The sequence below is a fragment of the Myxocyprinus asiaticus genome, chromosome 30 (genome assembly GCF_019703515.2).
Source record: "Myxocyprinus asiaticus isolate MX2 ecotype Aquarium Trade chromosome 30, UBuf_Myxa_2, whole genome shotgun sequence".
Classification (NCBI taxonomy): domain Eukaryota; kingdom Metazoa; phylum Chordata; class Actinopteri; order Cypriniformes; family Catostomidae; genus Myxocyprinus; species Myxocyprinus asiaticus.
The window spans coordinates 19,198,776-19,256,882 of NC_059373.1; the positions used below are offsets into that span (position 1 = coordinate 19,198,776).

The 58,107-nt window shown below is 39.2% G+C and overlaps 1 protein-coding gene across 1 annotated transcript; it reads right to left on the reverse strand.

Annotated features, from left to right (window-relative positions):
* Positions 1-211: 211 nt before the first annotated feature.
* Positions 212-50,997, reverse strand: tinagl1 (tubulointerstitial nephritis antigen-like 1). Its single transcript, XM_051664334.1, has 12 exons — positions 50,861-50,997; positions 43,210-43,520; positions 37,679-37,745; positions 27,257-27,349; positions 26,927-27,041; positions 15,786-15,909; positions 15,462-15,612; positions 15,151-15,337; positions 14,160-14,205; positions 12,424-12,547; positions 2,811-2,856; positions 212-2,708 (listed from the first exon to the last, which is right to left on the reverse strand). Exons 2-12 carry the CDS (start codon positions 43,511-43,513, stop codon positions 2,544-2,546), a joined length of 1,422 nt encoding a protein of 473 aa, XP_051520294.1. The 5' UTR covers positions 43,514-43,520; positions 50,861-50,997; the 3' UTR covers positions 212-2,543.
* Positions 50,998-58,107: the final 7,110 nt, after the last annotated feature.

Genomic DNA, 58,107 nt, shown 5'->3' on the forward strand with positions numbered 1-58,107 from the left:
TAATCAGATTTTACAGTGTTTGTATCATTTTTGTTTATTCTTTGTTTATGAAGAAAGTGTAACTACTTGACTCAAGTCTTAAGTGCTGGCTCTCTAATTACTAGTGAACACTCATTGGTCTGTTGATATACAGTATGTATATGTATTTCCTAGATTAGAGGCATGTACTGTACAGTAGTGAATATGCACAAAAGGTTACAGTTAAAAGTAATTAAGTGGGCTGTAGGGCTTTTATTGCATCAAACAAGTGAACAATACAGTGGTTTGCATTGTGTATAGACAATATAAGAGATAAAATGGTAACACACATTGGACAGTAGTAACCAAAGATGCATTATTTACAAACTTTGTTCTTAACATAAAAGTATTCATTCATAATTACAATGATGGAAGAAAGAACTGAAGGGAGATGTAAGAATAAGTTTGAATAAGAAAGATACAGACTGGGCACAGAACAATGTTCTGTATATTAAATGAATCTCAATGTAAAGTCTTGCCCTTAGCCACTTTTCATGTACTATGCATGATATAAGCCCATTTACTGGACTCACTCACCTGTATATTACTGTGTCATTTAAATGGAAACTTCTTGCATGACTGGTTAAAGACATTTAACTGAATACTGATTGACCAGAGGGAAGAATACAACATCTGTTCCTAAAATATGCATCTAAACAGTCTTCCTGTCTGTGAGAGTATTGCTGAATGAAATGCCTTTTATATTGCATTTGAATTATAGGCATGTCATCATTATCATTTTCAAAGTCAGCAGATGGACTTGCTTAGAACTCTGCTCTATAATAACCTGCTGCATGCGTGAAACAAATTGGCTGAAACTAATAATATGCATTGAAGCATATTTTAAGTATTGCCCTAGTAGCAATATGTAACTTATGTTTAACACACACTAATCCCCATACACAGTATATATATTTGTGAAGTGAAGGCTCTATAATGTCATGCAATATGATTTTTTTCTGATTTACATAAGACAAAAAATTATTCAGCATTGTACCCAAACCCCACATACAGAGAGATGTTGTTCACTTTTGCCCCTATGGTATTAGTTAATTTTCAACATTTTAAAATGTCAAATCAAAAACTATTTTCTTTTGTAAATGAACAGAAATAAAATGTATTTTTTAATAGTACTGGTCATGGTAATTAATTAAAAAATTTAAACAGATACAAGAAAAAACATTTTTGTATAGACAGATTAGTTTATAGAATACAATAGCTTAAGGCTTGGAAAAAGCCGCTTTTGTTGTTACACTGAATTAGAGGTATTTTACTTACAAATGTTTACACATATATTCCAGTGCAATATACCCAATACACAATAACCCTAATGATTTCAACCAAAGGTTCCAATGATAAACATGAGTTGAACTGTTGAATTACATTTCAAATAAATCTAGCACATGTCAGGTGGCGGTATGACAAACAAATATCATGGCCTTTGTAAAAATTTTTTTTAATTAAAACATTGTGGTTTGTTTGCTAAATTTACATTCCAAAAGGAGTGTAAGACACTTGTTTGGAATTTACAAGTGATTATGTAACAGCCAACATAATCTGAAATGTCCAATATTTTTGACTGGAGTGGTTCTTTACAGACTGACTTTACAGAAATGCTTAAAAAGAATTATAAAATAACTATCTCTATGTAATGCAGACATATGTTTAATGAATCTAATCTAGGGTATTTTCAGAATAAATTATTGATCCTAAAACCATCCTCTTCCCCCCTTTTGTTTTTGCAACCATCCTTCTATCCCTTAAATGAATGAATGAACGTTACATTTATATAGCGCTTTTCTGACACTACACTCAAAGTGCTATACATAGTGAACAGGGGACTCTTCTCAACCACCACCAGTGTGCAGCATCCACCTGGATGATGCGACGGCAGCCATAGTGCGCCAGTACGCTCACCACACACCAGCTATTGGTGGAGAGGAGAGAGTAGAGTTATAGAGCCAATTAATGTATGGAGTGCTTTCGGTCTCACTACCTAAATGAATGATTACAAAATAATCTGATTCTATGAGACAAGACATGCCTTTCCAAAAGTAGGAAAACCCCCACACAGAGCTTAAGACACATCCTAATATCACTATAATTGATATTTTATGAAATTGTGATGCAGAGTGCCTGTGTGCCTATGTAATTTATCTTTGGAATACTGAACCCTGAGTGCTTTTGAGTCCTGTGGCTGTTTTTTCTTTTTTCTTTAGGGTCCAATTGGGGACACTTATTGGTGTAATGAGCAAGTTTCCACCAATAAGACTGCTGATATTTACAGTTTCCACAAATGTTAAAATTATTTGCCACCAATTTCTCCTACTAAACACTTTGAAGAACTAAAACTGTTATGCATATAGTGTAAACAGCTACTTGTACTGACATACATAAAAGGCACTGGGGTTTATCAGTTTGGTGGAAATCAGACCCAAACCTGCCATAGACCTGATTGACTTTTTGTATGGTATAAATCAAGCACTGAGGTGCACAGAGACCCAACTGCAGAAGATCTCACTGCTCTACTTGCGTCGTCCATGATGGTGGTGATGGTTGTGCATGTCCTCCATGTTTACCCTGCCCCACACCCCAATCACAAAGGCCTCGATCTCACACTCATTTACACCACGAGCGATGCGGAAGTAGCCATCCTCACCCCAGTTCTTTCCCCACGAATTGGCTGCAATCTGTGGAGCGAACATAGATTGGTTAAAATTGTGTAAAATGAGTGAAAAGTTCCACTTGAACAGAGTAATCTTGTAGCATATGTGTTGGATATAATTTCTCACCCAGTACTTGTGTGTTCTACCATTGTAGTCCCTGTCCTCTCCCCATCTGAAAAAGTACAGTAAATATCAGCATGGTGAGAACACAATGGTACGTTCAATAAACTTTATTAGCTGTCACCTGAAAATCAACTGTCATATAAGTTCTGTAAAATATTCTTAAATTAGATAGCAAAAAAATACATTTTATGTAAAAATTATAGAAAAAGTCTGCACATTCAAGTCGCAGGACACAATGCAGCAAATTTTGTTGAAAATATATGAAAAATACGTTTGTGTTTCCCTTTTAAATTAAGTTTATTTTTCATACCCATTGGTAAATAGATTTTTTTTTTTTTTTTTTTTTTTTTTAATTAACATTTTTTATTGATTCAAAGAAAAAAACACAACAGAGAAAAACACAACACATACACATCGGATCAACATTTAACTTTTAACCCCCACTAATATCCTTCCCCAAACACCAACCCCACCCTAACCCCCAACGAACACCCCCGTGGTCACATAAAATAATACACACACAAACAAACAAACCAAAAAATAAATAAAAATAATAATAAAATAAATAAAATATATAATAAACATACATAATTAAACTAAACTTCTCTCTCCCCATCCCTTCCCCGAGAGTCCCCCAAAACCACCAAATACTTACCCCACTTTCTAATAAACAAGTCCCCAAACCCCTACCTGCCACCTCCTCAAAAGCTGCCACCCTCCCCATCTCCGCACACCACTCCGGAAATGATGGCGCTCCGTCCAATTTCCAACCCCTTAAAATAATTTGTCTGCCAATCATAATACTAGTCAGAACCCAATTTTTAATATATTTGTCCCCCTAATTTATGACCACCCATCGCCCAAAATACAAAGTCTGGGGCCAAGTCAAATTTGAGAGCCCAAAACGTCATACAAATAACTCTGAACCTTCAACCAAAAATCTTGGACCTTAACACACCCCCAAAAGACATGGGTTGTATCTCCAACTTCTGATTGGCATCACCAGCAGGTGGTGTGTCTTTAAGACCAAGCCTATATAATCTAGAGGGGGTCCAATAGAATCTATGTAAAATCTTGAATTGCATAAGGTGAACCCTTGTATCTCTAGGTGCAGTCTTGACATATTTTAGAATCCTAGCCCACACTCCTTCCTCCAATACCAAGTTCAAATCTTTCTTCCATAATCTCTTAATAGAAGTTAAAGCTCCATCCCCCAAACTCTGAATTAGCAGGGAGTAATACACTGATGCCTCATGACCTTTTCCAAAAGCAGTAATCACCACTCCCAGAGTATCTGCTGCTTTAGGGGGGTGTGTGCTATTCCCAAAAACAACATAGAGCAGGTGGCACAGCTGTAAATACCTATAAAACTGAGATCTGGGAATCCCAAAATGATGAACCAAAAAAACACTCCACTCTCATACAGGTCACTGAGTGTAGTAACCCCCTCACAATCCACTCTGACCAACAGAAAGGGGACTTATTAATATGTAATTTAGGGTTCAGCCATATGCTTGAGGCAACATTTATTTAAATGTCAGAATTAAACACTGGACACTTTTGTTCAAACCATGTGCAAATGTGAGATAACGGGGTGTGACTTAACTTCTCCGGTTAGTTTCGCAATGGCAAAATATGGGCAAGGAATTCCTGTTCAACATGAAACCAGGGAGGGGCTCTCTCATGTGGAAGCGACCAATGAGCCAAATGTCTGAGACCGAATGCATAATAATAAAACAAAATCTTGGGTAGGCCTAGCCCACCTTTGTCAATCAGCCTATGTGACTTGTTGAAATGTAATCTGGGACTTTGCCATTCCAAATAAAGGACTTCGCTATGCTATCAAATTGAATGAAATAAGTGAGGGGGACATCTACAGGGAGAGATTGTAGCAGGTAGTTGAATTCTGGATTACAATTCATTTTAATAACATTAACCTTCCCAATCATAAATAAATGTAATGAAGCCCACCTACTCACATCACTCAAAAACCTTTTTATTAAAGGGTCGAAATTAACTCTAATTAAATCATACAAATTAGCTGGGAATAAAATGCCCAAATACTTAATGCCCTGTTTGGGCCACTGGAAGGGCCTCTGTAACCTGAGAATTTAGAGAAGGAACTAATAATCCTGTGGAGACAAGGCATAGATCTAATGGGGTCAGAGACGAATAATAAAATATCATCTGTGTAAAGCAAAAGCATATGTGCCACACCTCCTGCAATCACCCCTAGAAAATCATCCTCCTTTCTTATCCTGGTTGCTAATGGTTCCAGGGCAAGACAGAATAATAGTGTGGACGGAGAGTAAAATAATCTGAAATTAATCCATTTGTTTGTACCGCCACTACCGGGTGTCTATAAAGTAACTTAATCCATTCAATAAAAATATTCCCGAACCCATACATTTCCAAAATCTTAAAAAGATCAACCCATTCTACCATATCAAAGACCTTTCCGGCAGCGACCGGAGTCTGATCATTCGTCACTGACCACATGATATTGATGAAACACCTAATGTTATCAGAAGAGCTGCGGCCCTGAATAAACCCCACATGATCTATATGTATAAGAGATGTCATAACTTTACTTAATCGGTTAGCCAGAATCTTTGACAAAATTTTAACGTCTAGCTGGATCAGGGAAATTGGACGGTAACTCTTATACTCGCTTGAATCTTTGTTCTTTTTAAGAATCAGACTGGTCCGGGCTTGTGTCATGGTTGTCGGAAGCTTTCCATTCTTTAATGATTCCGTATAAACTTCTAACAAAAGTGGAGCCAGTTCTGTAGCATAAGATCTAAAGAATTCCGCGGCAAAGCCATCTGGCCCCGAAGACTTGCCTTTAGGCAGGGCCTTAATACCTCGTCAAGCTCCTCCAAGGTTATCTCAGAATCAAGGGAATTTTTTTGCTCAGTCGTCAGTCTAGGGAGATCTAATGGTTCCACAAAGTTTCTAATATATTCATCAGTAGACGAAGACATGGAACTATAAAGATCAAGATAGAATTCTTTAAAAGCATTATTAATATCAATGTTTAAGGTAAAAATTTCACCACCAGCAGATTTCACTGAGGAAATGGTAGAAAAAGACTCTCTCTGCTTTATATATCTGGCCAAAAGCTTCCCTGCTTTGTCCCCGACTCAAAATATGACTGTCTTGCCCTGAATAACCAAAACTCCACTTCCACGACAAGATAGTATTATATCTGTATTTCAATCGGGTCAATTCTCTGAGGCCATCAGACAACATTCGGTGCTTCAGTTTTGTCTCGGTACTTTTAATATTCTCTTCCAACTCCACGAGTTCTCGTGCTTTGAATTTTTTGATGAAGGAGGCATACTGTATGATCCGACCCCTAAGAACCACCTTAAGTGCCTCCCAAGCCACGCCCACAGAGGATACTGAGGACCAGTTGGTCTCCATATAAACACTGATTTCAACCTTTAACATTTGTTGGAAATCAGGATTTTGCAAAAGGGATACATTAAAGTGCCAACTATATGATTTCTTTTTCTCTATATGTGGCAACACCTCTAAACTCACCAGGGCGTGATCTGAAATGTTTCTAATTGAGCAATCAACGACAGAAGAAATGAGGGACTTAGATATATATAAAAAAATCTATTCTAGAATAAATCTTATGGACTGATGAAAAAAAATTATAGTCCCTACCAGATGGGTTCAAAAGTCTCCATATATCTGTAAGACCAAGATTTTTACACATCCTGTGAAGCATCACTGTTGCTCTAGGGGGTTTACACACTTTGCTTCACTATGATCAAGGACTGAGTCCATCAATAGATTAAAGTCTCCTCCCAATATTATATCATGGGGGGTGCCAGCGGCTTGCAACGTCCCTTCAAGATCATAAAAAAAGCCCTGATCATCAGCGTTAGGTGTGTAAATATTAGCCAGAATCAACCTTTGCCCCTGAATTCTGCTAAAACAATAAGGAGTCTTCCTAATTTATCTTTAATCTGTTTGAGACATTTGAACTGTAGATGCTTACTTATCGGTGTAATGACTCCCCTGCTCTTACTTGAGCTAGCACTAAATAAAATATGTCCACCCAAATTTTTCAGCTTCCTGCGTGGAAAGATGTGTTTCTTGGAGAAACACTATATCATATTTTGTTTAAGAAATAACCTTCCTTCTTTTTATGGCGTGCCCCAGCCCATTCACATTCCACGTGGAGAGAGACAATCCACTCATATTAACATTTTAAATTTTTACATATTAGAAAAATAAAATTATAAAGACCACATTCCAACTTTAGTGCCACAGTCAGACCCTGAACTTCCCCCAGAACCAAACAGAAAAAAGAAAAAAGTGCGCATTAACCCCGCGCATGACAGCGCCAACTGGCGTCCATCCCTCTAAACTCAAACAGTCCATGTATGCCTACGAGAGTCCCCGTGACAACTTTGCCATCAGATTGCTCAAATGCGGTGCTTCTGTACAGATTTTGTGAGACAGAATTACATAACAGAAAATAATCTATAAAAAACCTCCAGCCAATAAGCAGAATAAACAAAAAGAACGTGTACATTCATTCACAAAACTGTCTGGAAGGTGTGTTCCTCCACAAAACAAATTCCAGCCGCTAGCGGAACCAGCACACACACACACACACACACACACACACAAAATAAAAAATTAAAAAATAAATAAAAATCAGTTCAGTTTCCTCGGACAGCCAAACTAATGTTCAGTGAGCCGGCTGTTTCATAAGTGCAACAGATGCCCTAATCCTTCCAATGTCCTGCAAAAATACTCCACGAAACAAACTCCAGCCAATAGGAGGCATAAGCACAAAGAACGAGCAGATTCATCTACAACTGTCCCGAAGGAGTGCTACTCCACAAAACAAACTCCAGCTGCTAGGCGGAACCAGCACAAAAAGAAACAAAAAAGGCACCCAGCTTCCTTGGATGGTCAAGTGTATGTTCAGTGAAGCTCACTTGGAGGCATGTGAGAAACACACCATGACTTCCTCAGTCCATTGATTTTATGAAAGACATCGCTTGCTGTGGGCAAGTAAATATTTTGCGGCCATCCTTAGAATCTATTCTCAATTTGGCCGGAAACATCAGTCCAAAAGCGACCTCCGTTGATGTAAGAGTTTCTTGCATTCCTTGAATCGATCACGTTTCTCTCATCGAATTCGCAAAGTCTGGGAACAAGAAAATGCCATGATTCTTCCAAGAAAGCTTTCCTTTGTTCCTTGCCTCACACAACACGAGATCTTTAACATATGATCTCAGAAATTTGGCCAGAATTGATCGGGGCCTGTCTCCCTCAGCTGATCTGCAAGCCGGGACTCTGTGAGCTTGCTCGATTTCCAGTTTATAGCCTGTTATGTCGAGCAGACTCGGGAAGAGCTCATCTAGGAATTTCACCATATCTCTGCCTTTTTCATGCTCAGCAATTCCAACAATTCGGACGTTGTTTCGCCGATTATGATTCTCCAAATCCTCCAGTTTTTCCCAAACGCGTTCTATCTTGCTTGCTAGCGGATTAGCAGCTAATTCCCTCTCCGATGACTCCAGATAATCGATCCGTCTTTTGATGTCCCCAATTCTTGTAACCAACTCAGAGAATTTCGTTTCCATCACAGTAATCGATCAACATATTACAGCAAGATCCTCTAAGTCAGCAAAAACTTTCGTCAGCATCACAGACATGTTGGACAGTTGATGTTGAATTTCTCCCGCTGCGCCGTCCAAACCGAGTCCCTGATCTGCGGCCCTGTCAGAGGTATCAGCTTGAGCACGTAAGTGTCTTTAAATAGGTCCAGAGCCAATATATCTTTAATGAAAAATAATTAAAGAACTAGCAAAGTGTGCAGAGCTCACCGTTTACACGTCCGCTCCTTGCAAGGCATCACGTGACTCTGGTAAATAGATTATTTTTATTATTATTATTATTATTATTATTATTTTAAACATAAACCTCACTAAATTTTGTTAGAATTCTTTGAAAATAAGGCACACCATTTTGCTTCTCAGGTCAATTTATTTTGTTTTAAGGATGTTTCAAGATCTTTACTGGAAAAATATTATTTTGCAGTGTAAACTTTGTTCTGTCTGTTTGAGCAACCTGACCACTATACATAGAAACACTGGCTCAACCAATGGTGTGAGTTTAGGGTGAGACTTTCTATTCGTCAACCAATGGCAGAGGGTGGGAGTGTTTGGGAAACCTGTTTGAAAACAGAGAATATTTTTGCAATTCCCTCTTGTGACACTAGTGGCACAGAAATTACACACTTCACCTTTAGGTCCAAACTGAAAGTATCATTCTAGTGGAGTAGAAGATCCTTCAAGTACCAAAATATATCTTGAAAACATTGCTGTGGGCATGCCAGCAGCATCTAGGGTTCCCCTGATGAGGTGAATTTCCCCATGTGTCTATTTCTCAGAGAGAGGAAGGGCGTGAGCATCGGAAAGCTACACACTACCCCCTCACATCTCCTCAAATCAACAACAACATCATGGGTTGAACCTTCACCATGCCCAGAACTTCCTTTCCCTTCTCCACCTGCCCTGGTTCCTTGTATCAGGGCACTATTCTCTGACATTCTCAATACCTGTTATCTTGATTCGGAATGTTCTTGTCAATCAACACATGCTTCAAAGGGCTATTTATTTGTTATTGTTTATGTGAAATTCTTGGATTAAATATAGTCTAGCCATGGCCAATTCTAAGGGAAGTTTTCCATCATACTCTGTAACATATCGTTCTGTCCACAAACAGTGCTTATTAAACTCTACTGGGAGAAGAACCAGCATTCATTACACCCAAAAAAAATAAAAATAAAAAATAAAAAATAAATAAACAGTGTCCTCACATATAAAAACATCAAGATTCAGATGGCATTTTCTACAAATACTTTTGACATTCATTACATTTTTTGAAGTATTAGAGGCACAAATTCCATGTTTTTTGTTGTGAGAACTATTAAAGTATATGCTCCATAAACTAACATATAGTTAACCTAGCATGACAAGTAGCTAGTTTTAAGCACATAAAATGTCTATATCCCCCCTTAAAATTAGGATTAACTGTCAGAAATAACAGCTTAGTAAAAGCTAGTTTACAGGGAGGTTAAATTTGCAACCCTGTTACTTGTTTCTCAACTGTTTATTTTTTATTAATGTTTTTTTATTTAATTTTTTTTTATTATTTTTTTTTTTATGTTTATTTAATATTATTTAGCAAAATTAGGGGGAAAAAAATGACAAAATAAAAAATAACAAAATTAAAAACAAATAATAAAATAAAAAAGTTTAACCTACTGAGGTTGATGATGAACATTTTCTATTGTCTATTTGATAAAAATATATATATATTCAGGCCCTATTTTGTATCCTTTTCATGAAAAGCACCAGGCGTATCCCCTAAAACTAGTGGCTGTGCACTTTAGCAAAGCCAGAAAACGTGTGGGTCGAACCTCTGCTATGGTCTTATCTCACAATGTTTCCTACCCTTGGCTCTGGACAATGACAAACATACCACTGCTTCCATAAAAGCAGCCCCTGACATGCTGTCGGTTTAGGCCTCGCTGTCTGCATTGTGGAGTCGGGATCAGCCCATTGAACAATGCCATTTCCATTACACTGGACATCAATGAGCTTTCCACAAACTTTCCCAGGTCCTGGGCTTAACGGAATGCACTGCGGTTGGATTTTCCCCATAAAAACACTGCTGCTGCCCCCATATGCCAACTCTATATTGCAAGCGTCCTCTGAGCATCTAGAGCAGCACAAGAACCGCAGAGTCAGCGAGTGACAGGAGGCTGAGAGAAAAGCCAGGGTTCAGACAGATTTTTATTCAATATTACCATCACCAGTGAAGGATTTCAAATTTACAGACAACAGCAGCAGGTTAGACTGTACAAGTGCTCAGACAAACCAGTGCAAACTCCCACTGAAAATGTTACCAAAGACATACTTGGTCTGTTGTTGGTTTTAGAAGGATTTTGGGCGTTTGTCAACATGTCAGCCATAAGGTCGACCAGCTAGACAACCTTGGCCAGGCTAAAAGACCACTAGACCAACTGAAAACCAGCTTGGTCAGGCTGGGAGACTACTAGATTAACTAAAGAACAGATTGGATAGCTGAGAGACCACTAGACCAACTAAATACCAGCTTGGTCAGATTAGACCAACTGAAGACAGGTTTGGCCTGGCTGAAAAACCACTAGACCAACTGAAGACAGGTTTGGCCAGGCTGAGAGACCACTAGACCAAAAGCAGACCAGCGTGGCCATGCTGAGAGACCATTAGATCAACTGACAACTAACTTGACCAGGCTGAAAGACCACTAGACCAACTGAGGACCAGCTTGGCCAGACTGAGAGACCACTACACCAATCGAAGACCAACTTGGCCATGCTAATAGACCACTTGGCCAGGCTGAGAGACTACCAGACCAACTGGAGATCACTTTAAGCTGGTTTAATTTTTTAATTTGTTATTTGTTTGCAGAGCCAAGCGTGTTATGCCTATGTAACTAATAACTGCCTGAAGGGGCCTGGAAAAAACTACAGTATATACTGTAGCACTCAGTTATCACATTCTAGCACATCTAGAATATCTGAGAAACACTCTCCTTAAATATTTTTATGTTTTTTTAGATATACTTATATTTAGGTGCATTTGTCTGTGAAAAGAATGCATACCATATCACTTGCATAATGATACCAAATACTGCAAGTATCAGTGATATACTGTATTTTCACACACCAGTCCAGTAACTAAAATGCAAAACATGCAGACCAGTAACAGGTTGAAATATCTAATGATATGATGGAAACTCAGATGTCAGCAGGAATATTCAACAATACTTGGCAGAAGAAAACTCACAAATCAAGAACGATTTAAACATCTGTATGTACTGTAGCTCACAAATTAAGAGTGCTCATTATTGGAAAAAAATAAACTGCTCCTATTTTTGTTTTGTCCTCATTTTAAAAGACTTTTATGAACAAGGTAAACTAATTTAAACTCTTTTTGTTTTAAAGTATTGAATTAAACCAAGCATTCTTTAACCAGTCCTTAACTGCATCCTTCATAAGTAAAAAAGATGTAACTTCTGAGAAGAGAGCAGTGTACTAATGCAATCAGTGCTTCTATTGAATTTTAGTCCATTCAGCAGTGAAAAGAGGGGCTGATGAGTTAAGAATTACAGCTGTAGTGCTATTATGGGGATGACTATGTATAGCAAAACCATACATAGGGATCCAGGGTCATTCCTCTGGGGCGGGTCTGGAACACCAGTCATCCAGGTGTTTTGTCTGCCAGCAAAAACAAATATGTCTGTAAGGCAGACAAGAGGGGTCGCAATGTCTCTCTATATAAGGATTTACGCCTTGTATATTATGTTTGCTTGTTCATTGTTGAAGTATTCCTGAATTTTTTGTCAAATGAGTATCAGCAAGAAGCAACTGAATGCAGCAACAGAAAAATGATCAAAGGATTAAGATAAATTTTGTTATCCAAAATGTGCTCTGAAAATATTGCCAAACACCCATTCTTCTTCTTCAACCCTTCTGTTTCCACCACTGAAGATGAAAGATTATACAATGCTGTGGGGAAACTACTAGTCTTACCCCGTTATCCTGACGGAGTGTGCTGCATGTTTGCGGTACTGTGTTGATTTGTGGTAATTCACATCTGTATGTCTGTAAATTCCACTCTTATACACAAAGAAATCCTCATGAACCTCCATGATGGCTAAAGGGGAAAAAACAAACAGTAGACATACCTATTATGCACAGTATGGTGGCATGTATCTTTAAGTAAAATTTTGAAATACAATGCAAAGCCATTTACTGTGGATATAATGCAAAGCATTTTACTGTGAATTGTAGAAGCTTTGAATTTGTGTCCAAAACTGGCTTTTAACTTCGAATGGCATTGTGTTTTAATGCAAAGAATGATCTTTGGCCTTTAGACGTCATTCATTCAACATTTAAAAGCTGATCATTCATTCTTATCACTTACAGTCATACTGCGGGACATACTATGGTGGCTTTAAAAGCACAATTACATAATAACCCACAAGCAAACCCAAACATCTTGTTCCCAAGCAGTTCAAAGTGAGATCAAAGTTGCAGCTACTGCTACTGTATTGCTCAAATGAGTTCAACTTCACATGGCATTAAGTAAAACCCAGCTAGATGCAAGGTTCTGGAAAGTTCTGAAGAAACTTTCATTCCCTGCTGACCACCCACCACAAGCTGTTGTTAAAGGGTGAGTACATCCAAAATAAAAATGATATTGTTCTTTACTCACATTTGTGTCATTCCAAATACATATGACTTTCTTTCTTCCGTGGAACACAAAAGGAGATGTAAAGTAGAATGACATTTTTTTATGTAAAAAAAAAAAAAAAAAAAAAAAAATACAATAAAAGTGAATGGTGACTGAGGTTGTCAGTCCCTAACATTCTGCTTAACATGTACTTTTGTGTTCCATGGAAGAGAGTAAGTTTGAAACAGCATGAGGATGGGTAAATGTTGACAGAATTTTCATTTTTGGGTGAACTATCACCTTTAAGTTGGGCTAAATGGTCTACCTGCTTGGCAAAAGTGGTGTTTAGCTGGTTGGCCAACTGAAAAGTGCCCAAAACCCCTCTAAATCATCAAAACAGACTAGCTTAACCAGCATGACTTGGCTGGGAGACCAGCTAAGAACCTTTGGCTGGTTTAAAATGTCTATTTTTTTGTCAGCAGGCTTATGGGAACTACCTGTACCCTGTGGCTGTTTGGGTTTTTCCAGACATTGCTAAGGGATGCTTAGCTCAAACACTTGCAAATACACAGCACAGTAAACATAGCCTAATGAGCACACACTCACACACACACACACACACACACGAAGACAATCCTTTCATCTCAGATTTTTCAATATGAGCCAGAGGTTAGACAGAATTTTTGTAAAGATTAGAAATGAAAACTGGCGTAAAGCCAGAGTTCCCTCTTGTCTGGAACAATACAACAGAACGCTGGCACAGGATCATGGAACACCCCAGAACATCTCCACACAAACACACACAGACACACACCCAGATATTACAGTCTCTCTCTACCATGCACTCTATCATATTACTCTAGGGGATTTTTCCCAAGAATTCAGCGCATATGTGACAAGCTTAGACCTAAAGCTCAAGGCCTTTTGTACAAACTGAATGCTGTATGGGTGTCCATGAGAGACTAATAATACATAAAGCAAAGACTGGTAGATGTTAACAGTATTACGCAAGTATTTTTAACCATTCATATCCTCTGGCTCACAGTCTTGCACAAGCAAACACACAGACACACATTTCTGGAGAAATCCATACCTTGCACAGGGCCATTATCCATAATCTCTTTCATAATCTCCTTCTCCTGTGAGCAAGAGAGCAGAATCTACATGTCAGTGAGTTCAACAAGCTAGAATGAACAGCATCTTCCACTCTAATACACATTATACAACAGTTAGTTTGCTCCTTTAGTCTGATTGGACAAGCAGAGTTCCAAGAGTGCTGAAATTCAGTATAACAGTAATTGGACGATTCACTGTTTGTATCACTCCGCATGTCTGTTTCTGTCATATTACAGACAGGATGCCAGCCTGTTTGTTGCTCTGCAACACGCAATGATTGATCCTCTTTTTGAACTATTTTTATTAATGGAGTAAATATCTACAAAATTAATGGCCACATTGTGTCAAAAATGTAAGTTACTCAGTATTAAGCTTATTCATTGAACTGTTGTATAAAAGTAATCTTAAGGATGATGAATTGACCAGTCATTAAACACTTTCCTGTGTCGCATCTGGAACTCTATACTGTAAGATCTAAACACATCTAGATGTATGTATATAATGTAGACTATGCATTAAACAAGACAAATGGGTGGTGGGATATATATGTAGCTTGGGAAAAGAATGCATTAGATTATGACATGACTACTGATGTAATGCCTCTCCCGACAGTTGCTGCGTTATTTCTCCCTGTGGCTTTGGGATGATGGGTCTTGATTGATGAAGAAATGAGCACAGAAATGTGCACAGATGCTGGGTATGAGGGAAAAAGCAGTAAATCAATGACACTTTAACCATTGGGATTACACCGGCAGAGTTAAATATGTTTTATAGAGGGTGTGATTCTATAATTTGACATAATCATGCAAAAACGTCAGAGCAACACACAGGACCCCTGATTGCACATAAAACCCTAGTGACAGAAGGAAAATGGGATTGTATGATTTCTACTGCCTTATTTTTAAACGTCCCCAGACTGAATTGTTTAGATTAAATCTTGTCCTTATTAGAGTGGTCAGTTTGCTTACATTAGAAGACAGCCTGTACGGTGGAGTTGACTGATAGATATCATTGTGGTAGCTGTGACTGTTGGGACAGTGTGCTGTGGCCTGCCTCTTTCCTCTGCCCACTGCTCGACTCTGCATCATACAACGGGCAAACTCAGCAGGGGTTTGCTGGGGTGAAGAGAAGGGGTAACACTCCTCTGTCACAACCCTGAGAGAAAAAGTAATTAGCAAGTATTGTATTGTATAAGTATTGATGTCTTCTGACTTCTGGATGAACCACTTCAGATCTGGTGTTCTATTTGATGTTGGGTGAAAAATATGCAGTGAATTACCCTCTTCGCCTCAGGTACCACCAAGCTCCATCTATACGGCCACCGGCACAGCCATCCTGGTGACGCCTGTCACAGGAAATCAGATTCTGAGGCGAGAGCTGAGGGGTCATGTGACCCATTGATTGAATAGAGATCCGGTCTGATGCAACAGCTAGGAGTGAGTGAAATGGTTCAGATATGAGAGACAGGACAAAAGAACCTCAGTGTTGTACCTTTTAAAGTAATATTACATAACACACTTGAAACACTTCACTGTATCTACTGTTTTCAGCTATGTTCTTGGCTCTGAATGCTGTGCTCTGTGCTATGTATTGTCTGGCTCACCTGCGGTCGAAAAGGCCCAGGACGCATTACAGTTGCCCTGGTCCAGGGGCTCATGAATTTTGCCAGGCCATTTGTCTGCTGCATTGAAATAACTTGGCAGATGATCGTTTCCATTCATGTTCATCTACAGAACATAAAGCAAGAATTTGTTCTTTATTAACTTGCATTAAATGCATCCATGGTGTGAAAGAGGAATTGGTGACATAATCAAATTATTTCCCTGTGACGTCTCTTCACAGGGCCTCACAACAGATAAAATGCAGTATGGATCTCCAAAGTCCAAGATTTGTATGAGCAAAATTCAAGCTTTTTTGTGATTAACATTATTTATTGATTCATATATTAAACAAAGAAAAGCAAAACACATAAACAGAATCAATATTTAACCCCCACTATTACCCCTCCCCCTCCCAATCCCCATCCCCACCCTGACCCTCAACAACATCCCAGTGGTCACACTTGATTATAGACACATAAAAAATAAAATAAAAAATATAACAAACACACACATTAACAACTACACCTCTCTCTCCACTGCCCCTCCCAGAGCCCTCCAAAAATGCCAGATATTTGATCCATTTCCCCACAAAAGAGTCCAAATTACCCAGTCTTCTAGATGACCCTTCTTCAAAAGCCACCACCCTCCCCATCTCCGAGCACCACTCCTGAAATGGGGGCACTCCAGCCGACTTCCATCCCCTTAAAACTATTTGTCTGGTGATCATGACACTGGTTAGAACCCAATATTTTTGTATGTTTATTCTCTATATTGATGACCCATTGCCTAAAATACAGAGTCTACATCACACATAAAACTCTGAACCTTCAACCAAAATTCTTGGATCTTAACACACCACCAAAAGACATGGGTTGTGTCTCCATCTTCTGATTGGCATCACCAGCAGGTGGGTGTGTTTTTAAGACCAAGCCTATATAATCTAGAGGGGGGTTCAATAGAATCTATGTAAAATCTTGAATTGCATAAGGCGCACCCTTGCATCTCTAGATGCAGACTTGACGTTTTTTAGAATCCTAGCCCACACTCCCTCCTCCGATACCAAGTTTAAATCTTTCTCCCATAATCTTTTGATAGAAGTTAAAGCTCTGTCCCCCAGACTCTGAATTAGCAGGGAGTAATACACTGATGCCTCATGACCTTTTCCAAAAGTAGTAATCACCACTCCCAGAGTGTCTGCTGCTTTAGGGTGGTGTATGCTACTCACAAAAATAGTACAGAGCAGGTGGCGCAGCTGGAAATCGAGCGAGCTCACAGGGTTCCGGCTCAGCGATCCGCTGAGGGAGACAGGTCCTGATCAATTCTGGCCAAATTTCTAAGATAATCCGATAAAGATCTTGTGTTACGTGAGGCGAGGAGTAAAGGAAGGCTTTCTTGGAAAAACCACAGCATTTTCTTGTGCCCAGACTTTGCGAATTCGACAAGGGAATCCCAAAATATTGAATCAAATTTTCAAAGGATCTCAACACTCCACTCTCATATACACTATATTGCCAAAAGTATTCGCTCACCCATCCAAATAATTGAATTCAGGTGTTCCAATCACTTCCATGGCCACAGGTGTATAAAATGAAGCACCTAGGCATGCAGACTGCTTCTGCAAACATTTGTGAAAGAATGGGCCGCTCTCAGGAGCTCAGTGAAATCCAGCGTGGTACTGTGATAGGATGCCACCTGTGCAACAAGTCCAGTTGTGAAATTTCCTCACTACTAAATATTCCACATTCAACTGTCAGTGGTATTATAATGGGAATGACAGCAACTCAGCCACGAAGTGGTAGGCCACGTAAAATGACAGAGCGGAGTCAGTGGATGCTGAGGCACGTAGTGCACAGAGGTCGCCAACTTTCTGCAGAGTCAATCGCTACAGACCTCCAAAGTTCATATGGCCTTCAGATTAGCTCAAGAACAGTGCATAGAGAGCTTCATGGAATGGGTTTCCATGGCTGAGCAGCTGCATCCAAGCCATACATCACCAAGTGCAATGCAAAGCATCGGATGCAGTGGTGTAATGCACGCCGCCACTGGACTCTAGAGCAGTGGAGACGCATTCTCTGGAGTGACGAATCACGCTTCTCCATCTGGCAATCTGATGGACGAGTCTGGGTTTGGCGGTTGCCAGGAGAATGGTACTTGTCTGACTGCATTGTGCCAACTGTGAAGTTTGGTGGAGGGGGGATTATGGTGTGGGGTTGTTTTTCAGGAGCTGGGCTTGGCCCCTTAGTTCCAGTGAAAGGAACTTTGAATGCTTCAGAATACCAAGAGATTTTGGACAATTCCATGCTCCCAACTTTGTGGGAACAGTTTGGGGATGGCCCCTTCCTGTTCCAACAGGACTGTGCACCAGTGCACAAAGCAAGGTCCATAAAGACGTGGATGAGCGAGTTTGGTGTGGAAGAACTTGACTGGCCTGCACAGAGACCTGACCTCAACCCGATAGAGCACCTTTGGGATGAATTAGAGCGAAGACTGCGAGCCAGGCCTTCTCGTCCAACATCAGTGTCTGACCTCACAAATGCGCTTCTGGAAGAATGGTCAAAAATTCCCATAAACACACTCCAAAACCTTGTGGAAAGCCTTCCCAGAAGAGTTGAAGCTGTTATAGCTGCAAAGGGTGGGCTGACGTCATATTAAACCCTATGGATTAAGAATGGGATGTCACTTAAGTTCATATGCGTCTAAAGGCAGATGAGCGAATACTTTTGGCAATTTAGTGTAGGTCACCGAGTGTAGTAACCCCCGTCACAATCCACTCTGACCAGCAGAAAGGGGACTTATTAATACATCATTTCGGGTTCAGCCATATGCTCGAGGCAACATTTAAATGCAAATGTCCGAATTAAACACTGGACACTTTTGTCCATACCGAATGCAAATGCAAGATAACGGGGTGTAACGTAACTTCTATGGTTAGTTTGATAGAAAGGCTTTGCAATGGCGAAATAGGGGCAAGAACTTCCTGTTCAATACAAAGCCAGGGAGGGGCTCTCTCAGGTGGAAGCGACCAATGAGCCAAATGTCTGAGACCGAATGCACAATAAAAAAAATCTTGGGTAGGCCTAGCCCACCTTTGTCAATCAGCCTATGCAGTTTACTGAAATGTAATCTGGGATGTTTACCATTCCAAATGAAGGATTTCGCTATGCTATCAAATTGCTTGAAATAAGAGAGGGGGACATCTATAAGGAGAGACTGTAGCAGGTAGTTGAATTTTAGAATACAATTCATTTTAATAACATTAACCTTCCCAATCATAGATAAATGTAATGAAGCCCACCTGCCGATATCGCTCGAAAAACTTTTTATTAAAGGGTCAAAATTAACTCTTACTAAATCACACAAATTTGCTGGGAATAAAATACCCAAATACTTAATGCCCTGTTTGGGCCACTGGAAGGCGCCCGGCTGAAAATCCGTTACCGGTCGATACACTGTCAGAGTCAAAGCTTCGGATTTAGACCAATTAATTCTGTATCCCGAGAACTTAGAAAAGGAATTAATAATTCTATGGAGGCAAGGCATAGATCTAGTAGGGTACGAATAATAAAATATCATCTGCATAAAGCAAAAGCTTATGCCCTATACCTCCCTGGAAAATCATCTTCCTTTCTTATCGTGGCTGCTAATGGTTCCAGGGCAAGACATAACAACAATAGGGAAAGAGGGCAACCCTGCCGGGTGCCCCTATCCAGAGTAAAATAATCTGAAATTAATCCATTTGTTTGTACCACCACTACCGGGTGTCTATAAAGTAACTTAATCCATCCAATAAAAGTATTCCCGAACCCATACATTTCCAAAATCTTAAAAAGATAATCCCATTCTACCATATCAAATGCCTTTTCGGCGTCAAGTGAGATGGCAGCGACCGGAGTCTGATCATTCGCCACTGATCACGTGATATTTATGAAACGCCTAATGTTATCAGAAGAGCTGCGGGCCGAATAAACCCCACCTGATCTACAGGTGCATCTCAATATATTAGAATGTCGTGGAAAAGTTCATTTATTTCAGTAATTCAACTCAAATTGTGAAACTTGTGTATTAAATAAATTCAATGCACACAGACTGAAGTAGTTTAAGTCTTTGGTTCTTTTAATTGTGATGATTTTGGCTCACATTTAACAAAAACCCACCAATTCACTATCTCAAAAAATTAGAATATGGTGACATGCCAATCAGCTAATCAACTCAAAACACCTGCAAAGGTTTCCTGAGCCTTCAAAATGGTCTCTCAGTTTGGTTCACTAGGCTACACAATCATGGGGAAGACTGCTGATCTGACAGTTTGTCCAGAAGACAATAATTGACACCCTTCACAAGGAGGGTAAGCCACAAACATTCATTGCCAAAGAAGCTGGCTGTTCACAGAGTGCTGTATCCAAGCACGTTAACAGAAGGTTGAGTGGAAGGAAAAAGTGTGGAAGAAAAAGATGCACAACCAACCGAGAGAACCGCAGCCTTATGAGGATTGTCAAGCAAAATCGATTCAAGAATTTGGATGAACTTCACAAGGAATGGACTGAGGCTGGGGTCAAGGCATCAAGAGCCACCACACACAGACATGTCAAGGAATTTGGCTACAGTTGTCGTATTCCTCTTGTTAAGCCACTCCTGAACCACAGACAACGTCAGAGGCGTCTTACCTGGGCTAAGGAGAAGAAGAACTGGACTGTTGCCCAGTGGTCCAAAGTCCTCTTTTCAGATGAGAGCAAGTTTTGTATTTCATTTGGAAACCAAGGTCCTAGAGTCTGGAGGAAGGGTGGAGAAGCTCATAGCCCAAGTTGCTTGAAGTCCAGTGTTAAGTTTCCACAGTCTGTGATGATTTGGGGTGCAATGTCATCTGCTGGTGTTGGTCCATTGTGTTTTTTGAAAACCAAAGTCACTGCACCCGTTTATCAAGAAATTTTGGAGCACTTCATGCTTCCTTCTGCTGACCAGCTTTTTAAAGATGCTGATTTCATTTTCCAGCAGGATTTGGCACCTGCCCACACTGCCAAAAGCACCAAAAGTTGGTTAAATGACCATGGTGTTGGTGTGCTTGACTGGCCAGCAAACTCACCAGACCTGAACCCCATAGAGAATCTATGGGGTATTGTCAAGAGGAAAATGAGAAACGAGACCAAAAAATGCAGATGAGCTGAAGGCCACTGTCAAAGAAACCTGGGCTTCCATACCACCTCGGCAGTGCCACAAACTGATCACCTCCATGCCACGCCAAATTGAGGCAGTAATTAAAGCAAAAGGAGCCCCTACCAAGTATTGAGTACATATACAGTAAATGAACATACTTTCCAGAAGGCCAACAATTCACTAAAAATGTTTTTTTATTGGTCTTATGATGTATTCTAATTTGTTCAGATAGTGAATTGGTGGGTTTTTGTTAAATGTGAGCCAAAATCATCACAATTAAAAGAACCAAAGACTTAAACTACTTCAGTCTGTGTGCATTGAATTTATTTAATTCACGAGTTTCACAATTTGAGTTGAATTACTGAAATGAACTTTTCCACGACATTCTAATTTATTGAGATGCACCTGTATATGTATAAGAGATGTCATAACTTTACTTAATCAGTTAGCTAACATTTTTGACTATATTTTTACGTCTAGCTGGATCAGGGAAATTGGACGGTAATTCTTACACTTGCTTGGATCTTTGTCCTTTTTAAGAATCAGACTGATCCAGGCTTGTGACATGGTTAGCGGAAGCTTTCCATTCTTTAATTATTCTGTATAACTTCTAACAAAAGTGGAGCCAGTTCTGTAGCATAAGATTTAAAAAATTAAGAAGCAAAGCCGTCTGGCCCCAGAGACTTGCCTGTAGGCAAGGCCTTAATTACCTCACCAAGCTCCTCCAAGGTTATCTCAGAATCAAGATAATTTTTTTGCTCAGTCGTCAGTTTAGGGAGTTCTAATGGTTCCACAAAGTTTCAAGATAGAATTCTTTAAAAGTGTTATTAATATCAATGGCCGAAAAATGGTAGAAAAGGGAATGGTAGAAAAAACGCACATTAAAGCGCCAACTATATGATTTCTTTTTCTCCGTATGTGGCAACACCTCTAAACACACCAGGGCATGATCTGAGACTAAGATGTTTTCAATTGAGCAATCAACAACAGATGAAATGAGGAATTTAGATATAAAAAAAATATATTCTTGAATAAATCTTATGGACTGACGAAAATAATTTATAGTCCCTACCAGATGGGTTCAAAAGTCTCCAAATATCTGTAAGACCAAGATTTTTACACATCCTGTGAAGTGTCAATGTTGCTCTAGGGGGCTTACACACTTTTGCTTCACTATGATCAAGAACTGAGTCCATCAATAGATTAAAGTCTCCTCCCAATATTATATCATGAGGGGTGCCAGCAGCTTGCAACATCCCTTCAAGATCTGTAAAAAAAAAACCTGATCATCAGCGTAAGGTGTGTATATATTAGCCAAATTCAAATTTTGCCCCTGAATTTCTGCTAAAACAATAATGACTCTTCCTAATTTATCTCTAATCTGTTTGAGACATTTGAATTAACTTATCATTGTAATGACTCCCCTGCTCTTACTTGAGCCAGCACTAAAGAAAACATGTCCACCCCATATCTTCCCAAATTTTTCAGCTTCCTGCGGAGAAAGATGCGTTTCTTGAAGAAACACTGTCATATTTCTTACGTTTAAGAAGAGAAATAACCTTCCTTCTTTTTATGGGGTGCATCAACACATTCTCATTCCACGTGGAGAGAGACAATCCACTCATACTAACATCTGACATTTTGACATATTAGAAAATATTTATTGTGTGTCAAAACTAAAAAAAATAAAGACCACATTCCAACATTAGTGCAAAAATCAAACCCCAAACTTCCCCCCCGAACCAAACAAACAGAAAAAAGAAAAATGTGCGCATCAACCCCGCACTAGACAGCGCCAACCGACGTCCATCCCTCTAAACTCAAACAACTTTCCCATCGGATTGCTTAAGTCCGGTGTTTCTATACAAATTTTGTGAGACAGAATTACACAACAGAAGATAATCTATAAAACAAACTCCATCCAATAGGCGGAATAAGCACAAAGAACGTGCAGATTCATCCACAACTCTGTCCTGAAGGAATGTTATTCCACAAAACAAACTCCAGCCACTAGGTGGAACCAGCACAAAAAGAAACAAAAAAGGCGCTCAGCTTCCTCGGATGGTCAAGTGGATGTTCAGTGAGTCGGTCCACTTCGCTGCAACGTGAGTACCACAAAATAACTTACCCAGTCCATTGACTTTATGAAGGACATCGCTTGCTGGGGACATGTAAATACTTTACGGTGAAAAAGCAACCTTCCATTGATGTAAGAGTTTCTTGCATTCCTTGAATCGATCACGTTTCTCTCTTATCGAATTCAAAAAGTCTGGGAACAAGAAAATGCTGTGGTTCTTCCAAGAAAGCATTCTTTACTCCTCGCCTCGCATAACACGAGATCTTTATCGGATGATCTCAGAAATTTGGCCAGAATTGATCGAGGCCTGTCTCCCTCAGCGGATCGCCGAGCCGGAACCCTGTGAGCTCACTCGATTTCCAGCTCATGGCCTGTTATGTCGAGCAGACTCAGAAACAGCCCATCCAGGAATTTCACCATATCCTGACCTTCTTCGTCCTCAGAAATTCCAACAATTTGGACGTAATTTCGCCAGTTACGATTCTCCAAGTCCTTCAACTTCTCCCAGATGTGCTCCAAATCCACCTTGGTCACTGGCAAATTAGCAGCTAATTCCCTCTCCAATGAATCCAGATAATCGATCCATTTCTCGACCTCCCCCACTCCTGTAACCACCTCAGTGAATTATTTCTCCATGGCAGTGATCGATAGACATATTACTGCAAGATCCTCCAAGTCAGCAATGACCTTCGTCAGAATTGCCGACATGTTCAACAATTCTCGCCGAATTTCTTTTACTTCTCCGGCCAAATCACTCGGGGCCTCCAGGGGGGCGTCAGCTTGAGAACGTAAGTGTCTTTTAATGTCTCCAGAGCCTGAGGATTTTGAATTCTTTGACATATTGTATTCCTAGAACAGTTAAGGATCAGGGTGTATCGAATCTCACCAGTTTATGATATAAAAAGTATTAAAACTAGCAAAGTGCGCAGAGCTTGCCGTTCACACATCCGAATCTCACATGGCGTCACGTGACTCAAAACTCAAGCTTTTGAGTGGTTATGTAATTGTGATTTGTTGATTGTGTAGGGTTTCGGAAATATTCCAGTGGAACAGACGTTTGAGACTGCTTACGTTTTACAACTCAACCATTAATGTGACTTACTATGATTCCATTTTCTGGAAAAATTGTGTTCCATCTGAAATAAAGTCCTCGTAAAAATCCTAATATTCCCAATAGTCAGTCATAGGCCCCTCAAATCTATAACTCTGTACAAAATCAAATCACATAAATCAAAATTCTCATCCTACAGTTTCATTAGGCTTGAATAAAGAATTAATTTACACTTTCTCTTATAAAAAAGAAATATGCAACAGGCTTCTGTGCACCTCTCCCTCTTTGGTAATTCACATCTGCTCCTGCTGTCGTCCTACATTTCAGCCTTTGATATTATCATGATTCTCCCTGACAATTACCAGATATGAACCTATGGAATACAGGTGGTAAATTGTGGTGGTTAAAGGGTCCCTGTAGGACCAAAGCACTCACAAATAAAATAAAATGTCCCCATGAGGGAAAATTACATACATTGTGGGGCCAACGGCTTAATAAACATACTAAATGTCTTAAGAAAAATCTAAAAATGCAAACAGATTTATGTTAGGGCTAGGGTTAGAGGATAGAATATGATCTCAGTGTACAAACAACAGAAATCAATTGAAAGTCCCCACCATGATACAATGTTAGGTCCCCACCATGTTAGGGTTTGCAGTGAAAAACTAATTTTAATCTTGTATTTGGTCAAAATGCCTTTGGTTTCTCCATAACAATGAATAAATTATTAAGTTAAAAAAAAGTAATTAAATTATTATTAAACTTGTTTATACATGCAATGTCATGGTGTTTTGGGTGATTACTAGGGCACTGCTAGGACATTGTTATGTAGTTGCTAGGGTTTCACTAAATGGTTGGAAGATGGTTGCTTACTGACCTAAATCAAAAGAGACCATGCCTAAGTCTCTATGAAATCCTGATCTCTTGATATGTGTGAGGACATTTCCAATTGGATTTTTTGCTCATTTTTCATCCACCAGGCAGACATTCATATTCGGAAATTAAAATGTAAAAAAAACAAAAAACATATATATATATACACACACACACACACACACACACACACACACACATATATATATATATATGTGTGTGTGTGTGATTCTGTATTTGTTTCAAACAGATACAATTTGTAAGTAATCGAATTATCATCCTTGGCACTCAAAATGAAGGGTTTACTGTAATATCACCAGTAAAATAATTGTACCACCATACTGTAAGTGGTGCTCTTTTCAGATGCAATGTTATTTTAAACAGCTTGAGTTAATATAACACACAAGCTGGCAATCTTCGTGTTTATAATCAAAAGGCAGGTGCTGTATATCTACTGTACCATTTTTTTTATTTTTTTTGACCTGATCAAAATGGTTGTTAGGAATTGTCTACCAAAACAGAAGGGGTAAGGCTAGTCTGCAGTATTTATGATTAGCTTTACAATATATACAAACAATAGACTATGATATGTAATTTATACAGCTAATAAACGAGTGTGTGAGTGTGTATGCAGAACTCAGCCCACTCTTTAGCATGAACATTGTGGCGTGAATGTAAGTGTGTTTTAGGGCAGAAGGTAGGCATATAAGCTTTTATGGGGCTTTTGTGGTTCTTGACTCTAGTGCCACAAACGGGTGGAGACATGTTGGAGGATGTGGGCTGAAGAGAAAAGGGAAGAGGGAGGAAGATAGGGGTATGAGCCCCTATCTAGATGTGAAAGTGCCCTCTCACTCTCTCTCTCTCCTTTATTTCTAGAATTCTTTGATTGTGAGATGGGCTCTTATGTAACATGTTGGTGTAGATCAGTGGTTCTCAACCCTGTACCTGGAGACCCCCAACACTGCACATTTTGTATATCTCCCTTTTCTGACACACCCAATTCAGGTCTTGGAGTCTCCACTAATGAGCTGATGAGCTGAATCAGGTGTGTTTGATTAGGGAGATATCCAAAATGTGTAGTGTTGGGGGGCTCCAGGAACAGGGTTGAGAACCACTGGTGTAGATCTTGAACAGCTTTCTGCAGATAAAGACTGAAAGCCTCAGTGAGCCGTATAAAATAACACACAGCCAGACGGTCACATACAGGATGCAAGAGCAACTGACCATCCAAATACTCTCATTCACTGTACCACACCGCACTGCAAGCAGCTGATGTATTACAGAGATCAAACAACAGTCTGATTTCCTAATCCTGCCACTTATTCTTGCTTTGATGATCCCTAAGGGCATTCTGAATTACACTGAAGACTATTATGGTGAAAAGTGTGAGAAAGGATCATCAGACAGCCGTCAATGAGCATAAACATTAGATGCATAAAGAGATTATCTCATCTGTAACTGTCACTTACATGCCATTTAGGGCTCTGATGCAAAATGTCAACCCCTCCCCATTTAAAAAGACCAGTAAAGGTATCTGAAGGCCTACCACAAGATAAATTTGCTTGAGAAGCTGAAAATGTGTCATTTAATAAGACTTGTTTTCAAAGAATATACTATATATTGAAATAACTTTTTTACCCAATTGTTTTAAGCATAAATCAAACTAAATTTAGCGAGAATTATGCTTACAACAAGAAAAAACTATTTGCAAATGGGGAAAGAAAAATGATTTAAGTAATTTCTTGCTTAAAGTATGTTTACTGGAAAACAAGAAAAAAATACTGATCAAGACAATGTTTTTTGCAGTGTATTGCTGGTCAAAAGCAATGTTATATTTTAGGGTGTTGGTCCCCAGCAAGACTTCTTCCGTCAACCAGCCTCACCAGAAAACCCATGCTGTTTGACATGGCCAGCAGCTAGACTAGCACCGAACCAGCATATTCCAACCTGGACCAGCATGGAATTTCATATTGCATGCAAATGAATCTCACCTGGATTTCATTCATGTTCATAATGGTCCTTGAGGGGCGCTGTGTGCCCAGACGGAACCGCAGACCCTCGTCAAGAGTCATACCCCAGAACTGACTGTAGTTAGCTGCCCTCCAGCTGGACAGATAAAGAGAGAGAGAGAGAGAGAGAAAGAGTGGGAAAGAGGCATAAGCTTTTCTTAATGCACTTGTTATATATTTAACACCTGTATTGGCACACTCTATTTTGAGTGTGTTATTGTCTGCTAATTATAGAGTATGAGATAACTGAAAGTAAGTTTTCTAAATGGATACCAGTGTGCATCAGGGAATGAGAGAATGCCTGGCACTTACCCATAACCTCTTCTGTTGATTTCCTGGATCATGTCATCTTCTATCAGACAGGCATGATGCTCACATTCCCAACGCCCATTCTGACCACATGTACTGCAGAAGATGAATAAAACACTGTCAGTGAACAGAGCCAAACACTTTGGGCATTTTCCAAACCCCATTTTTGCACCCTTGAAGGGCACTGCGGGAAGGGGACACCATTCGAAAGTGTCGTTCCAAACGAAAGTGAGAAAATACTTTTTTTCATGAAGGGTTCTTCAACAAGACTTTTAGCAATGGGTAAATTCATACAGTAATGTCATGTTCCCTCAAGAGCTCTGTCCTTCAGAGTGAGAAGGGCATAGCGATGATCACTTTCTTTTATAGCATAAGTCCCTGCATTTAAAACCTTCAGTGTACTTTCCTTTAAAGACCCCTTGAAATGGAGAGTGCAGTTTTCTTTTCCCTTATCCAACTGAAACTGGAATGTGGAACATATCAGACGGCAAGGGTTTTTATTTTATTTGTTTTAAATAGACAATAGGCTTTAATTACACCATGACCATGAACCATCATTTGCTACTTTCTAGTTGGTGGCAGAAGGTATTAGGGGGAGGGACATTCTTTCTCTAGAGAGCATTTAATTGGACAATTCTTTGTAGTACAAGATGAGTCATTAATATTTTAGGTCAGTTTTCATGGAAGAGAAAGACTGTTCATTTTAAACGTGTATATCTACTGTAATAAAGATTAATCATCAATGTTTAGGAGTACATTAGCATATAGGATGGCTTCCAAACTAACACACACTAAAAGCACAAAACTTTAATTTTAGTTCATGTGGTTTAACATTGCAGTACTGATTGAAATAACATTTAGATTAACTTTAAGAATAATAAACAATGTCTGTTTAATAAGCAAGGTCTGTTCATATAAGTACTGTAAAATAGAGAACAAAAATGTAGACAAAGGTCAGACAACAAGAAGAGAAACAATGAAGCAGCTCAGCGGAATTCTAAATTCGAGACACAAAACAAGAGAACTGAAGAGAGAGAGAGTAGAGAGAGAGTAGAGGGACTAGGACTGTGAGCCTTTTAAGGTAGCTCTTGAAGAAATGTCCATTTTTAGTCAGTCTGTGTGAGGGGAGATGGTTTAGGCCTGGCATTTGAGAGGAACATGTGAACATTGATTAGAGGAAGAGCAGAAAGGCTTTAAAGTCACAAGTCATTACTATGAATGGGGATGAGTCACATGGTGGAGAATATGACACAGCACACACTGTGATGCACACGGTGCTGCTGTAAAAATTATTATGCAGAACTTTTATGCCATATACAGCATTAAAACAATGTACGGCTCCTGGATGCTGATTGGTCATGAAAGCATTCCAGCCATACTAAAATTCACAATACAGTAACAACTATGACAAATGAGACTTTATTTCTCGCAACTGCAACTTAATATCTCGCAATTGTGACTATTTCTCTTAATTGTGACTTCATATCTCACAACTGCGACTTTATTTATCTTAATTGTGACATTGTGACTTTGTATCTTGCAATTGACAGAAGCCTGACAAGCTGAAATGTGCCCAAAACCCCTCTAAATCCAGCCAATAGACCAGGCTGAGAGACCATCTGAGACCAGCAAAACCAGCTAAGGTTGACTGAAGCTGTATTTTCAGCAGGGAACCAGGTGTGTATGTGATAGAGATATGATTATGCTTTAACACCAGCACTACACATCACTATGCTGACTAAGGAGGAGATCCTACAGGAGCCAGAGGGTCTGCTGCTGCTACATGCCAAATGTATGGCCCAGTATAGTGAGGCCTGAACTCAGGAAATCTCAGGATTACAGAGGTGAATGCAAACCAGGAGGGAACAACAACTCCACTGGGACGGCAGCCAGTATTTCATCAACCTCTTCCACCACAGGAAGCAAAGCACTAACTGTAACTGTTTGGGAGAATGTTAAAGAGATTGGGATAAAATGAGAACTGAAGAGAGGGGAGATAATGTGGAAATGGCAGGAGGAGCCAATCTTGTGGTTGGTGCGATTACACAAAGCACCGTCACGCCAAACTACCAGATAAAATCATATCACATCAACAACAGACTCAGTCAGACATACAAACAGACAAACAAGAAACACAGATGAGCATTTCATGCATGTCCAGTATGCTATTTTACATGCTGAGTTTGCCTGAAGAAAAGTTACTCACATTACAATTTATTCTGATGCAAGATCATGTTGTAGTCTTGATGTGAATTATTTTTATATATCAAGCCAAAATTATCTTTTGTTTTAAAGACCCCATGACATTGCTTGATGAGTGCGGTGGACATATCAGGATTTGATCCTTTTTTAAAGTGTGTAATTTCTCTGCCACTGAACAGAATTGCAAAAACAAACATGTTCTGCTGTTGATCGAATAATCAGAAAGTCCTGCTCAAAACAAAGCGCCACAGTGACACAGTCTTTAAATTTTTCGAGAAAATTAACCTACAGTTGGCTTACTTATAGTTGCCTCTGCATATTAAGTTAGGATAGGAATAAGTATTTCAACACAGTAAAAGTTACACACTTCAGCTTTAAATGGTCAATAGCCTTTAGTTTACATCACAGCCATGAACCATGATTTGCTACTTGCTAGTCGGTTGAAGCTGATATCAGGGTTAGGAAAATTCTCATTCTAGAGAGCATCTGATTGGACAAGATGAGTCATCAATATATTTGGTCAAGTTTCTCGCAATAGAAAGAATATACATTTTAAATGTATATATCTCCTGAAAGGAATTTTGCCAGAGTTTACAAGTACACTGGAATTTATACGGCCTCAAAACAAATAGACGTAGACATAAATCCACAAAGTGAAAAATTCAAAGTGATAAATGAGGTAGCTCTCAGAAATTGAGGGGTAAGTCTGACTCTGAACACTTAATTATTAAGATTTTATCAACCTGACCCTACTAGGTAAGTTGCTTGTACTGTACATGGCCTTTGTCAGCACATGACCCACCCTCAAGATCAGCACTACTCTCAAGAGTGATGCACAATACACTGAAATAGCGTTTCCTTACAACGAATGGTCAAATGCAGGAAAGAGTCAGACCAATAAATACCATAATGTCCAAAATAGATGAGAACAGAGAAATAGAAGAATAGTAGAGAGAGAGAGAAAGAGAGAAGAGAGAGAGAGAGAGAGAGAGAGAGAGAGAGAGAGAGAGAGAGAGAGAGAGAGAGAGAGAGAGAGAGAGAGAGAGAGGGAGAGGCTGAAAACAGCAGAGAGATGCACCAGAAATCAATAAGCAGCCAAACTGCTGACTGCTCTTAGATAACTTTCTGGATCCCACCTATGCTCACACTAAAGGTGTTAATCTGGCTGTGAAGCATATAAATTATATATTTGAGAAATCAAAACCAAAAAAGCACAAAACACCCAAAGCAACTAACAATAATCGAGAAGTCAGTCAATACAAACCAATTTTGGGACAATTGGAATAACCTGAAAAAAAAAAAAAAAAAACGACCAGGAAGAATTGGCAATCCAAATGGAGAAATACGGGAAACCAATTTCAAACACAATTTAATAAAGTAGAAACTGGCACAGATTGTAAGCAAAATCAAATAACTAAACAATTGGAAGTACTAGAACTGGCAATCAAAGATAATAAAAACCCATTAGACTTTCCTATTACTTATGAACTTAAAGAGAAAATGAAAACTCTAAATCCCCAAAAAGCATCTGGACCTGATAGGATATTGAATGAAATGTTAAAATATACCGCCACTAAATTCCAATCAGCCATTCTAAAATGATTCAATGTGATTCTGAGAGTAGGTTACTCCCTGACATATGGAATCAAGGACTGGTAACACCCATCTTTAAAAATGGAGATAAATTTGACCCGAATAATACAGGGGCAATTCTGTGAATAGCAACCCAGGAAAAATATTTTGTAGTATAATTAATTTGAGTCTTTTGGATTTCGTCACAACACACAATGTCTTGAGCAGAAGTCAAATTGGATTTTTACCAAATTACCATACATCTGACCATATTTACACATTACAAACCTTAATTGAAAAACATGTTGTCCAAAAAAAAAAAAAACATTGTTTTTATTTTTGCATGCCTTATTAACTTTAAAAAAGCATTTGATTCAATCTGGCACAATGAATTATTTTACAAACTTATTGAAAGTGGCACAGGAGGGAAAACCTATGACCTCATTAAATCAATGTACACTGAAAGCAAATGTGGCATCAAAAAGAACAAGATTTCTTTCCCAGGAGTGTGGAGTGAGACAGCGTTGCTGTTTAAGCCCAACATTGTTTAACATTTACATCAATGAACTAGCAAACAGTCTGGAGCGATCTACAGCCCCTGGTCTCACTCTACACGACTCAGAAATCAAATGCCTGCTGTACGCAGATTATCTGGTTCTGTTGTCTCCCACTGAACATGGTCTACAGCAGAACCTTGACCTTCTAGAGCAATACTGTCAGACCTGGGCCCTGACAGTTAACCTCAATAAAACTAAAATCATGACCTACCAAAAAACATCTAGATCCCAGGGAACGCAATGAATATTCACATTAAGAAATAACCAAATAACACAAACATCACACTAAAACTACCTAGGACTAAACATAATTTCAACTGGAAACTTTAACCCTGCAGTGAATGAACTGAGGACCCGAATGAAAGCTTGCAGGGCCATCTTTGTCATAAAAAGACAATGTCCTATAGAGATACTTATTAGAATTTGGTTAAAAATCTTAGAATCAGTGATTGAGCCAATTGCCCTGTATGGCAGTGAGGTGAGGGGTCCACTGACAAATCCAAATCAAGAATTCACCAAATGGGAAAACATCCAATTGAGACCCTGCATGCAGAATTCTGTAAAAATATTCTACAAGTACACCGGCACATAACAAATGCACGAAGGGCAGAATTAGGCAAATATCCACTAATTATAAAAATACAAAAAGGGGCAATTAAATTCTGGAAACATCTAAAACTCATTAACCCCCACTCATACAATTATAAAGCCCTAGAATACCAAGAGTTGAGCAAAAAATCCAATCCCCTTTCTCAGCTGGTCTGGAGCTTTAGTCCTGATGCTTCACCAACACCTACTAACCCTCATCACACTGGAGACCTGGACCAGAACAATACTGCTAAACTAATTAGATACAGCCAAATTACAGCACAAATAAAACATAATTATGTCACTTATTGGGAAACTCAAACACAACAACAGAGAAAAATGCAATGCATGGCAGACTATCTGTACACAGTGACAGACAAAAAACAGAGAGCCACCTTAACAAGGTACAGACTCAGTGGACACAACCCCACTACAGAAAAGGGCAGACACAGGAAAACATGGCTGCCACAGGAAGAAAGATTGTGTCCACACTGTGATCAAAACAAAATGCACAAAATACACAGCCATCTGGGAAGATTTTTACCACAAAATTAAACATATTCACAGCACATTTGACCATTTTACAAGCAATAAAAAACTGCCCTTCTTATTAGGTGAATACAAGGACTGCTGTGCAGGGGCAGATTTATGATTTCTGAGGCCCCAAACAACCGACCAAGCTGGGGCCCCATTTTGAAAATTTTTGCTTAAATTACATACAATTTATTTTAAATCATAATTTTAAATTTATCCTATCAACCATTGTAGCCAAGTACATTCAAAATGTTTAATGAAATAAAAATCTAGTTAAAGATAATTAATGTATGTTTTCCAGTTTTTCCACAATACAGTATAAAAAAAGCAATATTTACCTACATAAATTTATACAAAACAATATTTTTGAACAGGGTGTGCAAAACCTACTACTTCACCCAGTAACATTTTGGAATTCAGTTGTTATTTATTAATTTTATGACCCAAAAATTATTTATTGTTGTCCAGTTTGCCATTATAATATGATAGAGTTTTTTATTACTTTGAGGATTTGTTGTATACAATAGTAATATATTCCTGTCTTATTTACTTTACTTTCACCTGGAGTTTATATTCTGATGCTGAGGCTGTATTTTATGTAAGCATTGTAGGCAACATTCGTAACTGTAACAATAAACACACAAAGCATGGCGGCCCCTCGGCACACTAGAGCGGAAGGAGAATAAAACATTGCCGTTTATCAAGCGCTGAAACTTTGCTTGTTGCAGAACAATCTGGAATAATGTTAAACATTGTAACAGTCCCCTCTTTGCAACCTGAACTTGTTCAGAATGTTAAATCTTTGTGACTCCTCTGCTAAAAAAAACCCCAAAAAAACTATCTAGACACAGTGCAACGACTGAAACAGAACGCAGGTGTCTCGGCATGCATTTTTGAAACCTGAAACTCTTATTAACTTGACACAGTGTCTAAAAATGTGCCAGTCCTCCATGAGACACTGAAAAAACAGAGAGACGTGATGCAGCAGTAATGGATGTTCATCCAGCACGAGTTTACACAGGAAAACAATGGCAAGACAGAGCAGACGCAGGCAAAAACACTTTCGGTGTGAACAGCCCAAAACTCATCCATTCGCACTGTCTGTGAATGAGAGCGCGAACAAGTTTGGACCGCCTGTATATTTTTTCATAAATGACAAACCCGAACCCTACTTAAAAAATACATGTACAAGGGAAAGTAAATATTTTAGGATTCGGTGTTGATTTCTTTTTCTAAGACAAATTATTTAATTTCTTTTTATCATTTGTTCCATGTTTTTTACGATTTTTATTCATCTTATGGCCTTCACTAGTTCATTTTTCATGTGAACTATATGCATAATGTTACAAATTTGGCAATATAAAGCTTTTCACAAGCAAGCAAGCACGAAAGAAAGTGTGTTTTAAGCCGTTTGTAAGGTGACTTGTACTGGAGAGACCTGTGAAATCATTCTCCACTTATGCACAATTTTCACGGCAGAGACCAGCTTGAGGTTATGTAGCTCACATAAAGAACTCAAGTCAACATGACATTGTTGCGCAAATAACTGCAATGCCTCTTAAAGCAAAACAAAGATTCATTCAATCAATCACCAATAAACAGATTAGTTATTTTATAGCCAAAGTAAATAGTAGATTGTTTACTAATTTATATTCTATATTCAATTGTAAAATTTATTTTATGGAAATAAAATAATGAACTCCTTTTTGCCGGTCATTAACCGAGAATGTATCCACTGATTCCTCAAACAGCATGAAAGGGAATCTGCTGCTCATGGCTGGTGAGAAGGATTAGATTGATTTTCTATGGAGAGAGCTAATCCTATTAGCATGGGGTCTTATGTAAAGGCAGAGAGAACCAAAGGTTAGTCAAATATTATGGACATATGTATTTGTGCTGTACATGATCCTGCCATGTGTTTGTACTGTTCACACTGTCAGAGTAACGAGGGCGCTACAGGTGAAGCAGATGTTAAGAACACTGGTAGCCCTTTTCCACCGACATGGTTCGGGTGCGGGTTCCTAGGCCGGTACGAATTCTCAAACTGTTCCGCATATTTCCACCATAGTTCATACAATATAATGTACAGTGCATCCGGAAAGTATTCACAGCGCTTCACTTTTTCCACATTTTGTTATGTTACAGCCTTATTCCAAAATGGATTAAATTAATTATTTTCCTCAAAACTCTACAAACAATACCCCATCATGACAACATGAAAGGAGTTTGTTTGAAATCTTTGCAAATTTATAAAAATAAAAAAAACTACAAAAAAAAAATATCACATGTACGTAAGTATTCACAGCCTTTGCTCAATACTTTGTTGAAGCACCTTTGGCACCAAATACAGCCTCAAGTCTTTTGGAGTATGATGCTACAAGCTTGGCACACTTATTTTTGGGCAGTTTCTCCCATTCTTCTTTGCAGGACCTCTCAAGCTCCATCAGGTTGGATGGGGAGCGTCGGTGCACAGCCATTTTCAGATCTCTCCAGAGATGTTCAATCGGGTTCAAGTCTGGGCTCTGGCTGGGCCACTCAAGGACATTCACAGAGTTGTCCCGGAGCCACTCCTTTGTTATCATGGCTGTGTGCTTAGGGTCGTTGTCCTGTTGGAAGATGAACCTTCGCCCCAGTCTGAGTTCCAGAGTGCTCTGGAGCAGGTTTTCATCAAGGATGTCTCTGTACATTGCTGCATTCATCTTCCCCTCAATCCTGACTAGTCTCCCAGTTCCTGCCGCTGAAAAACATCCCCACAGCATGATGCTGCCACCACCATGCTTCACTGTAGGGATGGTATTGGCCAGGTGATGAGCGGTGCCTGGTTTCCTCCAGACATGACGCTTGCCATTCAGGCCAAAGAGTTCAATCTTTGTTTCTCATGGTCTGAGAGTCCTTCAGGTGCCTTTTGGCAAACTCCAGGCGGGCTGTCATGTGCCTTTTACTGAGGAGTGGCTTCCGTCTGGCCACTCTACCATACAGGCCTGATTGGTGGAGTGCTGCAGAGATGGTTGTTCTTCTGGAAGGTTCTCCTCTCTCCACAGAGAAATGCTGGAGCTCTGTCAGAGTGACCATCGGGTTCTTGGTCACCTCCCTGACTAAGGCCCTTCTCCCCTGATCTCTCAGTTTGGCCAGGCGGCCAGCTCTAGGAAGAGTCCTGGTGGTTCCAAACTTCTTCCATTTACGGATGATGGAGGCCACTGTGCCCATTGGGACCTTCAATGCTGCAGAAATTTGTGCCCCAGATCTGTGCCTCGATACAATCCTGTCTCGGAGGTCTACAGACAATTCCTTGGACTTCATGGCTTGGTTTGTGCTCTGACATGCACTGTAAACTGTGGGACCTTATATAGACAGGTGTGTGCCTTTCCAAATCATGTCCAATCAACTGAATTTACCACAGGTGGCTCCAATCAAGTTGTAGAAACATCTCAAGAATGATCAGTGGAAACAGGATGCACCTGAGCTCAATTTTGAGTGTCATGGCAAAGGCTGTGAATACTTATGTACATGTGATTTTTTTCATTTTTTATTTTTAATAAATTTGCAAAGATTTCAAACAAACTTCTTTCACATTGTCATTATGGGGTATTGTTTGTAGAATTTTGAGGAAAATAATGAATTTAATCCATTTTGGAATAAGGCTTTAACATAACAAAATGTGGAAAAAGTGAAGTGCTGTGAATACCTTCCGGATGCACTGTAATTCCGTTACATGTCATCTTTAGCGTAGATGTCGTCTCTGACAATCCTGTTGAGCAATGTAATAACTATGGATTGCATTAATCCGTATGTTGAAATATGTCCTCAAAAACAAGAGTAAAAGCTGTATACAAACATACTGTGATGCACCATGATTGTTTATGTTTGAGGTGGTCACGTGAAACTACCAAGTAGACAGTAACCCGTTACGTCACTGTTTGGCTCTCAGGTCAGTGGAAAAGCACGGTCGGTTTACGATAGGTTCCAGATTGCCCCGGCCATGAACCAGCGAACCACAGGCTCGGCATGAGAACCATTGCAATATCGGTGGAAAAGGGCTATGGGAGATGAGGAATGTGTGTAATCTTTTCAGGACCTGAGGGAACCCTACTGTCCTGCCCAGTGAAGCAGTCCAATGAACACGCTCTTGGTCTGTGGATAATTCCTGCAAACATACAGTACAGTATGTGTTGATATCACACAGTGGCCTTGGATAGGGACTTCCACAGTGCCCTTGGAAAGGTCAAATGATCAGTATTGTGAAAATACTGTTTGGAGTAGGGTTGTTGTGAACTTGTGAAGACACCAACACACTCCACATTACACTTACGTAAATAAAGGCAAAAACCCCATCTGTTTTTAAGTAAAATTTTCATAGAAATATAACAAATTAAATTAAAACGATTGCATGCAGTTTTCAATTGTTTGTTATTTAATCCTCCTGTTATGTCCGGTCATTTTTGACCCATTTAAGAGTTAAAGACAGTGAAAATCAACAAATCTTAATCTTGTATTTGGTAAAAATGCAGTTGAATCCTAAAAACAATAAATAAGCAAAAAATAAGCATTATAATCTACCAGGTCTTTTTTAAACACAAAAAATAAAAACACAAAAATGAGGGGTTAAATAAACATTACTTCAGTTTTCCAAGTAGGCTAATTATTCAAGTAAACAGTCTGTAATCAATTAAGAGCTTAGAGTGGTTTTCTCGTTTTCTTCTCAATATTTGTTTGATTAATCTGAACAGCATAGTAGACAGCAAGACCTAATGCACAGATCTGATATTTTAAAACAAATCCCATTTTTTGTCACACCAGTATACATTCACTTAAAACATACCTAAATGTATTTACATTAATATCTAATATAGACCAGCATTTGGGTCTCGTAAAGTCTTTTTTTACTGTTCACCTGATACCGAAGTACAATGCTTAGTTTAGGAAACGAGTGAATAAGGATTTGTATATGGTTTTGGCTGGATTTCAAACTCACCATAAATTACAGTTCTCTCTGTAAGTTGCTCCTGAGTGAAACCTGTGGCCGTTCCTTTCACAAGAACCTGAAATCAACAAACAACAACAATTGATCATGAATCAGTCTGCAGTATGCCACACACAGGAAGTAGGTTTTAAGGGAAAAGAGTAGGTAACTACTGCACACACAAACATATCGCAAACCTAAACATGTGGATAAAAAGTTAAATCTTTTATTAATGTCTGATGTTGTTTGTTGAGCCACGTGCTACTGTAATCCAGCAGTGGAATGTTTTCTTGGCTTTCCTTTGCTTTCCCAGGGACTCTGCTGTCGTCATGCCTTGACGATCTTAATCAGAGATTGCCACATTGCCTGGCTGAAAGTGAGAAAGCCATCTTTCCTCTCCTCTCAATTCACTAGGACTATTAGTAGGCTATACTAAGTATACACAAGAGAGGAATGTTTTGATGCTAAGTTTAAAGGACCCCTAACAAAAAATCTACAGTTCTGGCAAACTTGCCACAAATTTGCTGCAAATTTGCCACTCATTATTTTCACATTAAAATGAGCTTGTGATTTTCTGCCGATGTTTGCCAGAAGTTTGCAGCTTTTCTCCGATAGTGGTGAACCTGTAGCATACCTTTGGCAACAATAGACAACTTGCAGCAAGTTTGCGGCAAAGCTCATTTACATGTGAAAATAATCAGTGGCGAATTTGCGGCAAGTTTGCAGGAAATTTGGCACGAACTCTCGATTTTTGTAAGGTACATGTTAGCTATAAAGGAGACTATCATATCCTGCCACAGAATCTCAAAATCACATCAGTCATGTAAAACCATCAACTTAAAGATGAAGTGAGTAATTTCTGCACCACTAGCAACACTAAATGGAATTGGAATCTGTTTATTTGAGCCAGGGCATCAAGGTTTGGCTGATGGTTAGCATGAGTAGCTAGCCCCTGCTGATAGGTGCCTGTAACTACCAATCTGTGGGCAAAAAGCTTGTTTTTTCCATTGCCGGCCACTCAAATTTTGCCATGTATTATGATAATATTGCAAGCAAGCAACATATAAATTGCTAGTGACTGAAACTTGTTTGAAAACAAGTAAATTATTTTTGCGGTTCTGTTTGGTGCCACTAGTGGAGCAGAAGTTACACTTGAAGTAATCAAATTTCACTTGTGTTCATTTTGAATCAGATTAAACAACTGAAGAATAATAGGTACAGACATTTGTAAAATATTAAAAAAGTTCTGCATGTTTGGAGGCAACAGTAAATAAAAGGTGGACACTAGTTTATGTTTTAGCAACTGTTCCCTCAAAGTCTCTGAAATAATGGGAAGTGTGAACTATCAGCTGTTATTTTTACTGTATGTGAAAGTACACATTCCAGAGAAAGCACTTACTGATTTCCTGACACTCCCGGTCTGAGTAAGGGTGAACAGTGATCCGTGAAGTCATACCTGCCCTATAGACATAATTGTACCTCATTTAGCAAACATACTTTGCACACATACGTGTTCTGATCCCTCCCTGCCCGCAGTCACCCTTTCACCCCCTCCCTCATTGTACATTACAGGAATTCTTTCTACTGACCTCTCTTCATTGCTCTCTCCCTTCCGCACTCCTGTTCTGCTCCTCATGAGGAGCCCACTGTTCTCTTCCGATTATTAGGTCTTCAATTGAACATTTTACATCTAAGTGGTACTATACAACCACAGAGGGGTCCATGAACCAGGAGACCCTGTTCAAAAGACCAGCATTGCTTGTCACCAGCATATGTTGTTTTGGATGCTGGTCGTTATGGCGTAAAGGTGTCTCCATCTAATACTGTATCTTAACCACCAAGACTCCCTTGGTCAACCAACTTTACCAGAAAGACCATGCTGAGCCAGCATTTTTAGTTGGATGACAGCGTGGCAATGCTGGTCCACCAGCATCAAACCAACACTAACCAGCATAAACCAACCTAAACCAGCTTGGAATTTCTAAGCTGGTATTTTTAGGAGGGGAGGCGGGAAAATATTAACAGAGAAGAATGTGGACTTGGGTTTTCCATTATGTCTCTAAAAAATAACTAACCTTTTCATAATGGAGTTGACTTCGAATATTGGATGCAGGCCAGATGTTTTCCTTTTGTATACCGATGGATTTGACTAGGTTCTTATATTGATTAACATAACTAATTTCAATCTACAGATCCTTTCTACAAGAGAACATAATCATGTATCCTTTTTTGTCTTGGAAGAAACTATAACATGATCAAATCTTAACTTAAACTCTTTACTTTTTAAAAATCATATCTTCTATTGACCTGATGAAATCATTCAGGTTGCTTTTAGCCCATGTTTGTTTGCTTTTTATATGCAAGTCTACTCCTGAACGCTGAAAAACTTTAGCTGTGTACCAAATGACACACTATACACTATGCACTTACAATATATACTTTGCTCTCAGCCATGTAGTGTTTGAATTTTGAAAGTGTAGTATCATCCAAATTTTATGTTTTTTACTTATGTAAGCATTTGCCTTTTAACAGCTAACAGAAGTGACGTTTCAAACACATGCAATGTGTTGTTGCTTAGCTTAGCGCGTTAGCCAAACTCAGTTGAACACTTGTATCTCAGACAACAAAGATATTCACATAGAGTGGGGGGATGGTAAAGCATTACATTTTAATTTGTAAGATACTATCTTGACTAAAGTTTTGCTAGTTGCTACATTATCCATAATTTTTTTTATTTTATTATTTTTATTTTCTCCCCTTTTCTCCCCAATCTGCAATGCCCAATTCCCAATGCACTCTAAGTCCTTATGGTGGTATGGTGACTTGCCTCAATCCGGTTGGCAGAGGATGAATCTCAGTTGCCTCTGCATCTGAAATAGTCAATCCACGCATCTTATCACGTGGCTTGTTAAGCATGTTACCGTGGAGACATAGGGTGTGTGGAGGCTTCATGCCATTCTCCGTGGCATCCACGCACAACTCACCACGTGCCAAACCTAGAGTGAGATCCACATTATGGCAACCACAAGGAGGTTACCCCATGTGACTCTACCCTCCCTAGCAACTGAGCCAATTTGGTTGCTTAGGAGACCTGGCTGGAGTCACTCAGCACACCCTGGATTCGAACTCACGACTCCAGGTGTGGTAGTCAGTGTCTTTACTCGCTGAGCTGCCCAGGCCCCTACATTCACCATTATTTACAATTGTTTTGTCAGACCAACAAAGCAGCCAGTTAACTCCACCCCTTCCGTTACATAAGGCAAGCCGCAATTGGGAACGATTCATCCATGCATATTTGCCATTTAAAAAGATTTAAAAAAATAAAGCGTAACCAAAATGTTATAACTTGCTCTTCAGGTGATATGACTAACTCTTCTCTGCTGACATATGCAAAGCCACACACACACACACACACAAAAAAAAAAATCTAAAGTTCTGACACGCAGCAAATTTTTCCACTCTTTATTTTCACATGCAAATGAGCTTGCGATTCGCTGCAAATATTTGCCAGAAGTTTGCAGCTCATCACCGGTAGTGGTGAAACTGCAGCAAACCTTAGGCAACAATGAAGAGTTTGCATGTGAAAATAATGAGTGGTGAATTTGCAGCAAATTTGCCAGAACTCTAAATTTTTAAGGGCCTTCAAGAGTCATGTACACAACCTTGACATCAAAGCAGCTAATGCAGAGGTAAAGAGCTGTATTCCCTCCCAAAATCCTGTTCCCTACCCAAAACTACCTTGGTTACGTGCCGCTGGAATGAATTTAAATTTTGGAGGAGGAGGAAAAATGGCTAATTTAAAGACTGGGCAAGGGTGAGCAAGAGACAGACACAGTGGGTGTGGCGTCAAGCCTCGGAGAGGCATTTATTGGAAATAATAATAAACGTAAAATGTCCATAAAGGGGAAAGTGTCCAGGGGGAATATTGTTCATAATAAAGAGGGAATCTGGCATCCTCGCGGTGAGACGGGGCTCCGTGAAGAGCAGGGTAGTGTCTATGGAATAGCCCAGGCATGAGCTGGGTCCATTAGCCGCACACGCTCCCCTCCAGGGTCCACGGTGCAAGGGGCGGTGGCATCCTTGTGGCCTGACTTCCCAGGCCTGCAGCAGGCGAGAGGGGAAGGCAGCCCGGCCTCTAGCCCGTCGGACGCTATGTGTGTTGTTCTCCCCCGGTGACTCATTTAATCCGTCTGGGGGTCCGAGGAGCGGGTCCGGTGGCGCATACACTCATCCGAACCCTCCCAGCTCTGGTCCTGGGCGTGCGAGGGTGCCAGTGTGTGCACATGTGGAGATTTGAAGCCGACTCCCCCGAGAAGAGGTGCGCTCTGCGTTTTAAAGACAGCGGTGATGAAGCATTATTCACATCAGGCGTGCTACATTCACCGCTGTCAGAATGAGGCTTATTAATTATGCACCTCTTCTCGCTCTCTTGCCCAACTCCCGTCGTAAGCCTGGCTGAAGGCGGCCCCAAGAGGCGGGGTGACGATGACGAGACGAAGGGGTGGATCATTCCGCCACAAGGTGATCACAGCTGAATACAATGTGCGTCAGATACATCTGTAGTTTATTCATTATTTAATGCAAGCATCTTGGGATGTACAGCACAAGTAAGTGTTCTTTTTCCCCTTTATATTTAGTGTATTGTGATTCAAAATGTTGAAATAAGCAAAGACCTGCTTATGTGCTGTGTGCGTTTGTGGGCTGGTTATGGATTAATGTTGTCAGTTAGATCATTGTTCGGTTTTCAAGTCAGTGGGGCATGGTGGAAAGGGTGTGTGTGTGTGTGTGTGTGTGTGTGTGTCGACTGCAAACTGGCAGGTCTGCATCCATTCCGGTATGCAACGTTCACCTTTCACAATCCAATCAACAACTGATAGATAAAATCAATTCCCCCCTCAATTTTTTGTTTTGTTTGACAAGTCGTTTCAGTCAGAAATACATCACAATACTGAAGAAAAGCCGGTCGCAATTTCCATTTCATGCCGATTTTAACCTACTACTTGCAGGGCCGCTAATAAGGGGAGACAACTAGACCTTTTGTCCGAGGCCTGGGCTTGAGTGGGGCCCAGACTGAAGGAGGGGCCCACAGAAAGGCTATTCCATATTGTAGAGTGCATCTAAATGCATTCAGCGTGAAACACAGATATATAAACACGGAGACATTGCGCAACAGCATTGATGGGATAACTGTCCCGCTGAATACATTTTGTACCTAGCCCAAGAATTACTGGAGCCCTGACTACTCACACTACTTACACTACAAAATAACGTAGAGCAGTGCAGAAGTGTGCAGTTTGGGACGTGCCTCTAGACTTTTGTTGCCCAATAAAATGCTCTGTAGTACGAGAATGTCCCTCCTCCTGCAACCCACTAGCAAGTAGCAAATCATGGTTCAAGGCTGTGATGTAACTAAATCCTATTAGCTATTTTCAAAACAAAACAAAACAAATTAAAACAAAGGGATAAACCTTTTGACAGGTTCCATCCAAATTTATGTTACAACATAGGAAAGAAAACTAAGGTCTTTAATTAACACTGCTTACTGGGAGGATATGGAGGAGTTGTTCCCAGGCAGTGGCTCCAGAAGTCGGGACAGCAGTCGGACACAGTGCGGTTGCAGAACAGGTCACAGTAACAGATGGTGTCCAGGTAAGGCACAGTGCACTGGTCATTTCTGCCTGGGCAGCAGCCTCCTCTCTCCTGGCAGTAAGAGCCTAAGGGATCCCGGATCCCCCTCAGGTGCAGCGGGCTGGCCAGTTCTCTCTTAGTGCGGGACTGAGTGCGTACCGACATCCCCCATTCCAACAGCAGGGGGAGCAGTGTGATGAGCATCAAAAGCTTTGACATTGCTTACCTGTCAAAGACAAATCAATACATCAAAATATGGTATTAGCCATTGGGCTCAAATTTTCAATCAGAATTCAATTATGAAAAATTAAAAACATTACAACATTATGATCCATCATGCTGCAAAGAAAATTCATGACAACAGTTATGATTACAACAGAAATACGATTTGTAACGTTTGAATGGATACAGAAGTAACAGATACTGAAAAATTGTTTTTGATGATAACCAGGCCAGAGCAATGTGATTCCTAACTGTGTCTGGCTGTGAGCCAGCAATCTGAATATAAACAAGACTTATAAACAGACCATCTTCTTGTTCTTATTTAAATAATGCACTCATCCTGCAAGCACAATAAAACCATGGCGACAGATGACCATAGACATAGCAGAAGATACTGTAAAGAAGAACCTGTAAAGGACTAAGAGAAATCACACAAACAGATATATTGTTCATACACTCAACATTTGTCCACAGGGCAGATCATTAGGGACTTTAAGCAACAGCTGCCTAGTGCCTACAGGACGGCTACAGCGTTCAATGTTCTTGTGTGCATGTGTGACTTGGAACTCACTTCTTCCTGATGTTGTACTATAACTGTCAACTACTGGAGAACCCAAGTAGGTACTGCTGCAGGCCAGAGATCTCCAAAATTGGGCCAGAATCTCTCAAATAGAGCATGGTTTCTCCTGAAGCGGGCGGGGTTACTCCAAAAGGGGGTTGCGCCAACTCCAAAAGGGGACGACACCTCCACAGACCGTTAGGTTTAGGGAAAGGGTTAGGTAATGGGCTCCCTATATCTTTGCTGGCGATTTGGAGCTCCCGCCCCTTTTTGGAGCTCTGTCTGGAGCTACACACTTCTCAGAGAATCACTACTTTGTCATAGTCGATAGTACGTGACAGATTAGGTAGGAAAATGTGATGTTTTATAAGAGATTCTGTGAAGTGAGTACAGTAAGTAGCCTAAACATCCTCCTCAAACATCTGTCGAATGTATTACCTACAGTTGGTTAAAATATACTTTAAATAAAAAATAAAATATATATATATATATATATATATATATATATATATATATTACTAATAATATAGAGCAGTGGTTCTCAACCTTTTTTTGATGAATGGCCCCCCCCCCCCCCCGACTTTGTTCCCTTATTTTGGTAATTACAAACAGTAGGCCTACTCTAAAAATATGTAAATCAATAAATACAAAATATAAAAATTTAGAAGTTGTAGAAAATTTTTATTTTATTCCCTCACGCTGCAATGACCAGAGGTGCGCGTTTAAGAGCTCGAGACCGGTCTGTGAGGAAAAACACACCTGCTTTGTGCTCGCTGAGACATTTTTTTTTTTTACACTCCGGGTTTTGGACGCGCAAGTAAACATTTGCAGGGTAAACCTCGACAGCGGTGAATGGGAGTGAATGGGAGATCACAGCAAATATTATTTTCACTTACCCATTTGCTTCAAGACCAAAAGAAAAAATCCACTATTATGTTTTTAATGACTTTCCAGAAGAGGAAAAAATAGAGAGCAGTGGCTTAAGACAGTCAGATGGGAGAAGATGCCAAATTCCCTGTCACTCTCTCAGCAGCTGTAATCGAAACCCCCTCGCAGCTGTGGCAATTCATTTTTAAAACTAATCCCAGGGTAATATAACAATAAGCATAATGTTATACATTTACACTCAATATTTAAAACATTTATAATATAATTTTTTTTGTTGAGATTTACGCTGCTAAATAAGGCGGAGACGCGTCATCACATTCTGTGAAAAAGGTCTATTGAGCCACATCTACAGAGCCATACAGGTGCATTAGCCGAGGTTCTGCCTCTGCCTGTGTATTTGACGCTGCTAAACCAGATACTTCAGATGCGTCGCTAGACTTCAAAATGAGATGAACCATGGTACGTCTAATTGGCAGTTTTCTATTTCTGGTCTCGAGACGCGAAATAAAACTAAACGAAACGAGCGATAAAGATGGAGAACAACAACCATTTAAGTGTTATGGAGTAAAAATTAATTTCAGGGTCAACTTGTGCACTTGTTGGCTGTAATAACAACTCAAAGTATTAATGATATCAACTTAACTAACCTCGGACCATTGCTTCATGACATCTACACATGTTTTTGACAATTTTGTACAAATGTAATACCTTAAACATTACATTGCCGCTGATGCAAGTGAAAACACTGGAGACCGAAAATTGAAAACAGTCAAATCGTGGAACACTCCCACGTTCAGGAAAAAGGTGAACAATGGCATCGGTAACTGTAAACTATTGTGTTTGAGTGATGCTACTTCTGCCTGTCCTGTTCAACCTGCTCCGAGCGGGATTCGAATCAGCATCTCTGGCATGGTAGGCGGGTGCGCTAATGAGGAGGCTAAAGGCTACAACCTCTAGCGTCAGTCGCTAGTGCACCAATTGAGGCCAGGGGAGTGAAGTTTACACACACTGCACAGCACATACCAGCTGGCTCAGATTACACATCCATGCCCCTAGGTGTACGTGTAAGTCTAAGACAACATGCATAAAATATTACTGAGTGCACCTTTAACAATTTTTTTATTTCTTGGCTACGTTGGTTGATGAGTTTACTTCTGGCCACCATAGTCGTCCCATCTGCAGTTGTTGCTTAAAGTCCCTATTGTCTTGTGAGGCCCCTGAGCACACGTTTTTGGAGGCCTCACCCACCTCCTCCGCCCCTATTGTACTTTAAGCAACTGGGGCCCCTAGTAGTCCGCTAGCACTTAATGTGCCAAGGGGCATAGGGGCCCTAGGGATCAGTGCTTTGAGTCGTATGGCCTGAGGATCTGGAGGTCCCTGACAATCTGAGGCCCTGAGGGCACTTGCCCCATCTAAAATCCAACACTAAATCCATCGCTTGAAACAAGAAACTGCAAGAGTTTCTTTGGCATGATTGCTCTATAGTGGTGTGTATAATAGAAAGGGCGAGGTCTGACTTAGGTTAAATTACTGCAGACGTCCAGCCCGGTCTTTATTTACTTGTTAAACTGTCCAGGAAAAGACTCACAGGAGTGAATACTGCTATGTAAATGTCGTCATACTCAAGATTCTCCCCACTTTTGAGGAAGAGGACAAAGGTCAGATTCCCCACTGATGACTAAAAATGACTTAATTGTCTGTAATTGTCTGAGATAATTTGTCACATTTGCACTAGTTGAACCATGTGTAAACAGGTATTTAAAGTTATGTTATCATATTTCAACATGCTTTGCACCGCCATGGATCACATATGAGAAATAATGTCTGTGGAAACTTAACGGGATAGTTCACCCAAAAATGCAAATTCTCTCATCATTTACTCACCCTCATGCCATTCCAGATGTGTATGACTTTTTTTCTTCTGCAGACCACAAATGAAGATTTTTAGAAGAAAATCTCAGCTCTGTATGTCCTTACAATACAAGTAAATGGTGTCCAGAACTCTGAAGGTCCAAATATGACATAGAGGCAGCAAAAAAGTAATCCATACGACTCCAGTGGTTTAATCAATGTCTTCTGAAGCAATCCAGTCACTATAGGAAGTGTAATCGAGCTTGAAATCACGATCGCCAGGATCACTGCTGTTAAGATTTATAGTGAAAAAGGAGTTACATTTTGGTCTGTTCCCACCCAAAACCAATTGGATCGCTTCAGAAGACATTGATTAAGCCACTGGAGACATATGGATTACTTTTATGATGAATTTATGTGATATTTGGACCTCCAGATTTCACTTGCATTGTTTGAACTAACAAAGCTGAGATATTCTTCTAAAAATCTTAATTTGTGTTAAGCTGAAGAGAGAAAGTCATACACATCTGGGATGGCTTGAGAGTGAGTAAATGAGAGAATTTTCATTTTTGGGTTAACTTTAAGGAAACCTATAAATAAACCAAAACATTTGCTTAATCCACTAGGCGGATTTCCATATAAATACAGAAATGTACATTGTTTTTTTATTCAGCATGCTAAAAAAACATATGTAATTGCATAATTACTGTGCTAGGATAATTTATGTTTTGTGTTCATGCTGCTAATCTATTTAGCTACCTGGTTTCTCTTAGATTTGAGAGGTATTTTTGGAGATATTTGGCTTAATACTACCACCCCATTATGGCTATGCACTTCTGTTAACTTTTAAACTGTTTATTAAAATGTCAGAACAAGGATGGCCCTTTTAAGAACTTAAGGGAAATTGACCTGTTTATCTTCATGGTTCAAGAAGGGAAATACCACTATCAAACTAATGGAGCCAAACTTATCATTGTTACAGAAACAATTACTTCCTGCAGTCAAAACCAAGAGAAAGGCTGTCGTAATAGGGCTGTCCACTCTTTCATTATTTTTTATACCAAATATGTGTACTACACTTTAATGTCTGTTTATACATATAATACACATATATTGTCAGATATATATGCATTTTGTTTTCTTTTGAGAATGGCTGTAAAGTTTAAGTTGTCTTTGCTAAATGTAAATAATAAAATGCATCCAACCATATAATCGTGCAAAGTTAGGAAAGCAAAATACTGTAAATATACTGTATTTATCAGCCTTTAAAAGGGAGGAGGAAATGTTCCCATATCTTTTTGCTATTGATGTCACGGGCTGTGCGTCCAATCAAACTCTACAATATTTTGGTGCACATTCATCTGACACTTAGTAGAAGTTAGCTAAATTTGGTAGATGCCAACATGGACAGGCTGATTGACATTTCTTCATCCTCAAAAAAAGAAACCATGAACCAAAATAAAAATAGTAATAATAATAAAAAAAATAAAATAAAATAAAAATAAAAATAAACATGAACAAAACTACACAGAAAATACTACCAAGATTACATAGTAAGTTCACCCAAAAATGAAAAGTCTCTCATCATTTACTCACCCTCATGCCATCCCAGTTGTGTATGACTTTCTTTCTTCAGCAGAACACAAACAAAGATTTTATCTCAGCTCTGATGGTCCATACTGTGCAAGTGAATGGTGATCAGGCCTTTGTAGCTCCAAGAATCACATAGGCAAATCCATACCTTCAGAAGCAATATAATAGGTGTGGTTGAGAAACAGATAAAAATTTAAGTCATTTTTTACTCTAAATCTCCACTTTAACTTTTACTTTAGAAAGTCACGTGTGGTGCCTGTTTAGTTTCACATTCACATCTGAAAGTTAAAGTTAAAGTGGAGATTTAGAGTAAAAAAGAATTTAAATACTGATCTGTTTCTCACCCACACGTGTTATATCGCTTCTGAAGATATTGATTTAAACATTGGAGTCATAAAGATTACTTCTATGTTTGCTTTTATGTGATTTTTGGAGCTTCAAAGGCCTGATCACCATTGACTTGCATTGAATGGACCTACAGAGCTAAGATATTTTTCTAAAAATCTTTGTTTGTGTTCTGCTGAAGAAAGTTATACACATCTGGGATGGCATGAGGGTGAGTAAATGATGAGAGACTTTTCATTTTTGGGTGAACTATACCTTTAAAAAGAGGAGAGACTTGACAAAGACAAGGGGACGGTAAGAAAGTTGCAAAAATGGCATCATTAATTACCCAATCAATGCACCAAGCACAATACCCTCCATGCAAGCACAGAACAGCCCTAGAAACAATGTCCATTGCAGTGCAGTTTTCTGCATGACTGTGCCTTTAGTTGACCAATCCACAGCCTCAACACATGCACACTCTCTAAAGCATATAGCATCAGTGTTGTTGAGGCAGTTCTGTTTAGAGACACTCTCATTGAGGGTCTTTCATGAGGGAGATGCCCATTTGACCCTGTTGTCAAGGCGATCATTCCATTGAACATCAGTATTAATGTAGCTATACAGTGAGTGGAGCATGCAAACATTTAGACTTCTGAGGGCCACTTGATGCTGTTTCCCTGCAGTGAGACTGCAGCATGTAGAGACATGTTGACTTTTATATCTTACAGTACATACTGCCCGCATGACGGTTTGATGTGAAGTAGACAGTAAAATGCTGCTACTACACACGGTACTGAATTACATTGATCAGTGATAGATAATCCCTATCATCAACACTTTAGATCATGGAATTCAATCAATGGCCTAAAAAAATAAAAAAAATTTCATAAATTTCTTTAGTATTTACTTCTATCTCATATCTGAGATGGATGTACAGGTGATTCAACACCAAACAGAACAGACTATAAAACAAATCTTGTGTGCTGGATACAGATGTGTTACAGATTTAAACTTCTTACTCAAAAGGGGGTACTAAAAAACTTTGGTTGCTTAAATAAGCATTTAAAATGAATTAAATTAGCCAACCTTAAAAATAAAGCACCTTACATTTAAGGAGGATATTTAAAATACATGAATGTTTAAAATATTAAAAAACATATGTATATTTAAAATATTTAAATATAAAATATCTAAAAATTTAAATTCTATATTAAACGTATTTATTTTTATTTATTTTATAATTATTTATTTTGTGACCTATTTTACATAAATATTGTAAGTTGTGTGATTTTAGAAAGAGAAATAATACAGGATAATACAGACACATAACGGACTTTGAGAGCCATGTCTAGAATCTTCCAATTGTAAAAATGTAAAAAAAAAAAAAAAAAAACAGAAAGATAGTGGACTAAGGAAACATTCTAGATGATTTTGACCAGGCTTCTCAATAATACTACAGGTCTTTGAGTTGTCAAATGAGTTTAATGCTTTAAACACCCAACTATTCCTGCTATAATGTACATGTAATATTCTAACACAGAAAGGTGAAAGCAACAGTGGTGCTAAAAATCAAGCACCTGTTCTTCTCCCATTGTGCTAAACTGAGGTATATTTGTTATCACATTCATTTTCCTTAAGATATTCCTTTGGCTCTTTAACTCTTACAGTAATGTACTTACACTTTTTCCATTTTCAATACATCAATTAATCCTGAATCATTACTGGCATACTCCCAATAACTAATCTCAATTTCAAAATCACTTACGAGAGTTACATAACAGATTTAACAAGGGTAAACTTCTCAGACTATTAACTATATTGTAACTTTCATCATGTTACAATCTGTGCCAACAACCTAAAAAACTTAATGTATAATATACAAGAATATTCCAGTTTCAAATAACCATCAGAAGTAAAATAGTCTTAACAATTTTAATTTCTCTGCCTAGCTTTAATTAATAAAATCTCATTCTGTGTATATGCAAACACAATATAGTCAGTGTCTGTATAGAGCCTCAGTCTGTTCCTCTGATCTGCGCACCTGTCTGCCACACTTGAATTAGAAAGGGAGGAGAGGAGGTTACACAGAAAGCACAAGAATTAAATAGCTGAAAAACATCCCCCACCTTGCTGAGTGAATTAAATTCCTTCCTGCGTTATATCCAGTGGAAAAATCAACTCCATGTGAAAGTACTTTAACACAGTTGTACACACACTCTCTCTCTCTCTCTCTCTCTCTCTCTCTCACTCACTCTGCCTTCTGTATGGCCCTTAGTCACACTCTTACTTTTCCTTCTCTATATAAAGCCCTCCGACCCACCCCTTCTGGTTTCATCCCCCCCCTCCCACCCACACACCACACTCTCAGATCTCTCTCCCTCTGGGACATGGAGCCACTTCAGGTTAAACAGTTTCCTGTTTTTGTGTGTTTGAATGAGTTTTGGAGCACCTTATCTTTGCATGCCACACTTTTCCTGTTGGTTAATTATGAGGCATACTGTTATCTATTCTGGTTCATGCCACTGCATCTATCCCTCGCTCTATTTCTGTAGTTTTCTTTATACACAAAGGTCAGTTCAGAGTCCTTCCCTCACCACCTGCTGGTCACAAGGGCAACTACAGTCACAAATTCATTCACATCATTTGCTGGATTACCACCTACAAATTTGTTCAGTCAATGGCTATTATTCACTGATTGTTTTTTTTTTTGTTTTGTTTTTTTAAATGTTTTATTATTATTATTATTATTATTATTATTAAAGAAATTAGGAAAGTTTTCAATAATGAATTTAAATCCTAAAGTAATGCTGATGCAATTTGAACTGTAAACCAACATAATTGTAACCACTACTAAATGGGATTAAACAAGATTCATATAATAAACCTCTAAGACTCAAATAAGATCTAACTGAAATTTGGTTAAATAAATAAATAAGCAAGTGCTGATACACCACAAAAAAAGTATGCCTTTATCAGTATTGTTTTGCTTTCTGGTAAACATACTGTATGTAAACATCCTTAAAGGCATAGTTCAGCCAAAAATGAAAATACTGTCTTCATTTACTCACCCTCACGTTTTTCAAATCCGTATGACTTTCATGCTTCTGTGATGAATTGTTAGAGAGCTATGTATTAATTTTTACACAAAAAAGTACAAATTAACACACTATACATCCTATTGTGTATAAACCCAAACTAGCAAAGCATTAATTACAACAATGTTGGGAAAAATATGCAAGTGCATGTTATGGCTTCTTAAGTAGGCATCATAAATGGGTATCACTATATATAGGAATAAAGTGCATGTAAACCAAGTCAAGTGGTCTAAGACGTAAAATAAATAAATAAATAAATTGGCATACTGCCCTAAAGATCTATGCACATTGTACAGTATATTTCACAGCAGGCATATTTATAGGCTTTCATAATTACTAGGGAGTCTGGGGCCCATCAAGTACACAGTCTCAAGTACTATGATGTTGTAGGGTGGTTTAAAATTATTTATTTTATTTATTTATTTTGCAAAAACTGCACCAAAGCATTCATTTCTGGTGATTTTAGGAGCATCATTTGAACATTTTCTTTAGTAGCCTATATATATTGTGTAGCATTAATGAACAGACTAAAAACATATTGTCACTTTTTCACATTACACAGCACAAGATGAAGTTTATCAAAGATACCTTTCTCAAAAGCCTGCTGTGGCAGTATCATGGTACAATGATGGTACAATTTGGTAAAACTTTGGTATTTTTATTATATACAGTAGGCCTATATCATGGTATTTATATGGAAGGCTACTCCAAAGAACATGTCCAAAAAAAAAAAAAAAACATGGTATTGGTTTGGTTTTGGTATTTTTAAGCGTTTTCATGTAATGTAAGTGTTTTGATACACTTTTATTTAGAAAGTATCTTTACCTGCAATAGACAATCGTTCACATGCTGCACTTGCACTCGCACATGATCTTCATCACTGGCAAACGACTGAATGCAGCTGCAGGTCTTTTTTTATGGATTGTTAAGTAAATATTCACTTCATTCAGCGTTGTTTTTGTTCTCTCACTTCTAAAGCATCCCATTAATGTTTTACTGCATGACAAAGAGCTTCAAATGATTCAGCCCACATGTTAGACAAATTCATTGAGAAGAACCGACTCAAAAGACTGATTAATTCATGCATTGGGCATCACTTCGATTCACGAGCCTGCGCTCGTGAGTCTATGGCCGTGTTCACAATGGCATACTATCCATACTACTCTCACAGTTTTTTGCCAAACACAGGTATAACATAAACAGTAAGAGTACTATGGTAGTAGGGCATTTAGTACACGGTCTGTTTGTCCGTGGGGGCACCACAACACATCATCGGAACACACAGGGCACATTTTGTTTGACACAGATTGAACACATACTTATTGGCTCGGTAGATCGGCACCCCCGATGCGATGCAGCCCTAGGCGCTCGCCTTTGTCGCCTAATGGGTTGACCGGCCCTGATTACTGCCTAACATCTCCTTTGGTGTTCCAAAGAAAAAAGAAAGGCATACAGGTTTGGGATGACATGAGGATGAGTAAATGACAGAATTTTCATTTTTGAATTAACTGTCCCTTTAAAACAAAATAAATGTACTTGAGAAGCAAAACTGCACTGTTATCAGTGAATATATCTTAAATAAATTTTTCTTACCCCATTGACAATATTTTTTTTTCTTGTTTTAAACATCAATCTAACACAATTTAGTGATGTTTATGCTGACGTGGTAACAAAAATAAACTTAATCCAGTATATGTTTTCTGAAAACATATTATCATCCACAGTTTTGCTTCTCAAATAAATGTATCTTGTCTTAATGATGCTTAGATATTTTTACAGGAAAATTATTTTTTCATTTGCGGTACTTACAGTTTTTCTCAATCGCTTTGGCTCATTTTTTGAAACAGTCTTAACATTCTCTAAACTGTAAGTGCAGTTGTCACAGCTGTTTTATGGAACATCACAACTATATTGCATGTCTGCAAAATGTAGTAACTCACCCAAAACATTTAATTCATGCTTTAAAACCTAGTTATTGTGTCAGTAAATTGGCCAATGCCACCAAAATGAAATGTTTTTTTGTTTTTTTGTCATTGTGTGAGCCGTACTGGTCAAAATGTTTAGATGGAAATGTTTGTTATATAGAAATTTCATGTTAGTTCTGCTTTTTTGTTGACACTGACTGCTTAATGTACTATACAATAATGTCAGTTTTGTCTAGCTGAATGCTATTGTGTATCACACTGAGCTTTTTAGATACCGATTTCAACAGTAGGTAAAAATTTACTGGGAAAAGTCAATACAGTACAATACTGTAGTACACAGAAAAAGGATATGCACATTTGTTTGAAAAGTTTGGAATAATGTACAGATTTAGCTGTTTTGGAAGGAAATTGGTACTTTAATTCACCAAAGTGGCATTCAGTAAAGTGGACATTACTGGTGTAAAAAACAGCACCATCACTATTTGAAAAAAAAAATCATTTTTGATCAAATCTAGACAGGCCCCATTTCCAGCAGCCATCACTCCAACACCTTATCCTTGAGTAATCATGCTAAATTGCTAATTTGGTACTAGAAAATCACTTGCCATTATATCAAACACAGCTGAAAGCTATTTGGTTCGTTAACTGAAGCTTAACATTGTCTTTGTGTTTGATTTTGAGTTGCCACAGTATGCAATAGACTGGCATGTCTTAAGGTCAATATTAGGTCAAAAATGGCAAAAAAGAAACAGCTTTCTATTGAAACTCATCAGTTAATCATTGTTTTGAGGAATGAAGGCTATACAATGCTTGAAATTGCCAAAAAAAAAAAAAAAAAGATTTCATACAAAGGTGTACACTACAGTCTTCAGAGACAAAGGACAACTGGCTCTAACAAGGACAGAAAGAGACGTGAAAGGCCAGATGTACAACTAAACAAGAGGATAAGTATATCAGAGTCTCTAGCTTGAGAAGTAGATGCCTCACATGTCCTCAGCTGACAGCTTCATTGAATTCTACCCACTCAACACCAGTTTCATGTACAACAGTAAAGAGAAGACTCAGGGGTGCAGGCCTTATGAGAAGAATTGCAAAGAAAAACCCACTTTTGAAACAGAAAAACAAAAAGAAAAGGTTAGAGTGGGCAAAGAAACACAGACATTGGACAACAGATAATTGGAAAAGAGTGTTATGGATCTTAACCCCATTGAGCTTTTGTGGGATCAGCTAGACTGTAAGATGCGTGAGAAGGACCGGACAAGACAGCCACATTTATGGCAAGTTCTACAGGAAGCGTGGGGTGAAATGTCACCTGAGTATCTTGACTTCTTAAGTAGTTTAAGAAGTTCTGATTTGTATTTTTTTTTTTTTTTTTTTCAAATTGAAATAGTAATTTTTCATGTTATTAATGTCCTGACTATACATTGTGATCAGTTGAATGCCACTTTGGTGAATAAAAGTACCAATATCTTTCCATAAGAGCAAAATCTGTACATTATTCCAAACTTTTGGCTGCCAGTGCATACAGTAAATGTATTTTTGTAGCAATGTGTTACATGTAAACAGAAAATTCACATTTGCACGTCCTATATAGGGAGATAAAATTGCCACAAATTGACATCCATGCAAAAAAAAAAGAAAAAAGAAAACTGCAACAATGAAAATGGAATATACATATATGTCTGACAGATTTTGATAATTGAATGGATAATTTTGCATGTGATAGCTCCCAAGATGAAATAATGTTTAGAAGTTGTGAAGAGTGTGACAATTTCACTGAGAATCAACTCATCAGTTTTGATCAGCAAGACATGTACATTTAGTTAATGTGCAAATTATAGACAATTGTACTTACTCTTTTGCATGCATGTGCCAAAATACATGCAATTTGCTTAAATGAATACGAAATTCAAATCTGGTGTGAACAAGAAACTAATTGTTATGAGATTTGAACTTAATGTTTTGAAAAAAATAATTCTCATTCGAGAACTGAGCCAAAGCGATTGAAAAGCCTGTAAAGCACAGTGAGGTCAAAGCGAGAGAGAGTCAACAATGTCTGTGATTGGGTATGACATGTGGCCCATCGTAAAGTCATTCTGGAACAATCTGGCTCTTTCTCCTTCATCATGCTTAAGCAGAAAAGCAGCAGTAGAAACAGACCCGCAGATGTAGCATATCAGCACGACAACAGGCACTCAATACTCCTCTTTAACAACTCCTTGTGTTCAGGTGTGTTGGGTGTTTACGTGTTCAGTATGAGAGACTAAAATGAAATGATGAGTCAGAACTGACGGAAGTTCATGGAGTGTTGTCAACCTCAAACCCAGATGGGCTTTTCTTAGGAACAAAGTGTCCAGAACCTTTCTAGTGGAAATATCCAAAGGAATTTGACATCAGTACATGCGTGTCCCCAGAAACACCGCCCACACAATGCTGTATATCTTCATATTTCAGATTTAAGCAGGAATAAAAAAAATATTTGTTGCTTTGTTGGTTCACATGTTCAATCTCTCATATTCTGAGGATTTTGAAAAATACATAGGTAATGTTTTCTGTCTGCTTATTCCAGTGGTGTAGATTTAATTTGAACATTGGAGGGGAAACATCCACCCATTTGTTAATATACAAAGCAGATATATATATGGGTATATTCAGTCCAGTGTTTAATTACGTGAAGTTATTCAATGTACATACAGTATTTGAGTGACCGAATTGATTTCATTTATATGCTGTTTATTACAGAATACTTGCACTTATCTACAATAAACCCTTTCATATGCAATGATAAAAAGTTCAATATCACCTAACTTGTGTAGCGGTCATAGCTGCATATACCAGTATCTCAAACTGACAGTCTGATCTCATGAAAATAACATGACAATGGCAAGATTTTTGCAAAAGTAAACTGCGTGCATTCATCTGCTAGTGTGCTTGGCTGGGCTTAAACTGCGGTCTTCTGATTCCAAAGACCAACACCATCAGGTGAGCTACCGCGCAAGCTAATCATGTTAGAATTAGTGTGTATATGTAAGTGGGTGTGTAATACAAGCATTAAAATTGATCAGTTTTCAAATGATTAAAGTAAAGTTAAAGTAAAAGTGTTTCGATATCATAACATAGCAGTGTGTGAGTAATTTAATCAGGAAACTGCTTCGAAATGTAAATCGTGGCATGTAAAACTCACTTTGTAAAAATGTAGCCATTTTAACATTCATTCTATGAGACTAGGTTGCAGCAAACACATTTTCGTTTGTCTGGGGAGAGAGGGTAAGTGTTTTCACCTGAGATGAATTGCTGCTAATTATGATTTCTATGTTCACAGTGAGAGGCTGGGAGAAAAAAGGCTGCCCAAAACCCCAGAGAGGGAGAGAGAGAACCCAGCTGACAAGCTGTGTGTGTGCGTGTGTTGGCCACTGTCAGCTGTTGTAAAGCTTTACTGTCACGCTTGAGGTGGACTTATTTGATTTATAAATAAAAGTGACGTACCTGAGTTGGAATCGCTGTTCCCCACTTCCTCATTTCATTGAACCTTTTACACTGGGGCCGAAACCTGGGATAAAAGAGGAAGAGGGATACGCTGCCATGGTGTCATCGCTGCTGGAGACTGTCTTCAGGTCCCTTGCCAGCATCCACCAGGCACAACACCAAGCCATCGTGGACATGCGAGTGGAGCAGCAGCAGCGTTTTGAGGCTCTCCTTCGGGCCCAAGAAGAGGACCGGCAGGTGCTGCAGAGCTTAGTAACCCAGGGGGCTGCAGTCGCCACCCGTTCCCCAGCAGCACCGAACCCTCACGTGCTGCTCATGAAGATGGGGCCTCAAGATGAACCGGAGGCCTACCTCAAGCTCTTTGAGCACACAGCCAAAGCCCTGAGATGGCCGCAAGAACAATGGGCAGTACATCTTCTGCCGCTGCTGACCGGGGAAGTCCAGATTGCGGCACAACAACTTCCGGTCGCTGACTTACTGGACTACGCAAGGTTAAAGAAGTCCATCCTGCAATGGGTCGGCCGCAGCCCAGAAGAGCACTGCCAGCGTTTCCGCTCCTTGAAGCTGAGTGAGGTCGGCCACCCGTTTGCCTTTGCTCAGCAGCTCCGTGATTTCTGCCGGTGGTGGGTGCTGGCCAAGGAAGACAGCGACGCCAATGACATCATCAGCTTGATGGTGCTGGAGCAGCTCATCTCCCGGCTGCCAAAGGGGACGGACTTCGTCGCTGGACGAAGTTGTCCAGCTGGCGGAAGACCATCTGACGGCATATCCAGGGGCCGGTGTGCCCCACGCCCTCCCCCCCATTGTCTCCTCCCCTGTACCCTTCCCCCCCTTCCTTCCACCTTGTTCCTTTTCCCCAGAAATGAA

Coding starts and splice junctions, on each gene's coding strand:
- tinagl1 (XM_051664334.1), bottom strand. CDS start 43,513: ATGTCAAAGCTTTTGATGCTCATCACACTGCTCCCCCTGCTGTTGGAA. Junction 15,613..15,785: donor CTGGGCCTTTTCGACCGCAG/GTGAGCCAGACA, acceptor ACTCACTCCTAG/CTGTTGCATCAGACCGGATC. Junction 12,548..14,159: donor GGATAATGGCCCTGTGCAAG/GTATGGATTTCT, acceptor TTTCCCCTTTAG/CCATCATGGAGGTTCATGAG.